The sequence below is a fragment of the Mytilus trossulus genome, chromosome 11 (genome assembly GCF_036588685.1).
Source record: "Mytilus trossulus isolate FHL-02 chromosome 11, PNRI_Mtr1.1.1.hap1, whole genome shotgun sequence".
Classification (NCBI taxonomy): domain Eukaryota; kingdom Metazoa; phylum Mollusca; class Bivalvia; order Mytilida; family Mytilidae; genus Mytilus; species Mytilus trossulus.
Window position 1 is genome coordinate 43,925,535 of NC_086383.1, and position 72,089 is coordinate 43,997,623.

Consider the following 72,089-nt stretch of genomic DNA (forward strand, 5'->3'; position numbering starts at 1 on the left):
GTATACAAAAGATAAAGTGCTACTATTGGTCCGTGCTACCTTTGTACTTTCCTGTGTTTACAAAAGATAAAGTGCTATTTTTGGTCCGTGCTACCTTTGCACTTTCTTGTGTATACAAAAGATAAAATGCTATTTTTGGTCCGTGCTACCTTTGCACTTTCCTCTGTCTACAAAAGATAAAGTGCTACTTTTGGTCCGTGCTACTTTTGCACTTTCCTGTGTATACAAAAGATATAGTGCTATTTTTGGTCCGTGCTACCTTTGTACTTTCCTGTGTATACAAAAGATAAAGTGCTACTTTTGGTCCGTGATCCCTTTGTACTAGCCTGTGTATACAAAAGATAAAGTGCTACGTTTGGTCCGTGCTACCTTTGTACTTTCCTGTGTATACAAAAGATAAAGTGCTATTTTTTGGTCCGTGCTACCTTTGTACTTTCCTGTGTATATAAAAGATAAAGTGTTACTTTTGGTCCGTGCTACCTTTGTACTTTCCTGTGTATACAAAAGATAAAGTGTTATTTTTGGTCCGTGCTACCTTAGCACTTTCCTGTGTATACAAAAGATAAAGTGCTATTTTTGGTCCGTGCTACCTTTGCACTTTCCTCTGTCTACAAAAGATCAAGTGCTACTTTTGGTCCGTGCTACCTTTGTACTTTCCTGTGTATACAAAAGATAAAGTGCTATTTTTGGTCCGTGCTACCTTTGTACTTTCCTGTGTATACAAAAGATAAAGTTCTATTTTTGGTCCGTGCTACCTTTGTACTTTCCTGTGTATACAAAAGATAAAGTGCTATTTTTGGTCCGTGCTACCTTTGTACTTTCCTGTGTATACAAAAGATAAAGTGCTATTTTTGGTCCGTGCTACCTTTGCACTTTCTTGTGTATACGAAAGATAAAGTGCTATTTTTGGTCTGTGCTACCTTTGCACTTTCCTCTGTCTACAAAAGATAAAGTGCTACTTTTGGTCCGTGCTACTTTTGCACTTTCCTGTGTATACAAAAGATAAAGTGCTATTTTTGGCCCGTGCTACCTTTGTACTTTCCTGTGTATACAAAAGATAAAGTGCTATTTTTTGGTCCGTGCTACCTTTGTACTTTCCTGTGTATATAAAAGATAAAGTGTTACTTTTGGTCCGTGCTACCTTTGTACTTTCCTGTGTATACAAAGGATAAAGTGTTATTTTTGGTCCGTGCTACCTTAGCACTTTCCTGTGTATACAAAAGATAAAGTGCTATTTTTGGTCCGTGCTACCTTTGCACTTTCCTCTGTCTACAAAAGATAAAGTGCTATTTTTGGTCCGTGCTACCTTTTTACTTTCCTGTGTATACAAAAGATAAAGTGCTACTTTTGGTCCGTGCTACCTTTGTACTAGCCTGTGTATACAAAAGATAAAGTGCTATTTTTGGTCCGTGCTACCTTTGCACTTTCCTCTGTCTACAAAAGATTAAGTGCTATTTTTGGTCCGTGCTACCTTTGTACTTTCCTGTGTATAAAGTGCTATTTTTGGTCCGTGCTACCTTTGTACTTTACTGTGTATACAAAAGATAAAGTGTTATTTTTGGTCCGTGCTACCTTTGTACTTTCCTGTGTATACAAAAGATAAAGTGCTACTTTTGGTCCGTGCTACCTTTGTACTAGCCTGTGTATAAAAAAGATAAAGTGCTATTTTTGGTCCGTGCTACCTTTGTACTTTCCTGTGTATACAAAAGATAAAGTGCTACTATTGGTCCGTGCTACCTTTGTACTTTCCTGTGTTTACAAAAGATAAAGTGCTATTTTTGGTCCGTGCTACCTTTGCACTTTCTTGTGTATACAAAAGATAAAGTGTTATTTTTGGTTCGTGCTACCTTTGCACTTTCCTCTGTCTACAAAAGATAAAGTGCTACTTTTGGTCCGTGCTACTTTTGCACTTTCCTGTGTATACAAAAGATAAAGTGCTATTTTTGGTCCGTGCTACCTTTGTACTTTCCTGTGTATACAAAAGATAAAGTGCTACTTTTGGTCCGTGATCCCTTTGTACTAGCCTGTGTATACAAAAGATAAAGTGCTACGTTTGGTCCGTGCTACCTTTGTACTTTCCTGTTTATACAAAAGATAAAGTGCTATTTTTTGGTCCGTGCTACCTTTGTACTTTCCTGTGTATATAAAAGATAAAGTGTTATTTTTGGTCCGTGCTACCTTAGCACTTTCCTGTGTATACAAAAGATAAAGTGCTATTTTTGGTCCGTGCTACCTTTGCACTTTCCTCTGTCTACAAAAGATCAAGTGCTACTTTTGGTCCGTGCTACCTTTGCACTTTCCTGTGTATACAAAAGATAAAGTGCTATTTTTGGTCCGTGCTACCTTTGTACTTTCCTGTGTATACAAAAGATAAAGTGCTATTTTTGGTCCGTGCTACCTTTGTACTTTCCTGTGTATACAAAAGATAAAGTGCTATTTTTGGTCCGTGCTACCTTTGTACTTTCCTGTGTATACAAAAGATAAAGTGCTACTTTTGGTCCGTGCTACCTTTGTACTTTCCTGTGTATACAAAAGATAAAGTGCTATTTTTGGTCCGTGCTACCTTTGCACTTTCTTGTGTATACAAAAGATAAAGTGCTATTTTTGGTCTGTGCTACCTTTGCACTTTCCTCTGTCTACAAAAGATAAAGTGCTACTTTTGGTCCGTGCTACTTTTGCACTTTCCTGTGTATACAAAAGATAAAGTGCTATTTTTGGCCCGTGCTACCTTTGTACTTTCCTGTGTATACAAAAGATAAAGTGCTATTTTTTGGTCCGTGCTACCTTTGTACTTTCCTGTGTATATAAAAGATAAAGTGTTACTTTTGGTCCGTGCTACATTGGTACTTTCCTGTGTATACAAAAGATAAAGTGCTATTTTTGGTCCGTGCTACCTTAGCACTTTCCTGTGTATACAAAAGATAAAGTGCTATTTTTGGTCCGTGCTACCTTTGCACTTTCCTCTGTCTACAAAAGATAAAGTGCTATTTTTGGTCCGTGCTACCTTTTTACTTTCCTGTGTATACAAAAGATAAAGTGCTACTTTTGGTCCGTGCTACATTTGCACTTTCCTCTGTCTACAAAAGATAAAGTGCTTTTTTTGGTCCGTGCTACCTTTGTACTTTCCTGTGTATACAAAAGATCAAGTGCTACTTTTGGTCCGTGCTACCTTTGCACTTTCCTCTGTCTACAAAAGATAAAGTGCTATTTTTGGTCCGTGCTACCTTTTTACTTTCCTGTGTATACAAAAGATAAAGTGCTACTTTTGGTCCGTGCTACATTTGCACTTTCCTCTGTCTACAAAAGATAAAGTGCTTTTTTTGGTCCGTGCTACCTTTGTACTTTCCTGTGTATACAAAAGATAAAGTGCTATTTTTGGTCCGTGCTACCTTTGTACTTTCCTGTGTATACAAAAGATAAAGTGCTACTTTTGGTCCGTGCTACCTTTGTACTTTCCTGTGTATATAAAAGATAAAGTGTTACTTTTGGTCCGTGCTACCTTTGTACTTTCCTGTGTATACAAAAGATAAAGTGCTATTTTTGGTCCGTCCTACCTTTGTACTTTCCGGTGTATACAAAAGATAAAGTGCTATTTTTGGTCCGTGCTACCTTTGTACTTTCCTGTGTATACAAAAGATAAAGTGCTACTGATGGTCCGTGCTACCTTTGTACTTTCCTGTGTATACAAAAGATAAAGTGCTATTTTTGGTCCGTGCTACCTTTGCACTTTCTTGTGTATACAAAAGATAAAGTGCTATTTTTGGTCCGTGCTACCTTTGTACTTTCCTGTGTATACAAAAGATAAAGTGCTACTTTTGGTCCGTGCTACCTTTGTACTTTCCTGTGTATACAAAAGATAAAGTGCTATTTTTGGTCCGTGCTACCTTTGTACTTTCCTGTGTATACAAAAGATAAAGTGCTACTTTTGGTCCGTGCTACCTTTGTACTTTCCTGTGTATACAAAAGATAAAGTGCTATTTTTGGTCCGTGCTACCTTTGCACTTTCTTGTGTATACAAAAGATAAAGTGCTATTTTTGGTCCGTGCTACCTTTGCACTTTCCTCTGTCTACAAAAGATAAAGTGTTACTTTTGGTCCATGCTACCTTTGTACTTTCCTGTGTATACAAAAAGATAAAGTGTTATTTTTGGTCCGTGCTACCTTAGCACTTTCCTGTGTATACAAAAGATAAAGTGCTATTTTTGGTCCGTGCTACCTTTGCACTTTCCTCTGTCTAGAAAAGATAAAGTGTTACTTTTGGTCCATGCTACCTTTGTACTTTCCTGTGTATACAAAAAGATAAAGTGTTATTTTTGGTCCGTGCTACCTTAGCACTTTCCTGTGTATACAAAAGATAAAGTGCTATTTTTGGTCCGTGCTACCTTTGTACTTTCCTGTGTATACAAAAGATAAAGTGCTACTTTTGGTCCGTGCTACCTTTGTACTAGCCTGTGTATACAAAAGATAAAGTGCTATTTTTGGTCCGTGCTACCTTTGCACTTTCCTCTGTCTACAAAAGATAAAGTGCTATTTTTGGTCCGTGCTACCTTTGTACTTTCCTGTGTATATAAAAGATAAAGTGTTACTTTTGGTCCGTGCTACCTTTGTACTAGCCTGTGTATACAAAAGATAAAGTGCTATTTTTGGTCCGTGCTACCTTTGCACTTTCCTCTGTCTACAAAAGATAAAGTGCTATTTTTGGTCCGTGCTACCTTTGTACTTTCCTGTGTATATAAAAGATAAAGTGTTACTTTTGGTCCGTGCTACCTTTGTACTAGCCTGTGTATACAAAAGATAAAGTGTTATTTTTGGTCCGTGCTACCTTAGCACTTTCCTGTGTATACAAAAGATAAAGTGCTATTTTTGGTCCGTGCTACCTTTACACTTTCCTCTGTCTACAAAAGATCAAGTGCTATTTTTGGTCCGTGCTACCTTTGTACTTTCCTGTGTATACAAAAGATAAATTGCTACTTTTGGTCCGTGCTACCTTTGCACTTTCCTCTGTCTACAAAAGATAAAGTGCTTTTTATGGTCCGTGCTACCTTTGTACTTTCCTGTGTATACAAAAGATAAAGTGCTATTTTTGGTCCGTGCTTCCTTTGTACTTTCCTGTGTATACAAAAGATAAAGTGCTATTTTTGGTCCGTGCTACCTTTGTACTTTCCTGTGTATACAAAAGATAAAGTGCTACTTTTGGTCCGTGCTATCTTTGCACTTTCCTCTGTCTACAAAAGATAAAGTGCTATTTTTGGTCCGTGCTACCTTTGTACTTTCCTGTGTATACAAAAGATAAAGTGCTATTTTTGGTCCGTGCTACCTTTGTACTTTCCTGTGTATACAAAAGATAAAGTGCTACTTTTGGTCCTTGCTACCTTTGTACTAGCCTGTGTATACAAAAGATAAAGTGCTACTTTTGGTCCGTGCTACCTTTGTACTTTCCTGTGTATACAAAAGATAAAGTGCTATTTTTGGTCCGTGCTACCTTTGCACTTTCTTGTGTATACAAAAGATAAAGTGCTATTTTTGGTCCGTGCTACCTTTGCACTTTCCTCTGTCTACAAAAGATAAAGTGCTACTTTTGGTCCGTGCTACTTTTGCACTTTCCTGTGTATACAAAAAGTAAAGTGCTATTTTTGGTCCTTGCTACCTTTGTACTTTCCTGTGTATACAAAAGATAAAGTGCTACTTTTGGTCCGTGATACCTTTGTACTAGCCTGTGTATACAAAAGATAAAGTGCTACGTTTGGTCCGTGCTACCTTTTTACTTTCCTGTGTATACAAAAGATAAAATGCTATTTTTTGTTCGTGCTACCTTTGCACTTTCCTGTGTATATAAAAGATAAAGTGTTATTTTTGGTCCGTGCTACCTTTGTACTTTCCTGTGTATACAAAAGATAAAGTGCTATTTTTGGTCCGTGCTACCTTTGTACTAGCCTGTGTATACAAAAGATAAAGTGCTACTTTTGGTCCGTGATACCTTTGTACTAGCCAGTGTATACAAAATATAAAGTGCTACGTTTGGTCCGTGCTACCTTTGTACTTTCCTGTGTATATAAAAGATAAAGTGTTACTTTTGGTCCGTGCTACCTTTGCACTTTCCTCTGTCTACAAAAGATAAAGTGCTATTTTTGGTCCGTGCTACCTTTGTACTTTCCTGTGTATACAAAAGATAAAGTGCTACTTTTGGTCCGTGCTACCTTTGCACTTTCCTCTGTCTACAAAAGATAAAGTGCTTTTTTTGGTCCGTGCTACCTTTGTACTTTCCTGTGTATACAAAGATAAAGTGCTATTTTTGGTCCGTGCTACCTTTGAACTTTCCTGTGTATACAAAAGATAAAGTGCTACTTTTGGTCCGTGCTACCTTTGTACTAGCCTGTGTATACAAAAGATAAAGTGCTATTTTTGGTCCGTGCTACCTTTGCACTTTCCTCTGTCTACAAAAGATAAAGTGCTATTTTTGGTCCGTGCTACCTTTGTACTTTCCTGTGTATAAAGTGCTATTTTTGGTCCGTGCTACCTTTGTACTTTCCTGTGTATACAAAAGATAAAGTGCTATTTTTGGTCCGTGCTACCTTTGTACTTTCCTGTGTATACAAAAAATAAAGTGCTACTTTTGGTCCGTGCTACCTTTGTACTAGCCTGTGTATACAAAAGATAAAGTGTTATTTTTGGTCCGTGCTACCTTTGTACTTTCCTGTGTATACAAAAGATAAAGTGCTACTATTGGTCCGTGCTACCTTTGTACTTTCCTGTGTTTACAAAAGATAAAGTGCTATTTTTGGTCCGTGCTACCTTTGCACTTTCTTGTGTATACAAAAGATAAAGTGCTATTTTTGGTCCGTGCTACCTTTGCACTTTCCTCTGTCTACAAAAGATAAAGTGCTACTTTTGGTCCGTGCTACTTTTGCACTTTCCTGTGTATACAAAAGATAAAGTGCTATTTTTGGTCCGTGCTACCTTTGTACTTTCCTGTGTATACAAAAGATAAAGTGCTACTTTTGGTCCGTGATCCCTTTGTACTAGCCTGTGTATACAAAAGATAAAGTGCTACGTTTGGTCCGTGCTACCTTTGTACTTTCCTGTGTATACAAAAGATAAAGTGCTATTTTTTGGTCCGTGCTACCTTTGTACTTTCCTGTGTATATAAAAGATAAAGTGTTACTTTTGGTCCGTGCTACCTTTGTACTTTCCTGTGTATACAAAAGATAAAGTGTTATTTTTGGTCCGTGCTACCTTAGCACTTTCCTGTGTATACAAAAGATAAAGTGCTATTTTTGGTCCGTGCTACCTTTGCACTTTCCTCTGTCTACAAAAGATCAAGTGCTACTTTTGGTCCGTGCTACCTTTGTACTTTCCTGTGTATACAAAAGATAAAGTGCTACTTTTGGTCCGTGCTACCTTTGCACTTTCCTCTGTCTACAAAAGATAAAGTGCTTTTTTTGGTCCGTGCTACCTTTGTACTTTCCTGTGTATACAAAAGATAAAGTGCTATTTTTGGTCCGTGCTACCTTTGTACTTTCCTGTGTATACAAAAGATAAAGTGCTATTTTTGGTCCGTGCTACCTTTGTACTTTCCTTTGTATATAAAAGATAAAGTGCTATTTTTGGTCCGTGCTACCTTTGTACTTTCCTGTGTATACAAAAGATAAAGTGCTACTTTTGGTCCGTGCTACCTTTGTACTTTCCTGTGTATACAAAAGATAAAGTGCTATTTTTGGTCCGTGCTACCTTTGCACTTTCTTGTGTATACAAAAGATAAAGTGCTATTTTTGGTCTGTGCTACCTTTGCACTTTCCTCTGTCTACAAAAGATAAAGTGCTACTTTTGGTCCGTGCTACTTTTGCACTTTCCTGTGTATACAAAAGATAAAGTGCTTTTTTTGGCCCGTGCTACCTTTGTACTTTCCTGTGTATACAAAAGATAAAGTGCTATTTTTTGGTCCGTGCTACCTTTGTACTTTCCTGTGTATATAAAAGATAAAGTGTTACTTTTGGTCCGTGCTACCTTTGTACTTTCCTGTGTATACAAAAGATAAAGTGTTATTTTTGGTCCGTGCTACCATAGCAACTTTCCTGTGTATACAAAAGATAAAGTGCTATTTTTGGTCCGTGCTACCTTTGCACTTTCCTCTGTCTACAAAAGATAAAGTGCTATTTTTGGTCCGTGCTACCTTTGTACTTTCCTGTATATACAAAAGATAAAGTGCTACTTTTGGTCCGTGCTACATTTGCACTTTCCTCTGTCTACAAAAGATAAAGTGTTTTTTTTGGTCCGTGCTACCTTTGTACTTTCCTGTGTATACAAAAGATAAAGTGCTATTTTTGGTCCGTGCTACCTTTGTACTTTCCTGTGTATACAAAAGATAAAGTGCTATTTTTGGTCCGTGCTACCTTTGTACTTTCCTGTTTATACAAAAGATAAAGTGCTACTTTTGGTCCGTGCTACCTTTGTACTAGCCTGTGTATACAAAAGATAAAGTGCTATTTTTGGTCCGTGCTACCTTTGCACTTTCCTCTGTCTACAAAAGATAAAGTGCTATTTTTGGTCCGTGCTACCTTTGTACTTTCCTGTGTATACAAAAGATAAAGTGCTATTTTTGGTCCGTGCTACCTTTGTACTTTCCGGTGTATACAAAAGATAAAGTGCTATTTTTGGTCCGTGCTACCTTTGTACTTTCCTGTGTATACAAAAGATAAAGTGCTACTTTTGGTCCGTGCTACCTTTGTACTTTCCTGTGTATACAAAAGATAAAGTGCTATTTTTGGTCCGTGCTACCTTTGCACTTTCTTGTGTATACAAAAGATAAAGTGCTATTTTTGGTCCGTGCTACCTTTGTACTTTCCTGTGTATACAAAAGATAAAGTGCTACTTTTGGTCCGTGCTACCTTTGTACTTTCCTGTGTATACAAAAGATAAAGTGCTATTTTTGGTCCGTGCTATCTTTGTACTTTCCTGTGTATACAAAAGATAAAGTGCTACTTTTGGTCCGTGCTACCTTTGTACTTTCCTGTGTATACAAAAGATAAAGTGCTATTTTTGGTCCGTGCTACCTTTGCACTTTCTTGTGTATACAAAAGATAAAGTGCTATTTTTGGTCCGTGCTACCTTTGCACTTTCCTCTGTCTACAAAAGATAAAGTGTTACTTTTGGTCCATGCTACCTTTGTACTTTCCTGTGTATACAAAAAGATAAAGTGTTATTTTTGGTCCGTGCTACCTTAGCACTTTCCTGTGTATACAAAAGATAAAGTGCTATTTTTGGTCCGTGCTACCTTTGTACTTTCCTGTGTATACAAAAGATAAAGTGCTACTTTTGGTCCGTGCTACCTTTGCACTTTCCTCTGTCTACAAAAGATAAAGTGCTTTTTTTGGTCCGTGCTACTTTTGTACTTTCCTGTGTATATAAAAGATAAAGTGCTATTTTTGGTCCGTGCTACCTTTGTACTTTCCTGTGTATACCAAAGATAAAGTGCTATTTTTGGTCCGTGCTACCTTTGTACTTTCCTGTGTATACAAAAGATAAAGTGCTATTTTTGGTCCGTGCTACCTTTGTACTTTCCTGTGTATACAAAAGATAAAGTGCTACTTTTGATCCGTGCTACCTTTGTACTTTCCTGTGTATACAAAAGATAAAGTGCTATTTTTGGTCCGTGCTACCTTTGCACTTTCTTGTGTATACAAAAGATAAAGTGCTATTTTTGGTCCGTGCTACCTTTGCACTTTCCTCTGTCTACAAAAGATAAAGTGCTACTTTTGGTCCGTGCTACTTTTGCACTTTCCTGTGTATACAAAAGATAAAGTGCTATTTTTGGTCCGTGCTACCTTTGTACTTTCCTGTGTATACAAAAGATAAAGTGCTATTTTTTGGTCCGTGCTACCTTTGTACTTTCCTGTGTATATAAAAGATAAATTGTTATTTTTTGTCCATGCTACCTTTGTACTTTCCTGTGTATACAAAAGATAAAGTGTTATTTTTGGTCCGTGCTACCTTTGTACTTTCCTGTGTATACAAAAGATAAAGTGTTATTTTTGGTCCGTGCTACCTTTGTACTTTCCTGTGTATACAAAAGATAAAGTGCTACTTTTGGTCCGTGCTACCTTTGTACTTTCCTGTGTATACAAAAGATAAAGTGCTATTTTTGGTCCGTGCTACCTTTGCACTTTCTTGTGTATACAAAAGATAAAGTGCTATTTTTGGTCCGTGCTACCTTGGTACTTTCCTGTGTATACAAAAGATAAAGTGCTACTTTTGGTCCGTGCTACCTTTGTACTTTCCTGTGTATACAAAAGATAAAGTGCTATTTTTGGTCCGTGCTACCTTTGTACTTTCCTGTGTATACAAAAGATAAAGTGCTATTTTTGGTCCGTGCTACCTTTGTACTTTCCTGTGTATACAAAAGATAAAGTGCTACTTTGGGTCCGTGCTACCTTTGTACTTTCCTGTGTATACAAAAGATAAAGTGCTTTTTTTGGTCCGTGCTACCTTTGCACTTTCTTGTGTATACAAAATATAAAGTGCTATTTTTGGTCCGTGCTACCTTTGCACTTTCCTCTGTCTACAAAAGATAAAGTGCTACTTTTGGTCCGTGCTACTTTTGCACTTTCCTGTGTATACAAAAGATAAAGTGCTATTTTTGGTCCGTGCTACCTTTGTACTTTCCTGTGTATACAAAAGATAAAGTGCTACTTTTGGTCCGTGATACCTTTGTACTAGCCTGTGTATACAAAAGATAAAGTGCTACGTTTGGTCCGTGCTACCTTTTTACTTTCCTGTGTACACAAAAGATAAAATGCTATTTTTTGTCCGTGCTACCTTTGCACTTTCCTGTGTATATAAAAGATAAAGTGTTATTTTTGGTCCGTGCTACCTTTGTACTTTCCTGTGTATACAAAAGATAAAGTGCTATTTTTGGTCCGTGCTACCTTTGTACTAGCCTGTGTATACAAAAGATAAAGTGCTACTTTTGGTCCGTGATACCTTTGTACTAGCCTGTGTATACAAAAGATAAAGTGCTACGTTTGGTCCGTGCTACCTTTGTACTTTCCTGTGTATACAAAAGATAAAGTGCTATTTTTTGGTCCGTGCTACCTTTGTACTTTCCTGTGTATACAAAAGATAAAGTGTTATTTTTGGTCCGTGCTACCTTAGCACTTTCCTGTGTATACAAAAGATAAAGTGCTATTTTTGGTCCGTGCTACTTTTGCACTTTCCTCTGTCTACAAAAGATCAAGTGCTATTTTTGGTCCGTGCTACCTTTGTACTTTCCTGTATATACAAAAGATAAAGTGCTACTTTTGGTCCGTGCTACCTTTGCACTTTCCTCTGTCTACAAAAGATAAAGTGCTTTTTTTGGTCCGTGCTACCTTTGTACTTTCCTGTGTATACAAAAGATAAAGTGCTATTTTTGGTCCGTGCTACCTTTGTACTTTCCTGTGTATACAAAAGATAAAGTGCTATTTTTGGTCCGTGCTACCTTTGTACTTTCCTGTGTATACAAAAGATAAAGTGCTATTTTTGGTCCGTGCTACCTTTGTACTTTCCTGTGTATACAAAAGATAAAGTGCTACTTTTGGTCCGTGCTACCTTTGTACATTCCTGTGTATACAAAAGATAAAGTGCTATTTTTGGTCCTTGCTACCTTTGCACTTTCTTGTGTATACAAAAGATAAAGTGCTATTTTTGGTCCGTGCTACCTTTGTACTTTCCTGTGTATATAAAAGATAAAGTGTTACTTTTGGTCCGTGCTATTGTTACAGATCTTCTTATTTATTTTTCTAAATATTACAAAGTCAACATATATATGAAGCCCAACAAAATGATTGTTTGATTTATTTTATAAGTAACCACTTAGTTTTTCATAAAAGTTGCTTTCCTTTTCTAAAGTATCGGCATTAAAGTTTTACATGCTTTATTTATAATTTCAATAGGTTATTTTTGCAGCAAGTAGATCGACGTAGACTTAGACAGCATGTCTATTATTTATATAATACTTAGTTGGGTATCCTTTCTGATAAGCATTGTAAAAGAGGGACAAAAGATACCAGAAGGACAGTCAAACTCGAAAATCGAAAATAGACTGACAACGCCTGTCAGAAAGTAACAAAGACAAACAGACAAATAATAGTTGTTAGTAAAGTCATTCTTTTTGTCGAAGTCGCTGCTGGTTTTCGTTTCGTCCCCGAGTGTATCACCAGCCCAGTAGTCAGCACTTCAGTGTTGACATAAATATCAATCATATGGTCATTTGTATAAATTTCCTGTTTACAAAAGTATGATTTTTGTGAAATACCTAGGATTTTATTATCCCAGATATAGATAACCTTAGCCGTATTTGACACATTTTTTTGGAATCTTTAGTTTAAACATATTTATTTATAGTGGATTGGGAAACAAGTTTTGCAACTTATATTAATCCCTTTCCAATTTGCGGGTGCGAGTTATGCCTTGTAGCGGCATTAGCCTACTCTTTTTCGAAATCTACAAGGGTGTCTTTAACGTGCAAGAGATATGACTGTCTCTTAACACGGGTCAGCCATTTATCGTCCCCTTCCGACGGACTATCATCGTTTCCTCAAGACCATACTCGCAAATGGTGTCGAGGGAGAGCCGAAAATTAAGTTCCTGAAATTTTCATCCCAAACGGGAATCGAACCAGGAACCTTTGTGTAAGTAGTCCGATGCACTAACCACTACACCAAGGCTCTCTTTGGAATCTTTGGTCCTCAATGCTCTTTACCTTTGTACTTGTTTGTCATTATAACTATTCTTATGGAAAAGTAACGTGCGTCTTGTGTATTAAATTATAAGCCTGGTACCTCTGATAACTAGTTATGGTTGTAATCTGATAGAGAGCCAACATATTACATTGTACGTGCGGTTAATGATCTAAGACTGTTGCAAACAAATTGTTTTATACCTTTTAGATTCTTCAATATCCAGAGAAATAGTTGCATACTACCTTTTGATCTATTTTCTTTTTTTCTCTGCCCGACCGTTATCAGTTTATTATCGACTCGTCAGTTTGAGTAGAAATAGGAAGATGTGGTGTGAGTGCCAATGAGACAACTCTCCATCCAAATAACAATTTAAAAAGTAAACCATTATAGGTTAAAGTACGGCCTTCAACACGGAGCCTTGGCTCATACCGAACAACAAGCTATAAAGGGCCCCAACATTACTAGTGTAAAACCATTCAAACGGGAAAACCAACGTGTGTCTTTATTTATAGATTTCGTCTCTCTAATGTACAATCATTTCTTCAGTATCCTGATTTATAATGTATTGTTAAAATGTATTTTTCCCCCAGGGAAATGTGTTTGTAAAGTTTTTAAAGGTTATAAACTATTTTTAATAATGGACAAATATTTTTCAAATTAAATGGTTGAAGGGCGTATTGGTTCATTTCATTTTTACTCATACCAAAGCATGTGTGCATTCTGTAATTTACAACCGTAAAAAAGAATGATGATTACCTGACAATGTATTATTTTCATAATTCAAATACTACGTAAACTTTTTAAAAAATTCAATTGTTAGTTTTCATCGCTAATTATATTCTTGCATGTAGGCTTGAGGTGACATAAACTGCCACATTCTATCATAGATGTTTAGCTCGATTCCTTTTTATTTACATATTTTGTTTTCGAGTGAAAAGCTAGCCTTTTTGTAGCTGCGTTCAGTGATACCGAGGTTATTTGGCCAGTCAGATATTTCTACGGTGTTTTAAAGAAGCTATTGATCTCAAATATCGTAACATGTTTGCGATACACCATATTCACAAGACATCTAAAACAAACCATATTACTTTCCAGTGACTTCCTGTGTAACATTTTTGGAATTTATTTTTTAAGTCAACATATTGCCATTCACTCGTAATAACGAATCAGTAACGATCATCGGTATAAAATGTGTTTATTATAGTTTTGACAGCAAAATTAATTATGTAAAATTTCTAATTTTTATTTAGCTAATCTAATGTTATAATATAATAATATAATTAACTATATGATAGCGTCGTTTTAATTAACGGTTATACCATATGAAGATTTTAGAGGTTCTATAAGTAAACTGTGACAGAGTGGTAATTAACCCGACCATATGAGTAAATACCCACATGGCCATTACCATACGCGTATGGTCCAAATACTCATATGGTCCAGAACATTTCCATCATGATTAATATAACAAAAACAGTTCAAGGTCGAATCCTAAACCGATGCCAATATTATTGTGTCATCTGTTATCTGTATCCTTTTACCTAAAATTACTACCATGGATTTGCTATATACTAGTAAAAAGATCATACTGAAATATGAACTTCGTCATCATACAGGGATTGACAAAACTGAATTCAATCTTGCATTGGCACATGAACTATCCAGTTGTCCATGTTTTGAACACAGGATAAACTGTGTACCGTTTTATTAGCATGGCGTTGTAAGATAAAAATACCAATATTAAACATCCATGCTGAGAATAAGACGTAGGTACTTTCATTAAGTCACGGACAACTTATGTCGCAGGTTTGTTCTACTCCTTTAATGATTTTCCTCTAGATACAACATAGGATTTGAAAGATAGTAAATATGTTATGGGATCTATTTCAGGGTTACTTTGTATCCTGTAACTGGTATCCTATCCAACTACCATACCGGAATAACTAAAATCTATCATTGTTGTTTTAAAAGGTTTGTATTTTTTTATGAATTTAGTCCTCTGTATGGTGATAAGCATGTTTTATTGACAAGTCTTCTGTTTTGTTCTAGTTTTCTTTGTTTAGTATGTGTAGTAAGTTTTTGCTTACGATTTTTTTTGTCTGCTGTCTCTATGAAAATAAGCAAAGTATAGATACACTCATCATTGATACCAGAGTTGAAATGATGTATTTGAGCATAACGCTCGTTTCATCTCAGAAAATAAATATTAAAAAATAACAAAAGAAGGTTTAAAATGCCAAATAAAGTACGAAGTTAAAAAGCATTGACGATCAAACATTTTGAATGGTGTTAGTTTATGGTGTTTTCACACTACATTCTTTTATTGTGTGCTCAATGATACTTTTATTTGAGAAAACCATTTATATCTAGCTTTAAGCTAACTTTTAGTACCTTATTTAGGTGCTTAACTTAGATGACGTTCTTTTACTAAACAATTCAAAATTTGATGACTATGTGGAACGCATCTATCCCATCGAATTGGAGGTAAATGATACTACAGATACAGTTACATTTTGTAAGTCGGCTTCATATCTTGACTAACATCTAGCAATTGACAATGATGGTCGGTTGAAGACAAAACTTTACGACAAAAGAGATGATTTCAGCTTTCCAACTGTGAACTACCATTTCTAAGTAGCAACATTCAAGCAGCACCTGCATACGGGGTATATATCTTCCAATTGATACGATATTCTCGTGCTTGCATTTCCTATCATGATGTTCTTGATAGAGGGTTACTGCTCACAAGGAAGCTATTAAACCAAGAGTTCCAAATGGTTAAGTTGAAATAATCCCTTCGTAAATTTTACGGACGCCATCACGAGTTGGTTGACCGTTATGGAATAACCGTTTCACAAATGATATCGGATATGTTCCTTACGTCGTAACTACAGTCCCCTTCCCTTTCGTGAATTTGACCTACCGAATTAGACTATTTACCGGATTTGTAATTACATAAGCAACACGACGGTGCCGCATGTGGAGCAGGATCTGCTTACCCATCCGGAGCACCTGAGATCACCCGTAGTTTTTGGTGGGGTTCGTGTTGTTTATTCTTTAGTTGTCTATGTTGTGTCATGTGTACTATTGTTTTTCTGTTTGTCTTTTTCATTTTTAGCCATGGCGTTGTCAGTTTGTTTTGGATTTATGAGTTTGACTGTCCCTTTGGTATCTTTCGTCCCTCTTTTTCTATAGTTTCTAATCTTGAAAAAAAAATTAAAATCACAAAAATAGTTTTTATCTGAAAAAAAGGTAAAATCACAAAAAAACAATGAACTCCGATGCAAATTCAAAATGGAAAGTAACTGATCAAGTGGCAAAATAAAATGATAAAAGACAGTTAAATGAATGGATAACAACTGTCATTTTCCTGACTTAGTACAGGCATTTTCAAATATTATGTATATATGACAGTCTCATCAAATTCAAGTATATTACAACCATCCGTGAACAAAACAGACATCGAAGGTAAACTTGTCAAAATCGGGATACAACAGTTATCACTGTATCACTGAAATGTTGTTGTGTCTCGTACCGAGTTTTTGAGTTAAACCTAGTATGTCTTCGATTTTTACATGTCGTTTTACACAAGTTTTTTCAATCCCGTTTGACTCGTTCTTGTCTGACTAAATACAATAAGTTTGTAGTTCAGTTGTTGTTGTTAATGTTTACCATATTTGTATTTTTTTTGGTTATAAATTAGACATTGGTTTCATCGTTTACATTGTGTCCTATTTTTCACGTCGGCGCCTTCTATAACCGACTATACGTTATGTAACTTCTCATTGGTGAAGGTCGTGCGGTTACTTTGATTTCTTATATTGATTTTATTTGAACACTGGAAGACAGAGTCTCCTTGGTTATCCTACCCAATCTTGAAATCTTTACATTTTTGTAATTTATTTGAGAAATCATGTTTGGATTCATCCATAAAACATTCATAGGAGTCATACCCATTTTGAGGACAAACATGTATACCGAAGGTAAATAAATCGAGGATCTTGCAACAATCTCTACTAGCAGGCCACTATTATTATAGGCGTAGCGAAACTATATGGGTAGTTAAGATGGGATCTTGCATTAATCTATTCTTGTATCCTTTATTTATATTTATTGAAACACATATAACAACAAACACTATTTTACATACCAAAATGCAACATTGTGCATTTAATATTGAAACTCATGATTGGATAAAACAAGATTTAATGAAATTGAGCGGTACTCGACAATTTGAATAATATAGATTTGACTCCTTTAATTTTCCAAAAAAAGATTGACAAAATATTAACTTGTCCTGTTGACAAAGATATACATATATATATATTCATATATTCATATTTCAAGACATTGCACAAATTTTTGAAATTTTGGATCCTCAATGCTCTTCAACTTTGTATTTGTTTGGCATTATAAATATTTTGATATGATCGTCACTGATGAGTCTTGTGTAGACGAACGCGCGTCTGGCGTACTAAATTATAATCCTGGTACCTTTGAAAACTATTGAACCTCACAATTTGAAAGATAATTTTTATTGGATACAGAGCAGGAGTTTTATACCAAGCTTGTTATTTTGAAACAGAGAACCGAACATCCGAAAAAAAGCTTATCCTCAAGTGGCGTAGTTAGATATATTTTATGTTTATTTTAAACCAATAAAGGTTAAAAATACAAAAACTATAGGTTTATGTTGTAGGACCAATATTTGAATATACAAATGAAGTTCTTGAAACATCTTTACCTATTAAATTTCGAAAAATAAGAATAGATTGAATGGTATAGATTATAAGGAAATGTCGCAGGGGAACCTAAAAGTTAGACAAAAAAACAAAAAACTGATATATTTTATGAAATGACTTTTTTACATAAATAAGGCCGTTAGTTTTCTCGTTTGAATTGTTTTACATTGTCTTATCGGGGCCTTTTATAGCTGACTATATGCGGTATGAGCTTTGATTAATGATGAAGGCCGTACGGTGACCTATAATTGGTAATGTTTGTGTCATTTTGGTCTTTTGTGGATTGTTGTCTCATTGGCAATCATACCAAATCTTCTTTTTTATATAACAACACAACTGTATTTTTTCTCAACGTTCTTTAACCCTAACACTACAAAATATACATTACTATGCATGGTAACACATGTAATGTTACTGCTTTACAAACTATGGCTACTCAAATTATCATTACAGTTCATCTAATGTTATACCCAAAACCAGTGAAATACTGTACATCACAGACGTTATAATTATTTCAAAAGAAAACTATTTACTAAGCCTTGTCTTGTGTGATGTCAGCCAGCATAGAAACACATAATAGAAGTTCATTGTTAAATTTATTAAATGTTGGAAAAGGTCCCTTTTTCGATTTATTTTTAATAATTCGTTACTTTTAATACACAAATGTACCATATTTCGAAATTAAAACCAACAATGTGGTTAATTTTAATGAGTTACCAAAACCAATTGTATATAAAATATTTTATTACAATTTGACATGTTAAACACACGGCACATAAAGCGGTGGATATGGCTTTCCTTCAGGTTAATATCCTGTTTTAAGGAAGCTCGCGGGTATAAAATTTTCAGAAAAATAATAAACATTTATTTTCCTTTACAAATTTTACTTATTACCTTAGACAGTTGTTACTTTATCATATGGTACACAAATCATTCCAAAAAAAAAATGAATTTGTGTTCACCCTTGTGTTGTTGTCGAATATGTCTAAATGAACGGTGACCCCATACTTTTATATCATTTTTGTATTAAGTATAAGATTATGTTCATTACTAGAAAAATATAGCGAAATCTTATATTGAATAAAAAAATGATTTAGACCCGCGATCCCCCTTAAATATATTATAGATTGGTGAATAGAAGGAACAAGAAGATCTATTTTGCAACATAAAGACTAGTTTAGCGACAAGAACAACAGTTAACAATTAACGAATAATAAAAAGAGGTAAAAATACAGGATAGAAACATAGGAATAAAGGACTAAAATAAAATAGTAAATAAAAGACAAAATTATCTTCCCTTGTTTATCATACCCTTTACTTGCTGGATGATTGCTTACGTTTCCGTAGTTCACGGTAAATACGTTTTGTAGTCAAGTTTCCAAAAGCAATTAACAGTCCCTGGAAACTACAAAATATAACAAATAAGTATTCAATTGCTTCATTTTGGAAAATGGCTCCGAGCAGTCCTGAAATCCATAGCATACCTGTCACAAGACTAACGCGCACAAACACTGGGAAGTACTGGAACGAATTTGATCTTCGAATGTGGCGTATGCCCAATGACTGTTTTGTTATCACAACTGCAATACTCACCAGACATGTAATATTGATCACGACAGCCAGACCTATGGGAGCAGAAACAAATATCAAATTACCCGGATAGCCCGTTGGAAAACAAATAGACCCACTGTAATTAATACTCACACCATCAACCTCCAAAAAGTCAATCAAGACTGCTGGTACAACAAACAAACATGGGAGAAGGAAACCGAGTAATGTGAAAAATGGTCTTTTAGAAAACATGCCGACCTCAATATCTCCAGAAATAAGTGACAATTTTGTAAGGGAGTGACACATGTGAATCAAAGCAATACATTTAAATGAAAACACTACCAGCCAAAGATAATGGAGTGCAGCTCCAATACAATAGCAAACCAATTTGAGATCATTAGCACCTATTCCTAACATAAATATTAAATCTGAAATTATCAAAGCAATTGTTAGGTTTTCTACATTTGAACCGGGGATACTTCTGTGCATACCCAACCTTCTATAAACAAGTATAGATGCTGTCAATGCAATTATAGAAATTCCCATACCTGTATATGTAATGACATTCATTTCTATATTCGTATTTGCAACAATTGGTTGTTGTTCGATGAAATCAACACAAGAAAATTCGGTGATGACTGTTCTTGGATTTTCAACGTCACTCGATATCTCACATTCAATTTTACTATTGGCACATAATTTCTTTCCGAAGCTGTCATTAAAGTTAACTTTAAATTGGTTCAATTTATTCTGGACGGTAGCTCCCGAAATATATGTGTCAACACTTTGTTCTAATGTTACACCCAATACCTTTACTTGAAAGTCAATTCCATTGCGAGGAGAAAATCGTATCAGCCACTGTGCTTTACGAAGTTGTTTTTCGATGTTTAACCCCTCCTCATATGATTGCTTATTTATCAAGTCACCCAGAATTTTTATATGTAACACATAATCCTTCTTTTCTTCATTGTATTGATACCTGTAGTTGAAGGAAGTCGCAAAAATGTCATCACTGAACGACCATGCTATAATGGTAAGAATTTCTTCTATCATGCTACTTGACAACTTAGTAGGTGACATTATTGATGCCATTAATCGTATCTTTCTTTCAAACAGTCGTCCAAGACATATGCCGTCTACACTAAACTATTTACAAAAAAAAAGTATTAATTAATTGTGTAATTAGGTTTATCAGTTTCTATAGTCACATAAAAGAAAAATGCCGTCGATTTAAGTAGGCTATCTGTTTACATGTAGTTTACAAATGCGGAAAAGGATCTGTTTACCTGTCCGGAGCAACTGAAATCACCCCTTGCTGAGGTTCGAATTGTTTAGACTTTAGTTTTCTATGTTGGTTCTTGTGTTCTATTATTTGTGTATTTATTTTTTTTAATTTTTTAATCCATAGGGTTGTACTTTTCGATCTATGCGCTGGAATGTCCCTTTAATATCTTTCGCCCCTCCTTTATCATGTATAGTTTTCTTATATCTTAATTTATCAAAAAAATACACAAGTAATTTTCATGATTTTCGGGCCATTTGTTGCTTACTGTTCGGTGTGAGCCAAGGATCCATGTTAAAGAACGTACATTGACCTATACTGTTTTTTTTTCTACAAATTGTTTTTACGATTGTGACCTTCCATTGTAGGCTTTTAAACGGTTTCTCATGTGGAGCAGGATTTGTTCTACACTTCCGTAGCACTTGAGATCCATCCAGTGTTTGATGGGATTCATGTTGATGAGTCTTTATTTTCTATAGTACATTTTGTACTAGTAGTTGTCTTCTTTCATTTTTAGCCATGGCGTTGTCAGTTTATTTTTGATCTATGAGCAAATTGAGTTTGAATGACATTCTGGTATCTTCCGCCCCTCTTTTATGTAGAATATGTTATAAAATCTAAGTTTTTCATTACAATATACAATACGTAAAAATATTTATTCGTAAAAGTTTAGCATTCGTAATGAACTGAATGTAAACAATGGCATTGTCCTACATCATGTACATGTATCTGGTTTCTTTGGAAATACTAAGTCGAAAGACATATCAAAGCTAATTTAAATCATATACCTTACGTTATATTTTCACTTATATGGAATTTTTAGGAGTGTGTGTAATAGAGTCTTTTTTAAAACACAATGTGTTGATTAGTAAGTTTAGAAGAAAGGTTGTCAAGATAATCTTTCATAAATAAAAAAAAAGAAGATATGGTGTGTTGGCCAATTAGGCCAAATTACAAAGAAATTAACAACTGCAGGTCACCATACGGCCTTTGACAATTTTCAAAAGACCATACCGCAAAGACAGCTTTAAAAGACACAGAAATGACAAATGTTAAACAGCTAAAACTGCTTACTAGTTTGAAAATTGTTTAAGATTTTATCTTTTATACTGAAATACTTTCATACTTTTATAACGAGTCTTTCCTTTATTTGCACGCGTATACCGTTGTATTCTATTTTTTCAAATGAATGTGTGTGCGTTTAAAATTAAAACATTAGGCAACTAGCCTGTACCAGTCAGGAAGATGACAGTTGTTTCTATTCGTTTGATGAGTTGGAGTTTTTTTGGTATTTTGGTAATTTATAAAGGAATTTCCCTTCGAATTCATTTTTTTTAGGTTATTCATCTTTTCTTTTTATGACCATGCTGAATTTTAAAAATCTAGACACAATAAGTGAAAGGGTTTAAATAATTCTGGAACTCATGAAGCATATTTTACCATCACAATATTTAGTTGAAGTATGAATATTTTATTTTGGAATCAGATTTAATGATATCGAAATTCAGTGATGAGTGATTTCTTCAAGAACACAACATAAATAGGGGAAATGCTTGATGTGTTCTATACGTTTAAATATCTATATGGGATATACTTAAAATAAATTATCATAACACTCTGATTAATAAAGGACGTGTAAAATCTTGCAAAAATCAGCTTTGACTACAAATGGGGCATTATTTCTATATGTTTTCTTTATGACCATGGCAATTGTAAAAATCCTAGGAAAAAACTTATTAGTAATCGTTCAATCGTCGACGTTGAAACGGATGGTATAGGAGGTGATAATTATTTACTTTTAGTATAGCCAATATATATATTTATATAGAACACATCCATCCTACCCCTATAATCAATTACGTGCTGAAGACCGAACCTTGACCGATGATGGTTTACTTTATTTTATAAATTGTGACTTGGATGAAGAGTTGTCTCATTGACACTCATAACACATCTTCCTATATCTACTTTGTTCTAAATAATATATCAAGTCGACCACATACCCAAATGACATAGCATTTAACAGCTATATGCCAACGTTTAGCCTTGAGCAATGAAAACAAACTTTGTAAGGCTCTAAAATGCAAAGTATTAAACAATTGAAACGAAAATCTTCCGACCTGATGTATGTTGAAACTTTATAAACAAGACAAATATAATATTCAGCATCTACTACAGAACAGTGGTGTGACCGTACAACATATGAACACACTATTCAAATCAATTGGAATGTGCTTAACTTATAAGGTTAAGGTTGATGGAAAGCTGAATAAACACATGAATAAGTAACAAAACAGGGAAACTCGTGAGCTGATACTAGAAAAACATGACCTAGTGCAATGCCATAAAAGACATATTAACTGATTGACGGACTGTAAATGTGCATATGTATATGAATATAGCAGTATGTTTTACCTACCTCGCTTTTACAGCCTTGCTGAAATTGGAATAATACAGTCATTGGAAACGTGTCATAGTTTTTATTGGCCCAAATTTCAAATTCATCAAACATACCAATACACGCCACAAACGTCCTTGGACCGGTGCAAAATGTATTTCTGACAAATACTTTTATTCCAGTTTTGAGTACTACTACTGCTGGGCTGTTGTAATAGTTCAAACAATTTTTGCTTACATTTTTCTGATCACTGTATATTATACATTCTCGTAGTGTTGTAGACACTGGGGGAAGAAACTCTACTATTAACGTGTTCTTGGCTCTATTTTCATATAAATCCTGCAAAACAGCAACTGCTTTTTTTGGAATGGTGTTTTTACTAATTGTCACATTCTCATTTGAAAATTTGACCTCAAAAGCTTTGAAGACTTTTGCGTTATTACATTCGGCACAGAAACGATTTTTAAACGTTATATTCGAATCAGTAATAACCCATGGACCAACTGAGAAAATATCGTCCGATTGACATTTCATGTCAATTTCAGTATTTTTCAAATGTTTAGGACATGATGTCACAACTTGATTACCGCTGTAAGTAGTTTCAAAACTGAACATTGGATTTGGTAGACAATCAAACTGAAGGTCACTTGAAACGGTAGAATTGTCGGTTATATCAGCGTTAAAGCAACAATCATTGTAAAGTGAACATAAGGCATCGCACCTGCAGAACTTGAAAGTCAAATTTGATACACGTTCACATGAACTATATTGTTGACACAAATCTAACGGGACGAGATCTTTGATATCAGTTTTTGGTTTCGATGATGTATATTGTTTAAATATGTCACTTGGTGTCGTATCTATACTCTGTTCAAATCTATTGAAAGAAATATCCCGTTTCTGTACATCAAAAGTAGCGGTCGGGAACAGTTGGTTTATTTCAGATTGATTTCCGGTATTTAAAACACGGTTTGTTTCTGGACTATCACGTAATTTAAAAACATTGTCTGGCGACATGTAAGAGGTATTCTGTAATGCCGCGTCTTGTTTCGGCGATCTGTCACCAATAGATATTTCTGTTTGGTACTCCTTGGTACTTTGGAAAATACCTGTTGTGTATACAGTTGAGGTGGTTGGTGCCATTGATGTAGAAATCCCATCAATAGCAACATAATAACTAGTAAAGACCACCATTAAAAATAGTAAACTAAGCTTTGTTGGCAGTGGCATCAAAAACGTTCTAAGTTCTTGCAAACTCATTGCAAAAACTGTATTTGTCACTTGTAAAAACAGTTTATTTATACCACCCCTGAATAATTCCGTGATTATTTATTTACTTACTTTATGATTTTTGTTCTCAGCCAATTATACCATATTGATATGTCGATCACAAACTCGTTTTAATGAACAGCAGTTTACTTGTCTTATCGTTTAAAATTGGATCGATTGTGCGTAAGGAATTCTACAGTTAATTGAAATAACTGAGAGATAATTTTGCACTGGTATTTTTTATGTATTGGTCAGTATTTCTTATCGTAATGAATTTTACGCTGTGACGACAACTATTCTCGAACTAATTGTCAAATAGCTTATCAAAGATACCATAAAAATTGACTATGCCAGATGATCATTTTGTCTGCTTAAGACTCATCAGTGACGTTAAAATTAAGAAAGTTAAAAAGGCTATGTTCATTTGATTGACCGGGTAGAAACATAATCATGGTAATTTTATAGCTAATTATCAGATAATATTTTCAAACTGTTTTACATTAAATTGATTGTGCGTAAAGAAAATAGTAATTTAATAGCCAATAACATATTGGGTTTTGTTACTGATTTGACATTGACTCAAGTATGCGTAAATAAAGTTATCATTATACGGCTAATAAGGTATTTGCAGGGAGGGGTCTTACTATGCAATGAATTGTTGGGATAAGCCTCTGAAAATTAGAATTTTTCAAACTCAAAAACATGTAATGAGGTTGCGAAATATAGATAAAATGTTTTATTGTGTTGTTGACGAAATCAAACATTCTGAATCAAATCAGATTGATAAGATGTTGAGACATCCACAGTCGGTAATACATAAGTTATCTCTTAATTTTTTTTTCTATCCATTTAAAATAACGTAGTCTTGATATCTATCGGTGTATGTTTGGTAAAAAAAATAGATATGATAGTGTGTGTTTAAATGCTTTTCAAAATATATTAAATAGGTATAGGTATATTTTTTGATTGAGCTTTCCAATTGGTATTTTATTGTGTGTTTTTTTATGTTGTGATGTTATGCTATTGTTTCTGAAAAGGGAGAAGGTTTGCTACTGTTAAAACGTTTAATCCCACTGCAAATATTTGCACCTGTCCTAAGTCAGAAATCTGATGTACAGTTGTCATGGCATTTGTCGTTTGTTTATGTAATTTACACGTGTTTCACGTTTCTCGTTTTATATATAGATTAGATCGTCGGTTTTCACTTTTGAATGGTTTTATACTAATAATGTTGGGGCCCTTTATAACTTGTTGTTCGGTGTGAGTCAAAGCTCCGTGTTGAAAACCGTGCATTGACCTCAAATGCTTTTCTTTTATCAATTGTTATTTGGATAGAGAGTTGTGTCGTTGGCACTCACACCACATCTTCCTATATCTACACAGGGCACTGAATTTCGTAGCTGTTCCTCGTTGCCCAACGATTTAAGTGCTGAAATAATCTAATGATAGGTGTTTAATTAACATTAAGAATACATTTGTATTTTGCTTTGGATTTATAGTTAATACAGGACTTCCTTTTGGTTTATAAATTAGTCTTAAGGATGTTCGCTTCTCTAGTTTAAGATTTCCAGATTTTTGTTCGAATATTCGTAACCATTTAGTTTTATCCATGTACATGATGTAGTGACAATACAAATTTGACCCGCTAACCTTTTTTTCTTTACAATATTCTATAAATGTTAGTTTTAAAAAGGCTGGAAAAAAGGTTGCAATGTTAAAAGCAGTTTTGGAAACGGTTGTTATCGCAAAACAGAGTGGCGAATATAGTTTTTAATGAGGAACTGCCTTATAATTTGGGAGTTTGAAAACAATTCGAAGATGTCATACCATAGTTAGTTCAAATGGTAGGAACTGTTTACTTTTTGTTAGTTGGAAATTCAGAGTAAATTATTAAAAAATTATTTGACGATTCATCATTTTGTTTATTTTTTTTCAAATTCAGTAAATTTCACAAAAATAAATCTGATTCACAACTTATCTCACTAACAATCACTTTTAATGAATACCTGTACCAAGAAGGAAACCTACTCAGTCGCAACAGTTAGCTTTTTTTCTTTCTTGATAAACATTCGCTTCACAAAATACAAGACTCAACATTCTGATCTTTGAATATTCCAAACGAAAAGTTTTAGTGGTTTAGTGGCATGCCAAATCTCGCACTTTTATGGCCATGTGAAATATAACATCAAAATGACAACACAACACCACAGGACTAAAATTTAAATAAATTGGAGAACACAATTGACAAAGAATCACACAAACAACAGCCAACAAAAGGCAACAAGTTAAAATTTTTAATACGCTAGAAGTGCATTTTGTCCACACAAGACCTACTAGTCACGCCCAGATACAAAATTTGAAAGCCGAATCAAGTACAAAGTTGAACAGCATCGAAGACCAAATGATCAAAAAAGCTGTGCCAAAAACGGCAAGATTTTTCTGTAAGTTACCAGAACATCCATATTATTTAGAATAATTTATACTTTTGCAAATAGTAAATTTAATAAAATGACTATACAAAAGATGTACATGATAAACGAGAATAGTTTCCTTTTCTATGTTCAAATCAATAACAAATACAAAAAATCATGATTCCAAGACAAAACGTCACCCCTTTTTAATTTCATAACGGAATTATGCTGCAAATATACATTTGCTTCGATCATATTATCTGAAATTATGGCAGATGTTTTTTTTTTCTAGCTGGGTAAAGCACATTGTTGTACACAGTTTAAATAATGTTCTTGTACTAAACAAAATACCACTTGTCACTAAGAATTTGAAATATTCTTATTTTTAGTCACAACATATGATGTACATTTTCTCATACGACATACTAAATACTAAAACGATAATGAAATTGAGACTTTATTGCATAAGAAATGCATGAATGGTTTAGGAGTTCCTACAAAATTACTTAATCCTAAATTTTGTATTCATTTGTCTTGATGTTTCATAATAATATTTCTCATAGCTTTAGCAAATGTGAAATAAACGGAAGTGCACAAGCCGTAATTTTACACCCGGGCTGATAATACATATCTTGGTCCTCTCGTTCTAAAAACCCATTACAGTGTTTCTCGTGCAAGTTATGAGATATCGTTTGTTATAAATCCATTGTGGCGTTAGATATTTTTGACGTCAAATTTACGGGAACTTTCGTGATGTGCAGTCATGGCGGACTAAGAGCGATAAGGTGGAAAATGTGTTTGTTCAAAACCAGCTGTTATTGAAAAACAGATAAAAACATGGCTAAATCCAATGGTATAGATCTTCAAAATGATGATAGTTTAGTACTTGCTGATATGAATCTGCAGGAAGTCAAAAAGGCCATTGACAATGAATCAATGTCATTTTTCTACTTGTGCTATAATTGCTGAACTACCATTTTATTTGAACTCAGATGTATAGTTTGTTTGGAATTCATTACAGATACCCCCATTTTTTCATGAAAAGTAGGTACTTTGTGCACATGATAACAGTCTAGTTAAAGCCTGATATGCGGTATGGGAGTGGCTCATTGTTCAAGGCGGTACGTTTACATGTATGATTATTGTTATAATCTCTAACATTGTACGTCATATGGCCTCGAGATAAGAGTTATCTCATTGGGAATCATACCTTTGTACCACATGCTATTTCTATATTCCATACTCTGTGTTACCACCATCCCAACACAAACACGCACCCTACTATCAACATTCATAATTAAACGCAGAAAGAAAAGGGAATACTCGTTAGTAGTTCGTGTTGTTCAATCTTTCCCTTTCATTTTCTCATTTACAAACATCCCACACCTTCTTATATTGTATATTATAAGGATGATTCACTAACAGTGTCTTCTAGCTTACAAGTCTAGACTTATTTAAACATTTGCAATGGTTACACGTGTTCTTGACGAAAATGTGTCAGTATAGAACAACAAAATGTCAACAAAACAGGCGATATTGCATTGATGCAGACTGTTGCACTATAGCGCTATAGAACCAGGTTTAATCCACCATTTTCTACATTTGAAAATGCCTGTTCCAAGTCAGGAATATGACAGTTCTTGTCCATTCGTTTTTGATGCGTTTTGTTTTTTGATTTTGCCATGTGATTATGGACTTTCCAAATTGATTTTCCTCTGAGTTCAGTATTTTTGTGATTTTACTTTTTTTTTGCAACCTTTTATTAACAATAATAGCACACTATAATCAACATCAGCTTCAAATGCATTATAATAACGGGTAGACACACTTTGCGTTTTAAAAAAGATCTATATTCAATAGGGATGAAATTATGTGTGACATTTATTTAAACGCAACTACTAAATAATACATAATGAACTGTTAACCATTTTTATTCAAAAGTTCAAATGAAACTAATCTATACAATGTTTCAATGAATGTTGATAGATATTTGTAAACATGACCAGAAAATATTCTGATTCAAATACTACTGACTTTTGAAGAACACATTGCATCTAGTAGATTAAATAGTATTTTACTTTGAAAGATATGTAGGTTTTTATTTCTAATCTTATGGAGGGGAAACTACCAAAGTTAGGCATATTGTTATATAAAAATGCACTCATATTTATGTTTTCATTTTCCACAAATATTTATTCTCTTTGAGGAAAAAAGGGAGCGTATACATATCTTTGAAAGTTAAATTATAATAGGTAGACGAAGCAATGCATTACAATTTAGCCTAACTACAATAAGGCGTTATTTGCGGTTAAGACATTGGGATTTAATTTTAAAAGAAAACAAATGTTACGAGAGATGTCTGAGAATCACTACAACAGCACAAAACACGTTTAGCCATGTTTGTATCTGTAATATTGATCCTCCAGAAAACTGAGGTCCATTACAAAAGTCTGTATTGCAGATTGTAACGCACGCTAATTTCTTGCTTGATCCCTTTTCATATATACACGTGGTGTGATTGAGACTAGGATCAAGGTCATCTAACCTCGGATCTTGAATCGAGTAGCTCCGTCCCGTATAGTGACAGTCTCGTAGATATGCGAGCATTTTTCCTGAAATATAATGATAATGTAAAATAAAACAAACATATAACGTAGTATTTGGTTGAAAATGAAGAAACAATTTATTGTACATGGGAGAAAGTTGATACCGTAAAATATGAAAGATGGGCATCATTTAAACATACAAGACATGCATTTGTGTAAGATGTTAAAACCTGTCCAGTGACTCGAAACATATACAGGCATCATATTTTTAATAATTGTGTAGTTTTTTATGAATTTATATACTTTCTGATCTTCAACGAGTTTTATCATATTCAATTATATTGTATGAGGATACTTTATAAAAACATGCTTGACATGTTAAGAGAGTTTTGTTCTTGACAGGCAATATGCAACAAATTTCTCTAGTCAATTTCCTGTAGAACCCATGTTTTTCAAAAAAGTTGAGGTTTATTATTTTATTGATTAATTTAGTGGTTATCGTGTTGGTAGCTGAACTGTATTTTTGTTATGATCTTTTGAATGTTTAATCGTTCATTGCCATTTCGGAAAAATAAAGTTAAGAAAACTCGACCTATGTTTCTAGTGGTTTTGTTCTATTTATTTGGACGTATGTTAATAATTGGGAATGGAAATCGAGAATATGTCAAAGACAAAACAACCCGACAAAAGAGCAGACAACAGCTGATGGCCACTAGCTGGAAATCTGGAGGTGGTTCTCAGCTGGTCCCTTAATAAAGAAAATGATTTTTGTGTCAGTGGTGTTGTATTTCTGATGTATTGTTACACAGTGTTGTCCACTGTATCACACTTATTGTCACACGAACCTTTGTTGTCTCTCTAAGCTGCTCCTCCAAGGTTATCAAATAAACAGAAATAGTAAACAACTGTCAAACAAGTGGGAGGTGTAGCTAATTATAAAACCAGGTTAAAATGCTAGTTCTAAATCAGGAATATGACAATTGTTTTCCATTCGTTCTATTGGTCATATTTTGTCAACGTTTATGCATTCCCTTTCAAATTACCCTTTGAGTTCGGTATTTTTGTTATACTTTTTTATTCGACAGTCTGTCATGATATATCTCACCCTGTTCTTCAATTCTTTCTATAATACAGATTCCACTGGTGTTTAAACAATCCTTTAGATATTTAGATGGTTCTTTGTCCTTATCTGGATCTGGCTTTTTTAGAGAAGCATACCTTCTGTTATTTTCCGCTTGCATTCCCGCTGTGTCTGTTAGACATGGTCCTAATTCCGAACTATCACCGCATTGGTAGCACCATAATGCATCTGGAAATTGTTTTAAAATTTACTTTTTTACATTCAGCACACTAAGCTTAGTAGTGTTATAGCTAGGCTTTTTTTATTTTTTGTTTGAACGGTGTCAAATTTTTTATGTTTAAGCCTTTTAAAGCCGATTAAACGCTATTTAGTTTTCTCATTATTGAAGGCCGAAATACAAAATCGTTAATCAATAAATCTCAAGCTAATAGCATTATATGAATAACATTATCTGAGAAAAAGATTACAAGAATATTACACCAAATAGTGATAACAACCGACATTTTATTACAATATAATACCGTATAGCGGGTTATTTTCGCGGGTGTAAACTTTCGCGATTTTCATTGATTAAGGTATACGAAATATTTTGGCGGTTATTATTTTGGCGGATTCAACATTTTTAACATTAACTTTGCATGTACACTTTTAAATTGGCGGAATTTATTTTGGCGATTTTGTTCTGTCCGCGAAAAAAAGCGAAAATTTACACCCCGCGAAAATAACCCGCTATACGGTATCGTGGTTAAATAGAAAACACAAAACAAGAAGAGTTTGCATAAATTAAAGAGAAGTTATGATCATTTAAAAACAGAATTTACCGCATCAATTAAATGATAGCTTTATGATGCTCACAGGTGTCAGTGTCAGTATTTAAAGTATGCATTGTAAAGATTTCAAACTATCGTTTTTACTGCGAAACATATATTTCAAAAAAGTTATGACAATGTAAAACATTTTGGGAGACGGATTTATATAAGTTTTTCAAAACTTGTTTCCAAATCCAATATTTGAACTTTATGTAACATTGTGACAAATGTATTGTTATATTTCATTCTTGAATTTTTTCATTAATCAATACTGTTTTAAACTAATGTGAAACATAGACACAATGCACACAATGCCTTATTTGACACATATTTTCAAAAATAACTCCTAATGCTACAGCTACTAAGAACTTGATGATAATTTATTTGCCTATGCTACTGAATTTTTTCATATATTGTTTCAAAATGACACTTGTGTTGTCTTCATTCGAGTAACTCAATTTCATCCTGTTTCGTTTAAAGATATTTATTTATAGTAGATCCTGTTTCAAAGGTCAAGTGACATATAATTGTCATTTCATTTTGTATCTTGGCATGCTTGGGGTAAAATAAAGGTTTTATTTTAAAAATGCAATGTGTAGATAATGTTATAGTGCCCGTCCGAGGTAACGACAATGGGACATATCGACTGCCTTTGAAAAAAGGATAAACAAAATAATGACATATTTGGCGTTTAAACAGGCTACAGCAGGATCCCGCAAAACAATTTATAAGAAAAATGAATCAACAGAAAACTGTTCATACACAACCTTTTTTACTAACAGAATTGACTACGTCATAATAAAACATCAGAAACATAGTTAAATTATATTATATATAACTCTTCATAATTTGAATTATTTACAAAAACATCCCAACCCCCATAATTTAGAAACAATAGCATCACAAATAACTTATACACATCTACAAACCTGAATATGATACAAGTCCAAAACAAAACACAAAAAAAATCCAACTTCTAATTAAGCACATCGTAAATGTACTAATACTTCCCTTTTAACAATTATATTTTGTCAGCTTTAGCAGACACACACATATGAATTCAAGATAATAGTGTTTGAATAACGATATCAATTTGCAACTATTTCTACATATGATGTTTAAACATAGATTTATAATCCTGTGAAGTATTCTGAACCTTTTCAATAACAATTCGAGTGGGAACTGTTTTTAATACAATCATATGATATATCCTTTTCTACGAAAAACTTTTTTCATTGTCTTTCTATTTTTGAAATATTTTCTAATCATACTTTCACATTCCGCAATTGTTCGTCCATCGAAATAATTTCTGATAATATAATGTAACCACTTATGTTGTTTTGTTTTCTTCCTTGTATATACATGTAAGCGTATATTTAATTCACTTGTGAAATTTAAGTTTATCATTTTTATTTTTTGTATTTCCTCAGATCTGCCATTTTCCTGTAAAAAAACTAAATCACCGATGATGACTATCAAACTACAGCTTCAATTTTATTTGAACTATATTGAAAATTCCCAATAAACATCTTCAAAAGGAACATGCCAAACGAAAAATGAGGCAATCGAAATTTAAGTACATAGTTTAATATTCAAAAATGAATGTTACAATTTTAACAAGAGTCTAAATACTAGATTTGAAACAAGAAAAATCGAATTTAACGATGGACCACGATCTATTTTCAAATCAATGAATGTCAATTATGATGTAATAAAGTTGTATTTTAAGTATAATGTAAATGTAACCGTTTTGTCAGCTATGGTCAGGTTAAGGATGTTTGCAATTTTGTTTTAACTTATTTCACGATATGTGTAATCCTCTAGTTTTATCCATGTAATGCTGAAAAATAATTTGCAGAACTTTAAACAATTTTCATAAATAGGAAAGGTTTCGCAAGCTATAAAGCCAGGCTCAATCTGTATCAATTCAGGAATATAGCAGTGGGTTTTTTACTTGTTCTGTTTGTTGATAGCGTTTAATTTTTATACTGTTGACAGAATACTTTTTTATCTCGCCTTTCAAAAGAAACAATCAGCTTACTCATATGGCGTTAGTTGTCGTTCGTCGTCTTCGTCTTCCGTCGAGTGTTAACGGTTTCAAACATCTCCTTTTCCGGAATTACTGAACCAAATTAAACAAAACTTCAGTTGGATAAACCTTAGGGTATCTTGAATAAAGTTTTTACTTAATTTTCAGTTTCGTAAAAATAAAATGTACGCCATGGCTAAAAATAGACCATAGGGGTAAAGTGCGGACATCTTAAAAAAATAAAACGTTTAGATTAAATCTTACGCAAGGTAAAATGTTCATTCGGTCAAGTTATATCAGCCTTGAGATGTATCTATCAACAAATTGTTGGATTGCTGACACTAAATTAGTTATTTCAAGGAAAGTTTTCAGTTTTTGTTATTATCTTATATTATAACAATAGATAAAGATAAACTGTAAACAGCAAAAAAAGATTAGTAAAGTAAGATCTACGAAAAAGTTTTCAATGACTAAAATTATCAATTGACCTTTTAGGAGTTATTGCTCTTAATGGATAATGTTACACAATTTGTATATCATATTAAAAAATCTTCTCCTCTGAAACTACTGAGCCAAATTAAACCAAACATGAGCTGAACTACAATGAAGGTGGTATTTTAATTTCTGTTTCTTTCTGAACATGGCTGCTAAGGCTTAAAATAAAACATAAGGTGAAATGCAGTTCTTGACTTACATTTAAAAAACATAAGCATTCAGAGCAAATCATACACGAAATTAAAGTATTCATTAGGTCAAGCTAAAGGTCTAACTACCCTGAAATTATCAGCTAAATGGAAAGGCATCGTTTAATCAGGTTGAATTAAGACACAAATGAAGCGTTTGGACGGACAAACTATGAACGACAAACTGTAGACTCCGTTTTAGCGAGTGCATTGTTTGTCAAAGTTGATGTAAACTTTGCAAACGTATGTTAGAAAAATGTGCACGCTTAATTAGTCGTTTGCATTGATTGCATTAGAAAGAAATGCACTCATGTATTCTAAGAAAGAGTGCAACTTTTTTTTTCAATGCTTGTTTCGTAAAGGTTGTATCTCATAAGGTGTAATCAATTTAATTACCTGTCTCATTAGCGTACATTCCGCATCTTTATTTTTGTCCGTTTAATGACTGTGTCCTTGACAAATATGGCATACCTTTTTGTTTTCTTTGTGTCATTTGATTACTGTCTCATTCACATAATGACATATGTCTCATCTGATTTTATGTTTTTATGTTACGTTTCCTAAAATTTCTGTATTGTAGACTATTCAAATTATTTCTGCCGTAAGAGCACTGTCTCATAGGTGTATATTTCACATATTTTATTTCGTTTTTGGATGTTTTACCTTGAGTAATTTTCGTAACGACATGAAATAAAAATGATTGGTTCCATCACGTCCATTCACAAGTTTTAATTGTGCAGTGGCCAAAACTTCCTTCATATTCAGGACCAGACGAATAAAAAATTGATGAAATAAGTATACTGAAGTCTATATGAATAAACTGATGTGAGGTTGGGTTGTTGATATTAGGGATCGGGTGGGGGTTGTAGGCAAAAGAATGAAAGTGACACATAAAAAAGCTTTATTAATCTATCTGTCTCTCTTGATACACATTTTATTATGACGACACCATATCAATATTTATGTCAAATCATGGTTTTAATTCTAATAGCAATGATCCCTAGACAGTTAAATGGCATAGTACTACTGAATCCTTGTTTCATATGTCAAAGCACCGTTATCTAAGAACAATATCATTGTCACAGCTTGAAATTCCTTTACTGTTTTGTCAATTTGTCCATGTCTCCTTTTATTATCTTATAGGAATGTTAGGTATTTAAGCATCATGACATTGTGTTATTGTTTAATTGTATTGTTTGTATTATCTTCTTTAATTTTTGCTGATGTGCTAAATCTATAGAGTTTTGATATTATAACACAGTGATTACTGATGTAGCCAAATTTGTAAAATTTAAAACTATAATGAATGTGTTTTGTTTGCTTCCACTTTGTTGTCAATGTATGTACAATAGAACTCTGTGCAACTGTCGAAGTGAGAGATTTAGATAGCTATAACACTTTTTTAAAGACATATAAACGTTTTATTCCCAAATATTTCCTGTATACAATTACCTTGGTCGTCCAGGAACAGACTAAGGGTTCCTGTTTACAAAATGAACCATCTATCCAGGGGAAATAGATGGCAATGAAAATGCAGTCCACTTTTTACCTTGGATTTACAATAAGTGTAAAAAATATATCAATATAATGTTAGAAGCATCTAAGCAATTAAATAATAAGATACTCACACAAAAGATGTGCATTTACTACAACAAACATGATAGGTTTATACATGTGTATCGTTGTTTTTATATTTGTATAAATTGATAAAATCGATTTTCTTATACGATAAACAATAAAAACTGTACTTTGACTGAAAGCTTAATATACTATATTTACTGTCTAAAGGTTGATTATAACCGACTCCAATTTTGCCTTACCAATGATGTTAACGCCTTAATTTTCAAAAAAAGAACACATTTTATATTATTACTAAAGTTTTGTTTCCAGATTTCATAAATATCTTGCGGTGCTCAATGTGTTTTGTCAAGTTTATTGAATTCTTAATTTTCCATAGTGTCGTTTTAAAATATATGCTAATTATATTCCAAAAAAATATCATATGTCAATTCCCTCATGTTTTTCCCTAATAGAATGTCCTTTTCAACAAAAGGATTATTTTTATGTTTGATTTGATCAGTATTTCTTTTTGACAAATTTTGACAAATGTTGCATTTTCCATTTGATATCTTCATATCTTTTCCAAGGTATATTTGTTCAAAATATTTTCTCCCACTTAATTTGACATTTTTGAGATAAATCTTTATTTAAAACCGTACGAATATATTTGAGTTTTCACTTCGATGGCTTGATTTGTTTGGTTGTTTAAGTTAATGATCTCAAGATTTTTAGATATCTTTATCTTATTTTCATGATGCAAATTTTGGTTTCCGCAAGATTTCGAAATTTTTATCTTTAGGAATTGCCTGTTTAATTTTTGAAAATTCAGAAATTTAATTACTCCTATCAATAACCCTTCTTTTACAGGTAATACAATCTGTAGTTTCTGAATTCCAAATATCCTGGATAGCTTTTTTTAAAAAGAAGAATAAAACATTGGTTTATTTTTGAAAAGAAAAAAAGAGTCTCCAAATATCCTCGTATTCAAAATATCACTTTTATTTGAAGATGTATCAACATTTTCAATGAATCCTGACCATGTATTTATAATTTTCTGATAAACTTGTGGTAGTTGGTTCATGTCTATACCATTTAAACTTGAATATTTACATACAAAAAAGGCATCATTATATTTTTCATCAAATTGCCGAAGCCAATACTTACAGATCGTATTCCAGTTGTCGATATACAAGTTTTGTTTGTTTACTTTTAATAAACGTATCTATACTGACCATTCTCATCCCCCTTTATTTCAGTCGAACAGCAGACTTTTCTATATATCTGATTCACTTTTCCGTCCCAAATGAAGTTCCAAATTATATTATAAAGCTCTTTAGTATACTTATCCAGAATTCCTCGTATTTTGATCTCGTAAGAACATAGAGAATGTCTCATATTTTTATCTATAAGTGTTTTACTTTTTTATGTAAGCATCCTACTTTTCAATACGTGTATACAATTTTTAATTTTATCTATTATTTTTTTTCAAATATCAATGTCATTTATTTCATAACCATGACACACCCGTAATGTTTTAACATTGCCTGTGATCCATTTGATTTTATCAAAGGAGCAGATTCAGTAAGACTCCTTCTTAGCCCCATTCATTGTTAAAGGCCGTACGGTGACCTATAGTTGTTAATGTCTGTGTTATTTTGGTCTTTTTTGGATAGTTGTCTCATTGGCAATCATACCACATCTTCTTTTTTTTATATCTTAAAAAAGTTGTTATTTTGAAACAGAGTAACGATCATCCTTAAAAGACATTTTGTATGTTTGATAATTTGTTGAAAATGTAAAAAAAAAAATCATTACATCAACATAAAAATTGAATATCCAACAGCATATTGAAAACCCTCGCACAATGATTCGAATTCATACAACACACTGCATTCACCAGTCTCCTTTGACACTTCAAACACTTTACATCTTTTCAAGACTAAACAATGCATTGCACAGCCAAGTACAGACCCTTTTCTTATTTTCACAGCTTTCTTCGTCTGAGTTGTCAACTTATAATCTTTTTTAAGTTCAGTAAGGCTAGTATTACGACTATTCAAAGGGAGATAACCTATGTAAATAGAAAAACATACTTTTAGTATCAGAAGCTTTGCATGATATTTTTGATGGAAATCTACATAATATTTTTTTTCTATTTTTAATGATTTACTGCAATAACCTGATTGCTTTAAAAATTAATTAATTGTCATTATGGTTATTATTGGACTGTATTCTAGCCTCTAAATGTTAAAATATTTTTTTTTTTATAATTACTATATTTCGAGCGTTTGTTCAGTTGTTGTATTCAAATTTTCAGATAGGCAAATGCTATTGAAACATGTTAAACGACTCATGTATACAGATAATTTCAAATGTACCCATCTTGTTCTTTATCAAACGGAGACTTGCAAATGCTTCAACAAATTTAGATAAAGTGCAATTAAAAACAAACATAGCCAAGGCTCCGTGTTGAAGGCCGTACTTTAACCTATAATGGTTTACTTTTTAAATTGTTATTCGGATGAAGAGTTGCCTCATTGGCACTCACGCCACATCTTCCTATATCTATATAATACATTTGTTATAATGGTTAGAACATTCAAAATTTTAAAAAACCAAGACGTTTCTACACTCAAAGCCTTTTTCTCCATGGTACATGTCTATATTGAAATTAACCTGCCTAGCGAAACTTGATTAAATTAGAATAAATCTAAAGGAACGCATGGAAAGCTCTGTTCAAATCTTATATTTATTTTTTTTCGAAATATCCAAACAGGAAATTTCTTTAGCCATCTGCGGGTTAATAAAAATATGAATATCTCCGAAGTAATACACACTATATATGTTGTTTGGTATTTATCTTACCTGTTTTATATACTGACAAACGCCATTGTCCTCCACACATTTGTGTTGAGTCTCCTACACATCCCTGGAAACATTCAGAGTTTTGTGTGGAATAATCTTTAACATCGTTGCCACAAAAACAAAAATCAGTTGCCTGCAAATAAAAACGTTAACGTACTGCATTGGTTTACCTTAACTATTATTGTATTTTTTTTATATTGTTTGTTTCTCTGTAAACTTGTATTTGAGTTTTTAGAGAATAGAGTATGTATCTATCTACAAAAAATGATCTATCTAACACATTTGTATTTTGTTTAATTGCTAAATAACCAGAGGTATTTGTTACTCAATTGATATTTTTATAACACCTACCTCCGTGCCGGCATATTTATAACCCTGTCCTTTACAGTACAATATACATCTGTTATTTTCCATTTGAGGGTGATGTCCGTCTCCATTGTAACCGTGTGACAGAAGCCTATCATGATAATCCACAAAACATCCAAGGTAATCAAACGAACCTGTACAAATTTAAATTACAAATTAGATGTACTATTCATTAATTATAATACGTTAATATGTTTGGCTTACTGCAATTTCGCGTTATTCCTTACAGTCATATAAAATCTCAAATTAAAAAAAGGAAACATATGAATTGGGGTTTTTTACAACAAAATAGATAGTTTTCAATTATTTACTTATCCTTTCGAAGAAAATTCTTTAATTTGTTCACATTCATAAGACGTTTACTTTTTAAATTGCTTGCTTTCGGGAACATTTCGACGACATTTTTCCGTATTTAAAGTGATCTGAGCGTGACCCTCTCGTAAAAAATCCGGGGATTGCAATACGAATGAATCTGAAACTGAAATAAACTATTATCTTATTGTACATGTTAAATACGTGTTCAATACCCATGCTTTTTGTTGAATGCTTACAAGCGAGTGACAATTGTTAAACTTCGGCTTCAAAACACGAACTTTAATTACTTGCCATATTTTCACAACAACAGTGATCGATTGACCAAAAATTGACAATTATACGAAATCTATGCGAAAAATATTACAAAATCGTGCACAGAAGACTAAGTTTATGATATATGTATGCATTGGCTCAAGAAATGAATTGATATTATTTTTCACCGGTCACTCGTTTTATATGACTTTAATCAACTGCAACATACTATAAAATTTAAACAAGATGATCGACTGAAGTCTAAGAAATAAAATTTAGCAAAATGAATATACTGATAATTTTGTCAATATCATCACTTTCAAAATCAAATATAAAACAAAAAAGTTTCTAAAGCTTCGAAAACGTTTATGAATCACGGAAAATCACCATGTACAATGTTAATTCAATTAAAATTACACAGCTATTATTTTTTAAATTATTCTTAATTTGTCAGACGTCTGAACGAAAACAAAAGTAACTAATAAAAGATAGTGATTATTATAAGCATACACATGCATCAAACGATTTTAAGCAATTCAAGCTAACAACGTATGGTTCTCTTTGGTTGAATTATACTGAAGCACAGAGTCGTCTTATCTTTTAACTTGCAACAAAAATTTTCAAATTTTTTAATATCAATTTTCAGTAAGAGTTTCTCTATATTTGTGCAACGATGTTTTGGGGTTTTTTTTTCTAAAAAGAAAGATAATATCTTTTTGAATATATATACACGAGTCTTAATTGTAAACTACGTTTAAACCTATGATTGCGTTAGATAAAAACCGCATTGTTTTATACGTGTGCATGTAAAACAAATTTCGTTGTAGAAGGGTCTAAATACAGCACAAACAACATTTTCCAAAAGACCAAAAACGTTACATCTCTTTATCAATTTTATTTTGCAATCGCCAATGGCAGTCAGCAGGATTTAAAAAACATCAGTTGCTCGATCTGTTCGTCAAATGCGTTTTGTTTAAATATATTTTTGCACTTTTTTGGTCTTTTGGAATATATATACAACTCGTCTAAACATCAACCCAACAATGTTAGATCTGTAAATTTGCTTTTGCAAATTTTTGGTTCTTCCCTCCCCGGGATTCGAACCCATGCTACTGTGATATCGTGACACCAAATCGCCTGTACTGCAGCCGTCCCACTAGACCACACGACCACCTGGGCTCTATTTATGAATAATACAATTTGAAAAATCTTGCTATCCCTATTTTAAAACAGAAAAAATATCAAAGTAAAACAAATATTTTTGTCAGTTTAGCCCAATCTGTACCCATTGTATACAAAAATAATCAACGTGTAGTTCGTTTGATCTCAGTTCTCATTTGGTTAAAATCCGATTATGACATCGAATTTCTTAATGGCTTTCCTCTGAATTTCCTATTGTGACGGCATGAAAAAAGGAGATCATGCCTGCTGACGTCACGAAGAACGAACACATCTTTTTGCAGATCATTCGAAAAGAATGTATTGCTAACGGTGTCAATTTGAATCGCTACTCGTCCGTTGAATGTACGTTCGACATCAGTTTTGTACGGTACTTGTCCGTTTGGTGTCCGTTTTGTATCCGTTACGTGTCCGTTAGGCATTCGTTACACGTCCGTTTTATTCGGTCGGTACATCAACGAACACCCAACGGATAATAATTTTGTCAACGGACAACATTTATTTTCATCCGTTCTTGCTATCCGGTAAGGTGTGACCGAGGCTTTACTCTAGAACTTGATTAAACAAAGTGCAATGATTTACACTTATTGCAATAATAATAATTAAATTATAATGGTTTACATTTATAAGCCAGTAATATTTCAATTATCTGGTTTAGTATTGTAATATCATATCGTCCGTGTTTGCAAACTTCTTCATAATTTTTCATCCGTCGGATCCCAGAAAAGGTCTGAAGCCTTTTTCACAAAAAACTTAAGTGTAAAATTAATCTTAAAATAAAAATTGTTGAATCGTTCAGAAATATTTTAGACTTACGATAAATTTTACACTTAAATTTTTTTATGAAAAGGGCTGCCGGTTTGTAGGAATGACCGATATTTTGAAAATTGAAATCATCCAGAGTTACCTTTCTTTAATTTGTATTTAAATATATTTGAAAATGTATTTTACAAATATAAATATATATATTTCCTGTGTGGATTTTAATTTTGTGTATTATCAAATGCAACTTCTAAAATTTAAATTATTTTTTTTTTTTATTTTAAAATATACAATAAATAAAAAGTATGTCTTTAACGGTTAATTATTTGACAAAGTACACTAGTTTTTAACCGACCATGCATGTCTCAAATCTACCAAAGATGTTAAGAGTACCCTCGGTCAAATCAAATATCTAGTGTAAATGACAAATTACAAATGCATGAATTATAATAAGTAACTATCAATATTTATAGGTTATCGTTGGTCATCTTATCGAGATTGATTTTCTCGATTCTGCCCGTACGGCGGAAGTGAGAAAAACAAGTGCGTTGAGATGATCAATGAAATTCTGTTCAACGATATTTTATCTTCGACGACGTTTTTCATATTATTTACAACGGCTTGTGCACCCTTAGTTTCTATCGATATTTTTTTCATATCACTATATTGTACTGAGAAATGAAACTATCCGTCAATTAGATCAACGAAGAATTTCATAAAATAACGATAATTAATTATAATGCAATTTGCTTTTTACGATTATTGCCATTTGGCGGTTCAATGTTTCATAGTCCGTTTCTTTTAAAGAAAGCCACAATTTTAATTTTTGTTGAATGTAACATCTCAAAATTGTGCATTTTAATCTTAATTTTGCAATATTGAAACAATCCAGAAGCGTACGAAAAGTAAAAATATGTCTAGTGTTTATTGACATCAGGCATATACATGTGACGTCACATATTGTAGATGATACAGATGATGTAACCGTTTCGCGTACTTTAAAATGGAGGAGAGAACCGGGGTTCATATAAGAGCAGTTTCCCTATATGCATAGCAAGTTTTTATTCGGACGAAATATTTAAAAGATTTTTCGCAAAACTGCCCACACGTAAAACACTTCTAACACGTAACAAACACTAATATGTACAACTGGGCCAGAACATTCATGTCATGCTCGAAAACAAACGAAATAGATCAAATATCAATTTGCATCTTTTTAAAATTTATTTTAATTGTACTGATGTTTTATACACAGTGAAAACTAACTTACCAAGCACTTGTATTTGGCACTGAAAAATAAATATGAAAACATAAGTTGCATCTCGAATAATTTGTATTGAATGATTTCAATACCATTTACAGTACAATCACAAAGTTTTCGACACATTTTTGGTATTTCTATACAACAAATACATATTATTTATGCGCGCTTTGTGAAAGAAGAGACAACAAGGAATAATCAAAATAAAGGTAGCAGTAGTATACAACTGATGAAAATTCATTAATTGATTAGTAAAAAACAAATCCAGGTTACAAAAACACGAAGGAAACACATCAGCTATAAGAAGGAACACTGAACTGCAACACATGTAAACAAACATTGATTCATAAACTGGAAATGGGGAATGTATCAAAGAGACAACAACCCGACCATAGAAAAACAACAGCAAAAGGTCACCAACAGGTCTTCAATGTAACAAGAAATTCCCGCACTTGGAGGCGTCCTTCTGCTGGCCCCTAAACAAATATATACTAGTTCAGTGATAAGGACGCCATACTTATTTCCAAATTGTATGAAAATAATACAGACTATTTGAACAGCTATCATATTCCTGACTTGGTACAGGTCATGCTAAAAGAGGTAGGACATTCATTTATCGGGACCCCGGAATCGGGTGATTTTTAGTATGGGATTTGGGGATCAGAACCACTCCAACCCCTCTTATTTTAAGTAAACCAATGGTGGGTTTAATCTGGTGATCTCGCAAATATTTATTTTACTAACGGAACCCATAAATAAGGATATCGCACTTATATTCGTGTTTTTTAAATGAACTTGCTTATTTGTTTTTAATCTTATTTCCCTTAACATATTACTTTTTTGAAAGCATTATCAACAGCAAAACAAGTTTGAAGTGCATTTATGATTACATGAAAATTGATTATTATATCAATAACACTAGAACTTATCATGTAGAACATATTGAAGAATTATATATCAGTTAATTATATCTCTTATGACAGTTGCTGTTTGATAATTTCTCTTCCTATGAGCGATTTTGTTAAACAGGGATTATAAATGACAATAGCCATGATCGTAAACGTTTCATTATATATGCATATTTTCTAAATGTTTGTTAATGGTTATGTTTTTTTTGTTATTCCTTCAATTGGTTCCTTTCATTCTTTAAACTTGCTACCTACGATGCGAATTTGTTATGATCAATGCAACGTTGTAATTATTTTTATTGTCAGTTTTCGAGAGTTTTGTCTTTGTTTCCTGTCATTAATCTAAATACATTATGTATACATTAATATCGTTTTTTGTAATAGATTTGGTGTTGTGAAATCGATTTTGATTTTTACCACATATGGGAAAAGACACAATCTGATACTATACCATACAGAGTTACGCAATTTCTCAATCTTAAATGAAACAAAATCCAAGTTTATCTTGAATCTGTTTTATAGATACCAAGTTTGAAATTTTGTTTTTGCGCTTGACCCGCGTTTCGTCTACAAACGACACAACAGTATGCATGAATTCATTGTTTTTAAAAAGGCCACATAAAGTCTATGCGAAGTTGTATATTTGATTATTTAAGTATTCAGAAGTATTACAGTAAAGTTGTTAACATTTCAGTCATCTGACCTTTAAAATACATTTGAGGGAAGATGTCAAAATTAGAAATCACAATTTATAACATTTTGCACATGGTATAATACAAAAATGCATAACTCGAACAGATTGGACAAAGAAAAATATCTGATGGCATAATGAATGTCATATGAATAGAAAGTTTCTTGCCCCTCCAATAAGAACAAACCACAAATTGATATTGAAACCTTTTTTACCTCACCAAATATAAACAAAAACATACATGTTCCTCCAAATAAAAATTTAGGAATAATAGGAAGGGGAAATTTTTTACCACACAAAATTTCGTCGTCGTTTTTTAGTGGTGGTAAATATCTTTAATACACTCAACATCCTCTTTAACACAAATGTTGCTGAGCTTAGAATATTTAGACGTTAAGTATTGAGATAAAAGCCGTCAAAACTTGACACCCATTTATATCTTTGAAAAATTTGCAGATCGTTCTCTGTGTAATATATTTTATACAACATCTAAAATATGTTTTACCAAAGTGCCGTGAATATAATATTTTTTCTTTGTATATCACGCATTCACATCTTTCATTCCAAGAATCCATCAATATCAGAATCAACAAATATGTGAATAACTTCTGTATGTACCTTATTCGTTTTTTATACCCTTCTTTGACAGTACAGAACAATTCCAAAAGTTATTTGAAGGTCAGCTTGATCTTAAAAGGTTGCTCAAGATCTTAAACGGTTGCCAAAGATGGAAGAAGGTAACTCAAGATATGAGAAGGTTGCTAAAGATCTAAGAAAGTTGCTCAAGATCTAAGAAGGTTGCTCAAGATCTAAGAAGGTTACTCAAGATATAACAAGGTTGCTCAAGATATAAGAAGGTTGCTCAAGATCTAAGAAGGGTGCTCAAGATCTAAGAAGGTTGCTTAAGATCTAAGAGGGTTGCTCAAGATCTAAGAAGGTTACTCAAGATCTAAGAAGGTTGCTCAAGATCTAAGACGATTGCTCAAGATCTGAGAAGGTTACTCAAGATCTAAGAAGGTAACTCAAGATCTAAGAAGGTTGCACAAGATCTAAGAAGGTTGCTCAAGATCTAAGAAGGTTGCTCAAGATCTAAGAAGGTTACTCAAGATCTAAGAAGGTAACTCAAGATCTAAGAAGGTTGCTCAAGATCTAAGAAGGTAACTCAAGATCTAAGAAGGTAACTCAAGATATAAGGAGGTTGCTCAAGATCTGAGAAGGTTGCTCAAGATCTAAGAAGGTTACTCAAGATCTAAGAAGGTTGCTCAAGATCTAAGAAGGTTACTCAAGATCTAAGAAGGTTACTCAAGATCTAAGAAGGTAACTCAAGATCTAAGAAGGTTGCTCAAGATCTAAGAAGGTAACTCAAGATCTAAGAAGGTAACTCAAGATATAAGGAGGTTGCTCAAGATCTGAGAAGGTTGCTCAAGATCTAAGAAGGTTACTCAAGATCTAAGAAGGTTGCTCAAGATCTAAGAAGGTTGCTCAAGATCTAAGAAGGTTACTCAAGATCTAAGAAGGTTACTCAAGATCTAAGAAGGTTGCACAAGATCTAAGACGGTTGCACAATATCTAAGAAGGTTGCTCAAGATCAAAGAAGGTTGCACAAGATCTAAGACGATTGCTCAAGATCTGAGAAGGTTGCTCAAGATCTGAGAAGGTTGCTCAAGATCTAAGAAGGTTTCACAAGATCTACGAAGGTTGCTCAAGATCACAGAAGGTTGCTCAAGATCTTAGAAGGTTGCTCAAGATCTAAGAAGGTTTCACAATATCTAAGAAGGTTGCTCAAGATCTAAGAAGGTTGTGCAAGATCTAAGACGGTTGCACAATATCTAAGAAGGTTGCGCAAGATCAAAGAAGGTTGCACAAGATCTAAGACGATTGCTCAAGATCTGAGAAGGTTGCTCAAGATCTGAGAAGGTTGCTCAAGATCTAAGAAGGTTTCACAAGATCTACGAAGGTTGCTCAAGATCACAGAAGGTTGCTCAAGATCTTAGAAGGTTGCTCAAGATCTAAGAAGGTTTCACAATATCTAAGAAGGTTGTACAAGATCTAAGAAGGTTGTGCAAGATCTAAGAAGGTTGCTCAAGATCTAAGAAGGTTGTACAAGATCATAAAAAGTTGCTCAATGATTGTTTGCTACATCACGATGAAGAAGGAAAACAATTTCTTAACAAACAAAACATTTAAAAGGACCCTGACTGTTTGTATAAGGTGTGTTATGCATATCGTTAATTTAGAGTGTATTTTGTTTTTCCTTAAATTTTATAAAAGTTGTGTGGCGTTTGTTGTCGATTGTTTAACGCTACAAGAGTAAAAACACAAATACATCGTGGCAATAGTATTTACTGACCCTGTTTGAATATTCAATAATGCATGCACATGTTGTGGGTAGACTAATGCCTTGATTTTGCATTGTTTTTCTTTTCTAGTTTTGTTACGTGTATGCGCTTTGTTAGGCACTAGGATGAAGATTATTTTGCATTGTTTGTCTTTTTTACCGATCGTTCCAATGTTTTCTCAAAATATTACTAAAATTCAAGGCAGAAGTTAGAAACAAATGAAGCATTTGTACTAACAACCATGAACGACATACTTTACATTTTTAACGAGTGCATAGTTTATGTAAAATTTGCATATGTATGTTAAACCAATGATAAAAACATGTGCGCGCTTAGCCGTTTGCATAGTTTTTGTAAGAAAGAAATGCACTCCTTGTCTATTGTTTGATTGTAATGTGTTATAACGTCTCTGCAACTTGAAAACAAGGCTTTGAATTTTTAAGTATTGGTTTAAAAAAAAACTATATTTAGCAATTGGTTCGATGCCATCGCTGTTGGAGGTTTCATGCAAGAACTCGATCACTAGTTTATCAGTCATCACATCTCTTTTTACATGAAGTATACTTTATAAGGTAATTTTTTGAAGTTTACAGAACTTTAAATAAAGTGGAATACTACGAATATCTACCAAAAGGAATATTTGACCTTTCGAAATTTTGAGTCTTTAGTTCTCTTTGTACTTCATTAGAAATTTTAACATTTTAGTTTGTTTTTCAAGTTTCACCATGTCTCAATTTGGTATTTGCGCGTTAGGTGTACACAATGTTTATCCTGATATCGATGCTGAGTTTATAATCTAAGAGACATTTAAGGTCGGAATGAGCAAATGGTGTAGTGAAGTAGAAGAGTTTAATTTAATGTTTATGTAAGTAAAGATCAAAATAGCTTCCAATTCCTTAACTAAAATTGTCTTTGTGCGTTGTTTTTAAAACTTCAGTCGTTATCAAAAGATAAGTATTATGTTATTACTTCTGAAATTAAAATGTATTTTGTTAATCGTTTACCTTTTGTGAAATCCCAAGATCCACAAGCAGGATACAAATTAAAATGAACTTTTTTAGCATTTCCTCAATAAAGTGATAAGTGTCTTTTGCGGACAGCAGCGTCATTTTATATAAACCTACAGGACATCTGAGAAAATGATTATCATAAATATTCATTCCATTATAATCCACAATCTGGCACCTGATTGAAGATTTAGACTGTTATAGATAATATACTGGATCAAGATAAACAAGTGTCTTCTTATATCATCCGACAGAACATCTGAGAAATTTTATTATGAAAATATTCATTATATTATCTGATTATATTCCACAATCTGACACCTGATTGAAGATATGGACATTTATCAATGACATATTGGGTTTAGAATGTTAGATAAGCATCGTTAAAGTTTTCGTTTCACTACATTGCATGTATTTGAATAATTTAATATGTCTTTATTCGGTCATTGTAAATAAGTTTCAATACATTTATCAATTCGCTTTACAGTATGATACATTATGACATGCTATTTTTTCTTTACGGCTGTATGAAATATTGGGTAAAGATAAGCATTGTTAAAGTTTTCGTTTCACTACATTGCATTTATTTGAATAATTTAATATGTCTTTATTCGGTCATTGTAAATAAGTTTAAATACATTTATCAATTCGCTTTACAGTATGATACATTATGACATGCTATATATGTTTTTTTACGGCTGTATGATTACAAAATTAGAAAAACTTCCCCTTCCATATGTTCCACTTATTCCTAAATTGCCTTTAGCCCGATTATACTCTTATGACATACTCTTATCATCGACATTTCAATTTTATTATTGTATTTAAAAGCAGTTCTATTATTTGAGATCGTAAACAATTTCAGGTATCATAATTTTTTAACAACCATTATTTTTCAACTACTTTTGTTGTCAGAAGAGTAAAGCATAACCTTATAACTTGTAATTTAAATTAGATCAATTCAAACTGTATTCTTCTTACAAAATGTCAGCAAATACAAAAATGCGAAGGCAAGTTGCGTTTTGATTCCTCGTCCTTTTTAATGGATAAATAGCATTTGCAGACATATTTTTATTATAATAGGGCATTTGAGATGCAGACATCGTCTTAATTTGTTTGTTAAACTATTGTCAACTGGCAAACAAGTCAAATTAGTAGAAGTACACAAGAAACGCGCGTTTGGTTATTTTCTATTCCTGATGTATATAATTGATGTTATATATACATGTATGTTATATTTGTTATTCTCGTGGGATTTTGTCTATGAGTGTTACATTTTAGTGTTATGTCGTTGTTCTCCTCTTATATTTAATGCGTTTCCCTCGGTTTTAGTTTGTTACCCCGATTTAGTTTTTTATCCATGGATATATGAGTTTAGAACAGCGGTATACTACTGTTGCCTTTATCTTTAATAGGTTTATTTCTATCTGCTCCATGTGTGTATGGTTGCTTCCTTGTTACATTCGTGTAATTATATATGTTTGTTTGAAACTTTAATTGAAAAGTGCTGTATATCTGTGATGAATGTTAACCAATTTTTGGCTACCCGATCTTAGTAATTGTTACATTAAATTATCATTTATAGTTAAGTTGTTTATCAAATAGTGTCACCATATAGCGGAACTATAAACAACTGCCATACAAGTAGGAGGATGCCTCACTATAAAATTAGGTTTTAGTACCATTATATTTAACAATTACTCTACAAAGGCAGGTCTAAGGCATTTTTTTTTTTGAATTTCTCGTTGATTTCCCATAAACAATATAAAAGTGACACAAAACATTGTCAAACGTGCAATTAGTGACTGCAATCTGTTGACAAGTGGGTACAAAGGCGTAAAAGTGTAAACTGAGACAAACAACTATTTTGTCAATTCTTTAACTATGTATTATTCATGCCTGATGTTATCATATGTATGATCAAGATGTTTGAAATGATAATTTTATAGATATGACATCTTGTGAAACTTAGTATGGTCATACATATTCACATTTTCCCAATACCTGATATCTGTTTTGTGTTTTAGCTTTCTTTCTGATATAAATTTTTTTTTGGTAAAAATCTTATTGTTTGGATTTTACACCAATAAAATGCTTATTTTCATCTTTATTCTATGTAATACTTATAAGAAGATCTGCCTAGCATATTTTTGTACGAGAGCTGACATGATACTTCAACAAGTGTCAACGTAGTAAACAATAAAGAAAAAAAAGTATATAAGTATATTGTGCTCCACCTTAACGCAAGCCAAAGCAAAAAAAGAGGCAATTTGTAAAACAATAAAGCATAAAGACAATTTGGACGAATTTTATTATTCTCTGTTTTATATGAATGATACTAATTATCAGATTTGAATTGCATTTCATATTTATACATACATGTAAACGAAGATAAAGGGGTAGCATTGACAGTTACAAAATGTACCCGAAAGCAGAAATTTACCAAACGACACATACCACTGAATATATAGTCTAAATAAAAGACAGGCGTCTATAAAATATGTGATTTTTCATCTACTGTGTTTACAAAAAGTAAAATTACAAACATACTGAACTTTGAGGAACATTCACTCGGAAAGTCCGTATTCACATTGCAAAATCAAATGAGAAAACACACTCAAAACGAATGGACAACAACTACATGTCATTTTCCTGACTTGGAACAGGTATTTTCAAATTTGGAAAATGGTTGATTGAACCTGGATTATATAAAGCTTTATAATTGTTATTTGTGGAGTGAATCTTTTCTGCTTTGATTGTTACAATATAAAAAAAACGAAAAACGTCGTTTGAAGTTGATTCATCGTTCACTGACATTGTGACGGCAAAGCACATTGGACAGACAGGTCTCATTTATATACTTGATGGGCATTTCATATTTATATATACATGTAAACGAAGATAAAGAGGAACAGTTACAAAATGAACCAGAAAGCAAAAATTTACCAAACAACACATTCCATTAAATATACCGCCTCAATGAAAGACAGACGTCTACACAATACGTGAAATTTTGAATATACTGTGTCAGTAAAAAGTTAAAAAAAAAATCAATTCAATCTTACAGAGATATGCCTTCTTGCAACAATAATCCTTTAAACAACAAAAAAGCCTTCACGTGTTACATCAGATATAAGTCAGGTTCGTGTTTTGTTTCATATTCTAGTGTTTTATCTCTTAAGTCATCACAAAATGTCGAAGTCGATAACTTCCACACACTTCATAGATTATGATTTTCTGCTATCTATAAAACGTTTTAAAAATCATAAACAATGTTTGAATTAGAAAATTTCAGAATTCATTCATCAAACATTAGAGTGATGGAAATTGCAAATTGTATATGCCTTAGTCTTGCATTTAATGCTTAAATAGAAAGGGAATAATTCAGTACCTGGTACGAAAAGATACACCATACATGTACATGTTACGTATAACAATATCAAAAAGTACATTTTTGTTTAATCTGAGTGTTAAATTTACCTTATAAATATGTTTTATTTTCATTTGTTAAAATTGAGCGTTTGGCTTTGTTCAGATGCAGTCGTTTATTTGGACCTGAATTAGAAACATATAAGGAAAAACAAACAAAGGCTTTCCGAAATTATATGTCAACCTTACATTTATATTGAAGCATGTATGTTTGTGTGTACTATTTTTACATTAACCGCTTATCAACTATAAGTTAGAGGTTCAATTCTTATTGGGATAAAATGTGGGATATAACTCATATTTCAGTTCAACTTATTTTAATTCGCATGAACACTTATGGATAAGGCATTTTTTTGTTTGTTATTTAAACGGACCAGTGAGTGGGTAATATATGTCTTCCTGAATGCATATTTGTCTGACACAAATGGGCATGAAAGTGAAGTTTCTAGTCATTGGTTGATAATACAACGGCAAGATAGGAAAATAGAAATAGAAAGTAAAGAATCAAATCCATTATAACATTGTTTGGTTGTTTTTCTGTATAATTTAGATATATTATAACGCTTGGTACTTTTTTATCATCAAAAATCTGAAGAAGAGATAATTTTAATCACAAATAAACAAACATATTTAATTAAAATTTCATAGTGATCATGATGGTATGCTTCTAAAAAGTAGAAAAGTAATGTATTCAGTAATTATACTGATGAGGTTAGAAGATGCGCATTCCTGTACACTCAAACATACTTTTTGTAACTTATGATTAGTTGTTCTTGCTGAAAAACTAAGAGACGGTAATAATTCATAATCTTTAATTAGTGTTTACAAGGCGTCTGTGTAATGCTAGGTGTAATCGTCATCGACGTGAGACGTAAGGAATTAAAATTATAAGTGTAAGACCCCAGTCAGGAAGGAAGTGAAGAATCAAATCAACCCTAACATTGTTTAGTTGATTCTCTGTAAAGCATTTAAAATTATAATGTATTGAAAAAATGTCTGTTTTTTCGCGGACGATTTTTGATGAAGAGTTGTAAAGCATTGCAGATTCAATTAATGTTATCAATTTTCTCCATTGGTCAGGAAGTATTGATGATTATTATGAAAATTTTTTAAACCAAACTGCAATAACATTTAATTGGATATTCTGCATTTGATTTCAAATCAAAATTATCTCATTTAATTTAGTCAATGGTTAAACAGCATGAATATTTTTATCCTTTTGGTTATGCTTCCAAAATAAATGTGTGCACTTGATTAATATCTTGGAGGATTATATAACATTTTTTAAAACAGAAAGTCTTTGATGAAGGATTTATTTTCTAAATTTAGGCTGTACTGTTCCTGATACTGTTGTAATATAACTCATTTCTATGTTTCCTCAACAAATGTTCAACGCAATGTCATATATATTAATATGTTTTTCTGTATATCTGTGATCAACTTTGGTGATTCCAGAATAAAATTATATATATATAGTTCTGGGCATTTGTATTTGTACCCTGCGTAATGACGATAGTGAGACATTTTTAACATATGCTGTTTAAAGTAGTGTAAGTGTTTTTACTAAGGTACTTTCGTTTTGTAATCACGAGATTTCGATCACATCAATGCTAAACTTAAAATTGAGAATGGAAATGGGGAATGTGTCAAAGAGACAACAACCCGACCGAATAAAAAAACAACAGCAGAAGGTCACCAACTGGTCTTCAATGTAGCGAGAAATTCCCGCACCTGGAGGCGTCCTTCAACTGGCCCCTAAACAAATATATACTAGTTCAGTGATAATGAACGCCATACTAATTTCCAAATTGTACGCAAGAAACTAAAATTAAAATAATACAAGACTAAACAAAGGCCAGAGGCTTCTGACTTGGGACAGGCGCAAAATGCGGCGGGATTAAACATGTTTGTGAGATCTCAACCCTCCCCTATACCTCTAACCAATGTAAAAAAGTAAACGCATAACAATACTCATATTAAAATTCAGTTCAAGAGAAGTCCGAGTCTGATGTCAGAAGATGTAACCAAAGAAAATAAACAAAATGACAATAATACATAAATAACAACAGACTACTAGCAGTTAACTGACATACCAGCTCCAGATTTCATTTAAACTGACTGAAAGATTATGATTTCATCATATGAACATCAGGCACAATCCTTCCCGTTAGGGGTTTAGTTTCATACCATCATAACATATATGAGAGGAACATAACCCGTGTCATGCCAACAACTGTTTTTAGAATAAATGTGTTTAGTTGCGACGCAAAGACCTTATCAGTGACTCAATATTAACGCCAAAATATGCAATCTTTAATGACTTAACAACAGTATCGTAATTATATCCCTTCTTTTAAAATAAGTCTATTCAAAGGTTTTGTAAGTTTCTGAGGTGAATACCTACACCTTTGTGCTTTATAAAGAATATTTCCATTAAAAATTGGATGCGAAATACCTGAACGTATAAGAAGTCTGCATGCTGATCTATATTTACGAATGATGTCTTTATACCGATGATAAACTTTAGTAAATGTTTTGACTAGTTTGTGATATCGAAAAACCCTGGTGTAATAATTTTTCAGTTATACATAAATTTCTCTCGTTAAAATCTTAAAAATTGTTACATACACAAGCGAATCGTACAAGTTGAAATCAGGTAGACAAAATAATGTGAAAAAACAATGACCAAAATATCTATATGCGTCTATTTGGTAACTTCGAATAAAGGTATAAGAGTGTTTGTTTTAAGGAAGATCGGGACTATTCGACTGCGCATAATTTCACGCATGAATTTCCATGCACATAATATGTTTGTGTCTTAATTAATTTATGTATTTTTTTAAAATTTTGATTGATTAAAAATGTTAAATTATCATATTTCTGTCACCAATAAAAAATGTTATCGTTATAATGTGTATCTGTAAAAGGCTAAAAACGACCTTTCGCCCAATTTCATCATTTATCCATCAATATTCTGGATTTGCAGGCAAAATTATTTTTCCTAATCGGTGACTTATTTCTTTTTTGTGCTAATTCTTTGAAGCTCTATTTTAGCTTTTTATATTACAGTTTTGGACCAAGTGTTATTGACAGTTTATTTGATATTCCGATAAAAATATGTTAACACCTCTATTTTCTCTATCATTTAATTAAAAAAGGGTCCCTTTTACATAACTGTTTAAAAGTAAAATGTTGAGATTAAATGGTCTGCGATCTCCTATTGTTTTTCGACTAATTTGATTCACTCGCTGTAAAGATTAAAATAACAAAAAATACGGCACTTCTGACAGAAACTTCGAATAAGCCGAGCAACCTTGATGTAGGTAAACGGAAGTTATAGTATCAGCAGGCTGAAATTTCTACACACTAAATGATGATTAGAACATTTAATCGTGTGTGTCAAATCAAGGTTTTGATTAAAATATAGAGTGTTTGTTAATATTAATATCATATTCTTGTATATCACTTTGTTCTTAATTTGTATTAAAAACAATGCAATGTAAGGACAATTGTGTTATCTCAATATACAACTCCTTACTTTTAATTCAAATCTAAAACAATTATCCAAAAAAATTGATCACGAAAGGCTACAGAAATACTCGTTTACACGTAGCATGTTTAACGTGTACAAATACGAAAACGTTCCTGTAATTATATTGAAGAAAACTTGAAATTAACGTAAAATAGTTGCATTTCGTTTCCTTTTTTAACTGAAAGAAAAGTACATAATTAAAGACAGGATACGGATGATGTTGCAGCCTCTTGGACATGAGTAAATATTGTCCTTTGAATATATTACATAAAGTTCGTTTCTCTGTGTGATACGTTTCGGTGTTGTGTTTCTATTGTGTCGTAGTTCTCTTATTTGATACGTTTCCCTCAGTTTTAGTTTGTAACCCGGATTTGATTTTTCTCTATCGATTTATGAATTTTGAACAGCGGTATACTACTGTTGCCTTTATTTATTCTGAAAGAACGGTCTCTATAGTACGTTACAGGATGTTATTGTAAAAAAACGTACGACCGTACTTGACAGTTATAATAAGTTGTGTATCATACATGACTTATTCTATTTTGACTTGATTTTAATATAAATGTTTTCACATCAACATAAAAATCGAATATCCAATAGCATATTGGAAACCCTCACACAGTGATTCGAAGTCATACAACACACTGCATTCACCAGTTTCCATATACACTTCAAACGCTTTACATGTCTTTGATGCTAAACAATGCATTGCACAGCCTAATACATCAGGGTTTGTCATTGTTACAACTTTTCTGGTTTGTGTTGTCAACTTAGAATCTTTAGCAATTTCCGTATAAATGGCCTTACGATTGTTCCATGGGTGAAAACCTATTTCAATATAAATATATATAAATCCGTTAGGTAAATATTAAGGCATAAGAATAGTGAAATCACTTATAGTAGACATTTTGTGACTGCAGATATAAGAAACCAGTGTCTGTATGTTACTTTATGTACTAACATAACCATTGCTAGCAAATTGTAAAAAAGAGAATAGATTTTAATTTGATAGAAAGACATATTTATGGAATTTATGAAGCGTACGTTTTATAAATCACATTTGACTATTAATTGGCAATTTAAAACAAGACGTTTTTTAAGCCTTGTTTTAAGATTTTCAAAAACCACCTTCCCTTTTCAATAACTTTATCAATATATCTATAATAGTGCATGTTATGTGTATTGTTTGGCATTACTTATACCTGTTGCATACACTGACAAACGCCATTCTCCTCCGCAAATCTGTGTTGAGTCACCATCACAATATGTGTTACAATCATTGTCATCGACATTCTCTGATCCATTATGGAAGACAGTGTCACCACATAAGCACCAATTAGCAGACTACAAATATAGACATTGGCGAATTTTAACAGCGTGTTAGGTGGTACATAACACTACAGGGAGATAACTCTGTAAAGTCAGCTTAACGTTTTTATTACGTTGTGTTGTAAAGGGAATATTAAGCTTTTTAATGATGAAAGTTGGTGTTTGTCAAACTGCTATATAACCAGTGTAATTTTTCTGACAAAACGGATGGTTCAAAATTTTCAAAATTTTAATATTTTTGTTAAAGGGTAAAACAAAATGTAAAAAAGTAAAAGTAAATACTGTGTTAAAATCTTATGAAAATTAAACAAGCCAAATTACTATTAGGGAAAGTGTTGGGTACCACCTTAATTGCAAATTATGCAATGGGATTTATTTTACCTTTTATCGTACATACCTCAGTACCTGCATATTTAAAACCCTGTCCTTTGCAGTAAAGTGTACATCTATTATTTTCCATCACATTAGCATTTCCGTTGTAAAAATGTGGCAGTAGCCTATCTTCGGAATCCACAAAACATCCGAGATGACTAAACAAGCCTATGCAAATATAAAGAAAGAGTTATAATTTTAGTACAAACATGCATATTTTAATTAATTTATCTTGGAAATATGAAAAAAAAACGTGTTCATAAAAACAAGTTTGCTGCATTTTAATGCAAAGTTTCCTCTGATATGAACGACTGAATTCTGAGACATCTACATTTTGCAAAATAAAAATACTGATGTGTTTCACAATATCGTAAAATAACAATAACAAATAATTGTTAAGTTCACTATTTATGAAGCTGTGATATCTTTCATTACACAGGGAAAATAACCAAGCGTAGTCTTCATTCATTTAATAGACGTAGATAGCAATTAATTATAAAAAAAAAGATGTGGTATGATTGTCAATGAGACAACTGTCCATAAGAGACTAAAATTACACAGAAATTAACAAATATAGGTCACCGTACATTCAACAATGAGCAAAGCCCATACAGCTGTTTCTATCTGCAACATAGACGTGTATCAAAAGATGAAACACGTCTGTTTAATCATATTTGATATGTTGGTGGAATTTTTTAAGCGACGTTAAGTGTTCATATTGGTTTCTTTACTTAAATAATATAAAGCTCATATTGTAATAAACAGGGTCGCATTATATCTTAATTTCACAAGGACAGAAGTTTGCAATTGACCAATATAAATTGTTAGTTATAATTGTTCTAGATGTGTGCCACAATGTAAAAAATACATTAAACAGGAATAAGATATTTTTGTCACTATTATGACAGAAATTATATGTTTAATTAGATATATAAAAAAAATATTTTAAATCGCTATTCCTATAAGCAAACAGAAATAGTATCAACTTGACAATATTGGCTTTATGTTTATAATTAAGTTTTATTTAGATAATTCATTTCTTGGTAGCTTGGTAGTGTATATATCTCTTGTGACTGTGTCTATTTGTACATCGCAAAACTGTATCCCGAAAAATGTTGACATTTTTTTGCCATTCCTTTTAGACACATAACGTAGATTGTATTTAATCCTACATGATTGCATATTAAACATATTACACATGCAACACTTATATACAAAACAATATAAAAAAAGAAGATGTGATATGATTGCCAACGAGACAACTAACCACAAAAGACCAAAATGACACAAACATTAACAACTATAGGTCACCGTACGGCCTTCAACAATGAGCAAACCCCATACCGCATAGTCACACACTAAAAAAAAAATTACTTATTAATAGTAATTTTTCTTTACTCATGTTGAGTAATTCCATTACTTACATGTCTACTTACTATTACTTACAATTACTTACGTTTACTTAGTTTTACTAAATATTCTGAAGGAATTACTTGAAATTACTTAATTTATTTGTTTACTTGATTTAAGTAATCCAAATAGTTTTAAGTAAACATTGATAACTTGAATTTAGTTAAACCATTCAAAAAATTACTTTAGTAATTCATTTTTACTTGAATGCAGTAAATGATTTACTAACATTAAGTCTGATTACTTGAAAAAAAAATACTTCTCATTACTAGGTAGGATTAGATAAATTAATTAAAATGATTACTATATAATTTTACTCTATATATTTACAACTTCTAAAATAAATATTGCGTCTAGATTAGATTTCGATTTGATTGATATCAATTTGGTGTTTGACATCTAGGCATCTGCTGTAATAATGTCTTGATTGTGAGTTTTGATCTTGTAAATTGATTTCTTCATACAAATTGCTTAGTATTATTTGTGTTGTACAAATTAAAGAATTACAATGTATTTGACGTGTATACATCTGTATATCACACACAAAAAAATATTACTAAGTATTACATTTTACTTGAATTGAGTATTCTTTTTTATTACTCATTACTAGGAATTACTTACTAATTTCTCACTATTACTAGCAATTACTAATATTTTACTAGATATGGAAATAGTTACTTGAATTTATTTTTTAGTATTTGTTTTACTGAAAACGTGTGTCTATCAAAATATAACATAATTAAAAATAATTCCAAATTGAAAAAAATAGCCTGTTTTTAGATAATACTTAGAAATGCTTAAAACAGTTGATCGGAATTACTTAGTATAAGAATTACTAGTCATTACTTAACCTATTTTCATATCAAAATATCCTCAAATAATTATTATCTATTTTTAATATAATTTTATAATGTCAATTACATGACTTAGTTTTACTAAAATTAAAAATTAACTATTTATTATAGATATACAAAATTGTATAATATTTCCTGTATTTTTAATAAGTAGTTTTTGATTTGAGACTGAAAAAATATTCGGCCAATCAGAGTTAAGGTTTCATTTGACTTTGGTAAGCTATTTTTGAAAATTGGCTAGAGCTCATTCAGTTTTGAATTTGAAAAAAAGTTTACAGAGTTTGTTGAAATACTTAAACGAGTTACACACATGAAAGGAAAGGAGAACCTTAAAAAAAGGACACTTTGAAGGTCTTCATGTTTCTGGCTACTCTTTGTGTAATAATACAATTAAATGAAAATGTAACACAAAGAGTTGCTGGGGAGGTTGCCCATGTTAACTTACAACAAACAAGAGAAATGGATTATAAAAAAGGATATAGTATATGATCATTTTTTTAAAAAGGTATGTTACTATTTCAAATTATATGCATTTATAATAAAACAGTTAAGAATTTTTATTTCAATCTATAAAAATATTTTAAATAAGTGCCTATAAATAGCAACACATGGCATACAAATCTATGGGAGTGTGAATTAATCAGTACAGAGATTATTTACTCTTAAATTGATCTTGAATAAATATTTCATTGATTAGATTTTGTTTTCTTGATCGTGTGTACTTTAATCAGATAACTTTAAATTAGAATTACTTGAATTATTTTTTTGAATTACTAAGATTTTTATTAAGAATTACTTTAAATTATTACTAAGAATAACTTAAAATTATTACTTAGAATTAATTAAAATTATTACTATGAATTACTTAAAATTATTACTAAGGATTACTTACAATTATTACTTAGGATTACTTAAAGTTATTACTTAGGATTACTAGAAATTATTACTAAGGATTACTTGAAATTATTACTTAGAATTACTTGTTATTACTTGTTATTTTACTGAGAATTACTTCAGAGTATTACTCTAAGGATTACTTGAAATTGCTTGGATTATTACTGTGAATTACTTGACGTTTTACTGTGAATTACTTACAATAACTTGTTATATTACTTGTATTTACTTGTAATAAATACTTGAAATTACTTAAAATATTACTTAGAATTACTTATGTTGATTATTTTGTTTACTGAATTGGATTACTTAGAATTACTGAAAAAGTAAATTACTTGTATTTACTTGAAATAACTTAACATTACCAATAATAACTATCAGTGATCAATGATTTTGACAAATGCTTTTACTTGAATCAAGTAATTGAATTACTTTTTTTTGGGTTATTCCAAGTATTTTCTTTTAGAGTGCAGCTATAAAAGACCCCGATAAGACAATGTAAAACAATTTAAACGAGAAAACTAACGGCCTTAGTTATGTTAAACAATGAACGAAAAACAAATATGTAGCACATAAACAAACGACAACCACTCAATTACAGGCTCCTGACTTGGGACAGGCACATACATAAATAATCTGGCGGGGTTAAACATGTTAGCGGGATCCCAACCCTTTCCCTAACCTTAGACAGTACAACATAAGAACGAACTATAAAAATAAGTTGAAAAAGGCTTAACTCATCAGATGGACAAAAAATACAATTGGACGTGGCCGGGTATTTATACATCCCGACACAAAAAGGCACAATAAACAGATCAGTGAGAACTCGCAAATTTCTGCCAACTAGTTTCAAAAAAAATAAACAACAAATAAAAAGATCATGCATCTAAGACTCAAAATTCAATCCGTACAAATCCAACATCCAATGTTTTGGTGTAAAGACGTCATAAACAGCCAGAGAAAAACATGACCTTGTGCAATGCCAAGTTACAGGTATCGATAGATTGTAGATCCATGAATATGTATATGTATATAACATACTAGTAATATTCAGTTAGCTTTTAATCTACTGATAACAAAATCAATATTTATACCAATAAAAACAATATTCAATAATCTTATTACAGTGTAGAATGAGTAACCTTTTAGAATAAGTCTATTTAAAGGAGAGACAAGTTTACATGTATAATTTCTAAATTTCCGGGCACGGTTTACAACATTTCCGTAAAAATGAGGATGTGCCATCCCGTTTGAAATAAGTTTTCTACAGGTACAACCAAACTTCAAAACCAAATCGTTATATCTATGGAAAAATTTAGTAAAGGTTTTAAGTAATTTATGGTAACGATAACCCTGGTTTAATAATTTACCAGTAATACATAGGTTAGATTGTAGATTGTATTTAAGCCTACATGAGTGCATATTAAACATATATACACATGCAACACTTATATACAAAACAAACCCTGATAGGAGCAACAGAATCACAAGATTCTGTTAAGGCGTCAAACGAAATAAAAATGCTAAATATCATTTCAAATTATTGTTTTCATTTATTTATATAGTACTGATGAATAATGTAGTGAAAGATCTTACCAAGCACTTGTATTTGGCACTGAAAACAAAATATGAAAACATAATTAATAAAAGTGCGTTGCATCTGAAATGTTTTTCCAGTAAATACAATTTTACATACATCAAAGTAAATAGCATTTGTCGAATATCAATACGTCTGACTAGTATATATGTTCTGTTTGTCCAACAGAAACAACCAATAACAATACAGTTGAACGGCAAACGAGTTAATGGCTTCTAAGTTCAAGACATTGGTCACGTGATAAAAGGTCAGAGTTTACGATTTTTTTGTAAACGTGCATGCCTCGTGGTTTTTGGACTCGTATCGTCTTATTTGTACTCGTACATTAATAAAAACCAAAGTGTTCAATTCTAGATTGAATAAGCTTTCTTATTTTATATAATTATAATAAAAAAAGTATTGTTAAAATGTTATAAATTCACGAGCGAAGTGAAACTTTTTTTCTGAAAATTTGCGTAGGTCCACGGAAAATCCTTAATAAATCCTTAAATAGGTTTGGTAACGTGTTGAGAGGTATAAAATATGAAGTAAAACCATTTTTTTCTCCTTACATTACAATATCAGATCACAAAAAAACCGGATACGCAATTCTGTCAGATTATTCGTGGTGAAGCGGAGATCAAAGGGAGATAACTCGGTACTCGCATCGTAGGAAATTGCAAGTTCACAACAGTAAATATGAGTAAAATTAATGATTGCAGATCTATTTCGACGAGTTCTTGAATACCTTTCAATATTCCATGTTTCTCTACTGTTGTAACATTTAAATAGTCATGGAAAGGTTGAATATGACATTTTTTTCAAGTTCTTACAGGTTTTTGAACACTTCCAAAGAAGACAATTACCTAGTACATTTTATATCAGACTGACTTTCTGAAACTTGAATATATTGTATATATGTATTCTCAAACACCCTGTTAGAAGTTAGAAGGATACAAGATGGGTTTATCAGTCATTTGTCAGAAGAACCTGTGTAACAATAGAAGCAGAAGCAGAAGATTACATTTAAACATAAATATGGAAAAAAATGGAAATATAGTCTTTAAAATTGTGACCATTACCATAGATTGAAAATAAAATCAATCTGCAGTAGCCAGAAGTACATGTACAATTTTTGTTTTATTATAGCTGCTTTAAGATACAGTTGCAGATCTCAGGGAGTCTGATGATTGGAACCTCCTCTTTTTATGGAAGATTAATGCATTTGAATGGGATCATGCATATAGATGGAACCCTCCTTTTTATCCTTGGTTGAGAATAACACCACTTATGTTTAAAATTTTCTGGATTCACCCTGAGATAAGAAACTACATAAGTTGTACTAGTTCTGTTGCTGGCCTTAATCAAGAGAAAAAAATCTGAACATTCAAAGAACCAGAAAGGGATTTAGAACATAATAATCAACACAAAGATCTCTGAACAAAATTAAAGCTGTATTGTGATCTGATATATCCTGCAGTTATCATAAATCCTCTTATATGTAATATTTGAAGTTTTGATTTATATTTTTTCTTCTTTCTTATATTTGAATTCAAAAGTCCTGCAACCAACTGTTAAGTCCTTGATAATCATTTATTGATTGGATAATAACATCAGCTGACCAGTAAATAAAATTTGAAAATGCTTTGTTGAAATAAAATAGTGGTAGTATGTCATTAGATATACTGAATCAACTTCAAATTTAATCCAAATTCACATTTACCTGCTCTAAAATGCATAGTCAATTGGACTACAAAAACCTGAGACTTCCGGTACTTCAATGTATAACATAGAGATTGTGGTCACCTCCCATGTTATAGTAGTCTTAAACAAAAACAAAACTGACTTCACTTAAATACAGTATGTTCAGAATTTTTTTGAAAAAGGACAAAGTTCAAAAAGAAATTTATTATTCTGATATCAGAAATAATCTCATAGTATCAAAGCAGAATGTCAGTTCTTTTAATTGAGATAACCAGTTTAATCACATTATTTACTTTTATAAAAAAAAAAAAAAAAAATCATGATATTATCTGGATTTACAATCATTGACTAAGCTTGTCATCAACTCACTTACTTTACAAATGCTTTTAAAAGTTAACCTGTCAGTACTAAAATAAAGAAATGTGGTAAAAGGCAAGATATTTTATTCCAATTAAAGGGCATATGAAGAGCAAAGTAATGTACATGTATTACAATGATTTATATATACATGTATGTATATATAATGGATCAATGATGTAGATATAAATCAGATAAATATGGAGATAACCAACTCCATTCTTAGATTTTAAACCACAGTCAGGTCAGAGCCACACATATATTTGAAAAGGCATATAATAATTATATCTTCAATTAACAGTCAAATATTCCTAAAGGCCCAATTAAAACATTATCTGTACTCTCTATATATATGGATAACTTTCTGAGTTCAAAACATTTATTTTAAATTGCAACACTTTTCAATGCCTCTAGGTTTTCTTGAATAAAAAGCCAATTAGATTTGTCACTAGTGCTTAACTTTTCATTTCTTTTACAACTTATTATTACATTATCATTAAATTCTTTTCTTAAAAACTTATAAAGGGGAAACTGACATTTATGGTATAGTTGCCAATGACATAACAGCCTGGAAACTTATCACCAGAGTCCAAGTCTCTGTTAGCAGTGACAGTTAAATTACAAGTCACTTGACATACATCAACAATCAATACATTCCATTGTTTTAAGGCAAAGGAGGAAAGTAAGAGTAACAATAGCTTTTGCCTTACTATATGCACAAGAAAATATTAGAAATTATAATATAAATTAGTAAATATCAGAGGCAAAAAAGACAGGACTTAGCCACTGGACTTTTAGTAAAGTACCCTTACTAATCCTTAGAGGAGCTGCTGTATACTAGAAAAAATTATGTTGATGATTTGACCCCATCAATCAGCATTTTAGCATTACATTATTGTCAATTGCTATCTGCTCTATTTGTTCCAACCTGTCATGAGAGTCAAAATGTATACATAGGGTGGGATTTAAACCCATGTATGTTCATTTACTTTATTGATCTTTGTGTACACAAAATGTACATGTCCATGAAATATATCAAATGCAAAAAATGCTGTAATGTATCATTACACCCTCATTAGTTAAGGACCAAGTAAACGAAGTCCCTGCACCTACCTAGACATATTTCTTGGGTAAGATTTATTATATAACTATTTAAAGTATAACACGATAAAGGTTATTGGTAAGTATATAGTAACATCAACGTGCAATTCAAGTAAACAAACTGTCAAACATAAACAATCTACCAAGTGTTTGTCTGCTGTGGTTGAATTCAAAACGACCCATCAGGCTTATTTACACGAATTTTTGCTCTAGCAGACATTTAAATATGTCCGTTTACCTTATGGGGTCTGTTAAGAATGTATTTGCTGTTATAAATTGTGTATGCATGGAAATATAAGGAAGATAACATTGATTTTTACCGTAACTTTTGAATACACAACATTCCCAAGGTATCCCCACAAAACACATGGCTACTTTGTAACGACGGCTGGTAACGTGTAGCCACTTTCTAACGGCAAATGCAATTGGATGATCTTCAAATATCAATAATAAAATTGCTCTAATAAATGATTGGATACGAATTTCTGTCAGATTATAAATAGGTGAAAAAATGTAAACATTTAAAATCCGCCATCTTGACGTAGGAAACAAACTAATTTTCAGTCTTGGATTAAAGCACATTGCGCACATTGCCAGCGTATCATGCATAAACAGTCATCTGCAAATATATCTTTCAATTTGTGTTTTACACTTACTTTTCTATGTTTTATTTAATTTAATGTTTTAATTTACTACAGAATGGGACATCGTTCTCAAAGATGCCGTAGAAAAAAATTATAGGTGGCGCTGTTTGTGGGCGTAATCATTTTACATATGGGTTCTTTTTTGTCGACGAATTGACCTCTATCTGTCAGATTCAGGCGTTTGCCTTCCAACTGAATACCACGTTGCGAATTATCAAAACGAGGAGTATATATCAATAAGAAATTAATAGAGATTAGAGCCGCAAAAAAAATTGACAAATAGCCAACCCGTTTATAGTACACAGCATTATATAAAGAGATGGATAAGAACTCACTTAATAAGCTCAATACGCTAGTTCCGGAAGTACATAATATTGGCTCAACTATTTCCTTCGTTATGTTCATGGCGAGAGGAAATCTGGTTACTAATATTAGTTAGTATGGAATATGGCAGTTGTATCTAATAGTTCGTGTCTATGTATGTTTCATTGTGTGTGGTTTTTTTTTTATTGCATTGTTACAATGTTTCGTTGTTTTCCTCTTATAGTTAATGTGTTAACCTAGGTTTTAGGTTGTAACCAAAATTTTTGTTTATCAACCGATAAATGACTTTTTAACAGCGGTATATTACTGTTGCCTTTATTCATACATACTGTATGAAGATCACGATTTTAAATATCATGTTTCAATCGAAATAAGGAAACAAACGACAACGACAAGAATAAAAAAAAAACTGCCGACAATCAAAGGGATATTTTGTTGCACTTGATTTTGCAATCGAGTTATTGACTCAGTTCGATTATGAAGGGCAAAAGTGGTTAAACGGATTGGATAATAGACGCATTATAAATACTAAGCTCAAAATCCTGTACGTTAGACACGCGTTTTAATCAGTGAAACTCGAATAAAAAAAATACAAATTATAATTAGTAATAGATATATGCAGATGTAGTGTGGTGTGAGTGCCAATGAGACAACTTTCAATCCAAATATCAATTTAAATAAAGTAAACCATTAAAGGTCATTGTGCACAGCCTTCAACACGGAGCCTTGGCTCACACCGAACAACAAGCTATAAAGGGCCCCAAAATTACCGGTGTAAAACCATTCAAACGGGACAACCAACGTATATAAAAAAAGCAAGAAACGAGAAACTGCAGTACGCCGCTAGATTAAAACTGACGAGGAAAGGTAACACACGGCCACTGAAAGTTTGATTTAAGTAGAGCCCAGTAGGTCGTGTGGTCTACCGGGATGGCTGCAGTGCAGGCGATTTGATTTCACGATATCACAGTAGCATGGGTTCGAATCCAGGCGAGGGAAGAACAAAATATTTGCGAAAGCAAATTTACAGATCTAACATTGTTGGGTTGATGTTTAGACGAGTTTTATATATATTTATATATTTATAAGACATATAAGTAAATTAACATTTAAATTCATCCAAAACTGTCCTATTAAATCTAAATAATTAGTGGGGGCTTGAGTATATCGTGATTTTACCACGGTTGTCCCTAAAATTTAGGCCGATATTTTACCCAACGCTATCGCTCAGTGTAAAATATTTGTCATAAAGGGCCAACCCGTGGTAAAATCATGATATATTCAAGCCCCCATGAATTATTTTTTTAGTTATATCATGTGTATTAAAAGACAAGTTTCATGTTATAAAATATTAAAAAAATATACAATTAATAAAATTGATAGTTTACCTTTGATGAAATCCCGAAATCCACAAGCAGGATTAACATCAAAATTAACTGTCTTAACATTGCCTCAATTTAGTGAAAAAGTTGCAATGCAGTCATCAAGCACCTTTTTGTATAACTCTAACGATTATCCAAGACAAAATTTATATTTTAAATATTCATAAACTAGAATCAGATTCCCGATTAAAAGTATCGAATTTTGTATTTTAATTGCCGATTTTAATCAACATAAGAAGAATTATAATCAAAGTATATAGCAATGATTTCAATCTGTTGATATATCTGTATTAGGTCATGGTAAACATGGTGAATGAGTTTATTTTTGGCCGAAGGCTGCATATAAGATATTATCATATTCTCTTTAATTTACTTTTGGGTTTATTATGACATGATAATCACATCGACATGTAACAAAAGTCCACGACAAGTGTGTTAAATGGAATATTTGATTTTTCTAGAGAACCTAAGTTGAAGGGGGGGGGGGGGGGGGGGAGATCTAAAAAAAAATGTGTAACCCCGCCGAATTTTTGCACCTGTCACAAATCAGGAGCCACTGGCCTTTGTTAGTCTTGTGTAATTTTTAACTCTAGTTAATGGTGCCTAATTCGGACTTTAGTATGACGTCCATTATCACTGAACTAGTTTACCTATTTGTTTAGGGGCCAGTTGAAGGACTCCTCCGGAAACGTGAGTTTCTCGTTGCATTGAAGGCTCATTGTTGGCCTTTTGGATGTTTTCTGCTCTATGGTCGGATTGGTGTCTCTTTGACACAGTCCCCATTTCAATTCTCAATTTTATGTAGGTGACGCGTGTAGTAAAAAATAAACAGTTTCATAGTTTTACGATCATGGTCATTAACAAAATATCCAGAGGGGACACCTCCTAGTATATTTCGATCTAGTACCATAAGCTTTCTAGACCTGTACATTATATCTGTATCTATAGGAAAACGTTGTGGGTACAAATACTAGCTTTAATACAACGGTAGAGAGAGCGCCGTCGATGTATTGACGATGCACGAGAGCAGTAGTTTGACGGCTGTCAACGTTCGGTGTGCGAACTACAGTTTCTTCAAAGTGGTTCCATTCAAATACTGTTTTTACGAAATATTAGTTAGAAAATTGTGTTTGTTTTGCTCGTTGAGATCGCAGAACACTTGGTGATGTTTTTTATCTTCATGTTTCATTACAACATTTCTTAACAGATAATTTTAAATCGGGCCTTTGGCAGCATTTTAAGGTTCTTTTAGGACGAACTTTTAAAAAAAAATTGTCTGGTTCTATAGCACTGAGAAACCAGCCCCTCGGCCACCTCGTACAGAAATATTAGCGTATGGCTTAAGCGTCTTGTCTGTATGTCTTGTAGTTTCAATTTGGTGAGCGTGTTTGAGATGCAACCAACTTCTCTGGATGTGTAGTCTCCTGTTACATTGTGTTATAAATCTTGAAGGTTGTTGCTGTGTTCTTTCAAGCTTATTGATGTGTACTGGTCCAATACTATTGACCATATGATATCCAATTATTGACATTACCATTGAAATATATGCAGTTTTCTTGCATTCCGATGAACAATATCTCAAATTTCTTATCAAGAATCCTAGTGGTAATTTGACGTCTTGGCTACGTTGGAAATGTTGCTAGTCTAGTGTAGGTCCTCGTTTAGTTTTATTGTTTCTTTAAACATTGTTAGATTTTATTACAATAGTTATCAAATGTACCAGGATTACAATTTAGTACGCCAGACGCGCGTTTCGTCTACATACGACTCATCAGTGACGCTCATATCAAAATATTTAAAAATCCAAACAAGTACAAAGTTGGAGAGCATTGAGGATCCAAAATTCCAAAAAGTTTTACCAAATACGGCTAAGGTAATCTATGCCTGGGATAAGAAAATCCTTAGTTTTTCGAAAAATAAGTTTTGTAAACAGGAAATTTATTAAAATGACCACAAAATAGTGCATATTCAATACTGTTTTAATATATAGTATACATCAACTCAGTGATTCATTTAAAAAAAAAATATTCAGTTTGTTTTGCAAAGTAAGAAAAATGATATATTATAAAAAATTTGTATCTTCATTACTCAGGAGTCAAATAAATAAAGAATGTTCTTCCATTTGCTTTTTGTATTAAAACATCATTAGATAATTACATTATTTTCAGAAATATTCATATTGAGGTTATTATATTTAGGAATAATGGGTGTCAAACCATTTCTCCCATTATATTTTTAGTCCAAAATTTACGGCCCAAGACAATATTAGTCTAAATTTTCAAGCACCGTCTTATATTTCATGTATTTAGTCTTATTTTGATCCGGTTTCACATTAAGTGGATATTTCCTGCCAAGTGACAGTAATATAGCGGCAATATTGAAAATGAAGCCTGTTCCAGCGACACATCTATATAACTTAATACAGAAAGTGACACACCCCATCTCAATTTGGTGACCAGTTCAGTAAACAAACATGTTTATTTGAGGTCACCTCTTTATAAGACGGAGTCCCTGGTTAACATGCCATATAAAACAAATAAATGTATGTTTCTATGTATTTTCTTTTATTTGTATGTGGTGAACATAACTGTTTTAAATTTCTTTGATATATATTCCATATTGCGGTGCACATACTTACAGGAGGCTTATACACCGAAGAAGAAACCGATGGCCATCTGTCGTCATAATGATCGTTAGCATTATACAACGATGACATTTCACACATTGACATTTAACGAATCGACAAGTTACAAATCATCAATATACAAATTGACAATTTACGAATCGACAAGTTACAAAACATCCATATACATATTGACAATTTACGAATCGACATTTTACAAATCATCAATATACAAATAGACAAATTACAAATCGACATTTAACGAATCAACAAGTTACACAACATCAATATACAAATTGGCAAATCACACAGTTATGATTATCAAATTTTCCGTCCCCTTTGGGTTTGGGTCATGGTGACCTACAGTTGCAAACGTCTATGCTATCTTGATAACAAGCAACTTAGCCGCACCATCTTATTCTTGTATTCCACAAATCTTGACTAACATAAATAAAAAGTATTACCAAACTAACAATTTTAAGCTTTCTAGTTTTACACTTCCAGTTTCCATGTAGATATTGCTCCAGCGCCTGAATATCCTGAATATGGCATATCTTATTTGATACAATGTTCCATATATAAAATTCGTTTCATATAATATTTCCTTGATAAAAGGTTTGCTGCCTTCAATGGTTTAAGTCAGTTATAAAATTAAATGTCTCCCTTCAAAGGCTTAAAAAAAACAATCGAAAGTATTTTAAACGTCATTGAATTTCCGATATGTTCAAATTGTCGTTACGGTAGTCATTTTCATGTCTTATTTCGTTGCTAGGATGTAGCTAATCTTTGAGGAGCATATATTACACTTTCAGTTTCGGTGGAATTCGTGTTGTTAAGTCTGTAGTTTTTTTCATGTTATTAACTGTAGGCTTTTGCTTTTCTTTTTTTTTTTTACTTTGTGTGATTTAGTCAGTCTCTGTTCATGCTGTTCAACTGATGACTGTTGTCTTTGGTATCTGGTTCAATATGCGCATTTCATATCATGAAGGTGGCAATAATAGCCTTTCATAAATCAGTCGGTCATATCGACGGCTAATTTCGTGGCAGGGACATTTTTACAAATTTTAATAATTTTTGAGGTACGAATTGTGAATAATATTCGTCATCAACTGGAAAATAACATAAGTCTTTATGGGATGCATGTTCAACAAGTAAACATTATAAGTTATCTACGGATATGAACTTAGATAACGAGTTTATCCCCGGTCTTAGGCAAAATCTGGCGATTTTTAGAGTAATTCGATCAAAGGTTTTACGGAAGGTAACGTTTTTTTTTCTTCTTTTTTTTACATATTTTTAACGAGGTGTAGGGTACTACCTGTGGTAGAACCCTACAGGAAGACAAATATAAGAAGTTTTTAATCTAAAGACAGAGAAAGTGAAATTGGTCGAATGTGGCGCTCATAGATGGTGTGACGTCAACGTGGGACATTTACAGAGCTAGGTCAGTAGTCCCATTCATTGACAATGTGGCAGAAGGGTGATGCATTTCCTAAAATGAGTGCAAATAATCCAAATAATAAGATAAAATCGTTAGTTGATTAAGTATTAACAATCTACATAATTCGATATTTCATAAGGAACATCTATGGAGCTGAGGAAAACGCGCGTGAATTTCCCCGATGTAATGGGTAGCAACGTCCGGGGATATGAGTTAGAAACACTCAGGGGATATGGGTTTTGTAACGACTTGCGTAAACAAATCAAAATCCTAGAAATATAATAAGCTGGGGATAATTCTTTTTATACAAGTTAAATTGGCTGCAAATTCAACACTTTACAAGTATTAAATTACTCTAAACTGTTGACATCAGTAGTGTACTGCCTTTTACTTGCAAACAATTGCAAATTGTTAAGTTCGCTCAATAACTAAAAAATAGCTTTACATCGAGCATTATTTCACACAGGTTATTTTTACCTCTACATACATTATGGTTCCTCATTAAGAGGGATATTGCAGATACGAATCAATCTACCGCCACTGTTTTATTATGCTGCATTTATGATACAATCATATTTGTAGCAGTATGGACTTCTTCCTTTGTGCGGAATTTGCGTTGCTTTACTGTGCTCTAATCTTCAGTTCTATGTTTAGGTTTAAGACTTACATTTACATGTTTGCTATTATTTTGTCCTCAAACAAAAGTTTCAATGAAATGTATTATACAACAAACGTATCACGAAAGTTCTTAATGTTTTCCCCCTCATACCCTCAGTCCTCAAACAACATACGAATCATATATTTATCAACAGCATAAGCTTAGTTTTGACTTTCTCAATATCAAATAAACTTTGATGAATGTATCAACATACGATAGATACAAAAGATACCCTATAAAAAAAATAATTAAAAAACGTCAAACAACAGTACACAAAACCAAACATAGAAAACAAAAAACTGAGTCAAAAACAAACAATAACTAACCCCCCACAAAACATACTGTACTCGTATACTGCTAAACAGATCCAACTATGCATGGGGACACCGCCGTGTTGCTACAAATGTAGCTGACATTATACGACATTATTCTATCTAATGAAATCCCTTATGAAACTGAATTGTTTGCCGCAAACTTGCAGCAGACTTGCTGCAAGCTTGCAGCAAACAAAAAGTTTGCAGGAACACAGAAAATAGTGTTTGCAGATGTTTGCCGCTAGCTGCAAACTTCCGGCAAACATTGCTGCAAGCTTGCGGCAAGTTTGCAGAAACATCAGTGTTTGCCGTAAGATTGCCAGAAAGTTTAAAATAATGAAGAATGTTTGCCGCAAGATTGCAGAAAACTGTGACCATTCTTTATGTTTGCCGCAAGATTGCAGAAAACTTTGAATATTCTATATGTTTGCCAGAACATTGCAGGAATTACACAACTTTGACTTGGCATGCCTAGTTGGCACTTCCTGGATGCTAACAATTTGAAATTGTGGCTAGGTCATGTTGGTTGTGTTTGGAAATGCATTTCACCAAATGCTCACATATAACAGATCAAGGAGGTATTTTGGTTCAATAATATAGGATACTCAATATGTAATTTTGTAAGTACAACTGATTAATAGAACTTCATGTTTTAATGAAATAATAAATGTTACTATATATATACATGTATGAGATGTGAATTTGTAGCTGATGTATTGCACCATCATGATCATGTTTATTAAGATGAAGTTAAATTCTGTAATGCAATTACTACCTAGCTTTATACATGTTATAGTCTCAATACACATTTGAGATTTTACCTTTTTCATTTTTTGATACAAGGTATATTATGTCATTTGAGAATGACTCCTGTCCCTTTTTCAAAACTCAAATGTATGTATGTATTTCCTTAAATTTCATGAGTTTGCGAGAATTCTTTCAATGATTGTTTGTATGAACACAGGAATTGACTTTTGAAAAATGTTGATGTGTAATTTGAAAGAGATCAATTGAATGTGTCTACACACATGACATTGGTATAAGTGTAATTTGCATAATTATGTTTGCCGCAAGCTTGCCGCAAACTTCATTTGCATGGTAAAATGGTTGCGGCAAGTTTGCAG

General features: G+C 32.4%; 2 protein-coding genes across 2 annotated transcripts; both read right to left on the reverse strand.

Annotated features, from left to right (window-relative positions):
• Positions 1–28,281: 28,281 nt before the first annotated feature.
• LOC134691155 (uncharacterized) lies at positions 28,282–32,108 on the reverse strand. Its single transcript, XM_063551444.1, has 3 exons — positions 32,076–32,108; positions 30,020–30,223; positions 28,282–28,980 (listed from the first exon to the last, which is right to left on the reverse strand). Exons 2-3 carry the CDS (start codon positions 30,153–30,155, stop codon positions 28,715–28,717), a joined length of 402 nt encoding a protein of 133 aa, XP_063407514.1. The 5' UTR covers positions 30,156–30,223; positions 32,076–32,108; the 3' UTR covers positions 28,282–28,714.
• A 3,510-nt stretch (positions 32,109–35,618) lies between these two features.
• LOC134690392 (kremen protein 1-like) lies at positions 35,619–47,226 on the reverse strand. Its single transcript, XM_063550366.1, has 5 exons — positions 47,019–47,226; positions 42,086–42,104; positions 38,293–38,441; positions 37,942–38,074; positions 35,619–37,147 (listed from the first exon to the last, which is right to left on the reverse strand). The coding sequence occupies exons 1-5, from the start codon at positions 47,172–47,174 to the stop codon at positions 36,888–36,890; spliced, it is 717 nt and encodes a 238-aa protein (XP_063406436.1). The 5' UTR covers positions 47,175–47,226; the 3' UTR covers positions 35,619–36,887.
• Between the last annotated feature and the right edge of the window lie 24,863 nt (positions 47,227–72,089).

Bases quoted from the DNA above. Each gene is read 5' to 3' on its own strand.
- LOC134691155 (XM_063551444.1), bottom strand. From the start codon at position 30,155: ATGCAAGCGGAAAATAACAGAAGGTATGCTTCTCTAAAAAAGCCAGAT. The intron at 28,981-30,019 runs GTGAGATATATC...ATTATATTTCAG, and splicing joins AGAAAGAATTGAAGAACAGG to GAAAAATGCTCGCATATCTA.
- LOC134690392 (XM_063550366.1), bottom strand. From the start codon at position 47,174: ATGAATATTTATGATAATCATTTTCTCAGATGTCCTGTAGGTTTATAT. The intron at 38,075-38,292 runs GTAGGTGTTATA...TTTTATTTGCAG, and splicing joins ATAAATATGCCGGCACGGAG to GCAACTGATTTTTGTTTTTG. The intron at 37,148-37,941 runs GTAAGATAAATA...CTATTTACATAG, and splicing joins TTTGTCAGTATATAAAACAG to GTTATCTCCCTTTGAATAGT.